The sequence below is a fragment of the Arvicola amphibius genome, unplaced genomic scaffold, assembly GCF_903992535.2.
Source record: "Arvicola amphibius unplaced genomic scaffold, mArvAmp1.2, whole genome shotgun sequence".
In the NCBI taxonomy this organism is placed as follows: Eukaryota; Metazoa; Chordata; class Mammalia; order Rodentia; family Cricetidae; genus Arvicola; species Arvicola amphibius.
Window position 1 is genome coordinate 188,622 of NW_024582314.1, and position 72,089 is coordinate 260,710.

Sequence of the window (72,089 nt, forward strand, 5' to 3'; positions counted from 1 at the left end):
TGGAAAAGTCTCACATAGTTCCACAGAAATTGCATCAGATCAGCACATGCTGCAATATTCACATTGGTTTACCCTAGGAGCAGACTCTCATGCCATCTTTCAACAATTTTAGGTTCTGGAATTTTGTGATTATATTTTATTATATGAGGAGGATGTCTCTGTGAAGCCACATGGATTAAGCAGGCAAAGATTCCTATATATTGTCACACATGATAGCCATCAGCATCCCACCAAACTAGACTATGAAGTGAAGACTTATGGATACCACTCTGACATGAACAGAAGAATTGCCAACTTAAGTCCATTAAGCATCCTGAACTGTATGAAGAATTGTTCCTTTATAATGAGATGATGCTCTGAGGGTGCTCTCCTATGAACTGAAAGACCAATGACATCAAAAATCATGGTCAGTGATAGAAGATAAACTATGGAGACAGAACCCCACATTGGAGCACCAGACTGAGCTCCCAAGGTCCTGATGAGGAGAAGAAGGAGGGAGACCATGAGAAAGAAAGTCAGGACCGTGAGGGAACCTTCATCTGGCGATGGATGGAGATAGAGACAGAGCCACACATTGGTGCACTGGACTGAGCTCCCAAGGTCCGAATGAGGAGCAGAAGAAGGGAGAACATGAGCAAGGAAGTCTGGACTGCAAGGGGTGTTCCCATCCACTGAGATGGTGGGGCTGATCTATTCGGAGCTCTCCAAGGCCAGCTGGACTGGGAATGAAAAAGCATGGGATAAAACCGGACTCCCTGAACATGGCGGACAATAAGGGCTGCTGAGAAGCCAAGGACAATGACACTGGATTTGGATCCTAACGCATACTGGCTTTGGGGGGGGGGGTAGCCTGTTTGGATGCTCACCTTCCTGGACCTGAATGGAGGGGGGAGGAACTTGGACTTCCCACAGGTCAGGGAACCCTTACTGCTCTTTGGACAGGAGAGGGAGGGAGAGTGGAGGGGGGAGGGGGTAAACGGGAGGCGGGGAGCAGGCGGAAATTTTTCATAAAAAAATAAAATAAAATAAGAAGATAAACCATGCCACTGACTGGCTCAAGCTGCTTTACTCCTGAAATATTAGACACAAATGATTCATGGTCCTGAAGTTAGAACAAAACATGTGAGTATCTTGGCTTTCTGTAGCATGAATGTTTGTGTTAATATTTGTAGTTATACTTCAGAAATTTAAACATGCATATTGACAAAATACTGTAGTATTCTTGGATTATCTCATTCCTGGAAGTACCTTCCGAATTCATCCTTCCTTGTGAAAACATTCAACTCTGTAAAGCTTTGCTAACACATTCTGTCGAAGAATAAGAAGATCCTGAATTTGGGAAGGCAGACAGAGAGAAAGAAAACTGTCTAAAGAGATATATTCTCTACTTATGAGGATCCTTGTCAAAGGATCATCTCTCCTCTTTCATTCTCTTAAATACTTTATGGTAAATATTTTGGGTTAAATTTCAAATTGGCCTGACTTTTATCTCCTGAATGTGAAAATATTTTTCTTGATTTTTACCTGGTCTATGAGTGTCACAGTTGTTCCTCCTCTTTCTTTTGACTCCTGAATCTGAGTGTCTCAGGAATTCATACATGAACACCTGGGGGAATACAGCTGAACTCAAGATCCACTGAGCTTCTCTGAGTTCATGTGCTCTCCCCCAGTTGTAACAAAATGAAAGCTGCAAAGACCCAGGTCTGTTTTTATTTTATGTATTACAAGCAGGAACAGCTAGAACTGGATCCACCCAAGCAGAGCCTGACATTGAGGCAGACATTAACTTTCATAAAGGCATAATTTAAAATCAGTCTTTCCAATATCCAGTCAGCATCGCCCAAGAACCAGAGCCATTTCTCCCTGCAGCTGAGCTCTGAGCACTGAAGTTGCACGGATGCTGGTGCTCATGGCAGACAATGCCACTTCTGTGTAAGCCTTGACAAACCAACCTGCAGGGGATCTCAGAACCAGAAGTGGGCAGTGTTACCAAGAATCCCTAGTAAAAAGATGAGGTTTGAGTGGAGGTTACTCTGTATTCTCTGTGGTATACTTATTGAAAAATCTACTAGCTGATCTGCACCTTCTGTGATTGACATGTGATGTTTCCATGCTCAAGAACAGTAAAATTTACTTATTAAAATTTTCAGAGGTTTAAATTTTCTTGTTTATTTTTCTCAGTTTTCATTTACTGTTTATATATTTTAAAATAAATTTTAATGCAATGTATTATAATTACTGATTTCAATCTCACAACTTTTTCGAGATCCTTCCTTCTTCCCTATCATCCAGCTCTTTCTTTCTGTAGAAAGCAAACTCATGAACAAAAAAAATTAAAAATAGGATTAAATCAAGTAAAAATACACAGATCACAGAAACATACACAGAGAAAAAAAGAGAGAAAGAGAGATATATAGATAGATAAATAGAGAGAGAGAAAGAGAGAGAGACAGAGACAGAGAGAGAAACTAAAACTAAAATACACCAAATCAAACTAAAAATTTTAAGCAATTCAACCCTGGAACCATAGTACTAAGTAAAATCATATTAGATGAAAAGAAATGCAATATAAATTGATATGATAAGAAATATCTACAAACAATTGAGGTCATTTTGTGTTGGCCATCTATTTCTGTGCATTGATACACCCTTAAGTGTGGTTAATACACCTGATGAGACTCAATTACAGAAAACTAATTCTTGCTTTGCAAAATCAATTACTGAAACTTCTTCCTTTGAGTTGAAATCCTGAGTCTGTGTCTCTCTCTATCTCTCATCACTGGAAACCCATGTCTATTGAATCTTTTCTGGCATTGCACATGCTTTCACGATCTCTGTAGGTTCATGTGTGCATCAGTCCAGTTGGAAAAGATACTTTCCTTAAGACACCCATCTGCTCTGGCTCCTATAACCTATTGAATTTTTAATTGTTCCCATAAATAAAGTTTAACTATTAAGTTATTGGTGGTCAACTAAAGACAATTGCAATACCTCTTACTGATTTTAGACCTGTCAGGCCTCTCTGACCATTAATTAGAAAGTTATTCTAACTTGTCATTCAGATGTTCAATTGATAACTCATGTTTTTGGAAAGCAGCACTGTTCACCCAGCTGGGTACCTCTGTTGAAAGGCTCACAGGTTAAAATAAAATTCAAAGTTCATTCTTGTACTTTCTACTCAGGTTTCTCCAATAATCCAGATAACCATAGATCATGAAAAGAACAGACCACTGAAATAGCACTAACAGCTAAACTACAAGTCTTGTCTAAATATAACAAGGTTTGCCTACATTAATGAATCTTTAATTCATTAGGTTTTATGTAATGCTCTCTCATCATGTTATTATCTTAACACAAAAAATGCTGTCAACCATAGAAAAATGCAAATTAACAACAAGGCAAGTATTTACTTTTTATTATTTCCCCATGTTTTGTTATAGAAAAAACAAAGATAATTTATGTTTTTCTTTATTGTGTAGTACATTTAACTTTACTGTAAGCAACCTAACTTCATTTTGTTCTGCAATACACATTCCATGTTGTCTACATCTTTATTCTTTACTTCTGCTACAAGATCCTATATTTACACATTGCTTTCTTATCACCCCTAATTTTTTTTGCCTTATACCAATTCCTGATTTCTCAATTCCCAAGTGCCACTTCATGCATGAGACTTTTTTTTCTCCAGGGTTCTCCTCTGGTTTTCTTTTGTCCCTGTTTTTTTATACTTCTCCATTAATACCTCAGGCCCTAATGATGCATTTCTAGTCATTTGTCTTTTACAAATTGAATTCACAATGCAAGTATTCAAATCGTAGACTCACATATAAGTGAGAATTTAAAACATTTATCTTCATGGACCCTGCTGACCTCATTCAACATATTTATTCCAGTTTCAATCAGTTACTTATATAGTTCATGAATATTGTTTTACTACTGAGTAATATCCCATTGTTTATGTACCTAGCTTTCATTATCTATTTGTCCTTTGTTGGAAATCTAGGTTGATTCCATTTCCCATCTGCTGTGAATAGAGCAACAATAAATATCGACGTGCAAGTGTCGTTACAGTAAGATATAGAGTCTCTTGATTATATACTTGGAAGAATAAAGCTAGAGCATAAAACAGTTTTATTTAGTATTTTTGATGAAATTTCCAAAGTCAGGACACTAGTGTATACTGTCATAAACAGTGAATGTGGATCACCCTTTCTCCATAACCAAGTTTGCATTTATTATCATTTATTTTCTTATTCATAATCATTCTAACTGAGGTTAAAATAGAAATGTAAAGTTGTTATGAACTGTATTTCACTGTAAGGTAAGGACTGTATTATTGTACACTATAGAGCAACCAACTAAAAACTGAATGGGAAATTCTCCTTTTAGCTTACTTTCCTAATGTGGGAAGGTGTTATTCAGTCTGCATTGGGGAAAAGGATATCAATGATCATATAAAGTACCAGATCTTGTAGTCTTCAATAACAGCCTTCCAGTAAGATATACCCACTAGTGCCTGAGAGTTATGTGGTGATCAACTTTTTTTCTAATTACATTTATTGATTGATTTATTATAAATATTCATTCCAGGTAAACATGTTCAAAAGCCCATGGCTTGGAATGACATAGACCCTAGTAGACCCTACCCAAATTTCATTGCTAAAAGTCATGTTGTCAAATTGCAATATAAATATTCATTTTTACAACTAATAGATTAGTCCTGTGCTCAGCCCTGATCACAAGGACATTTGTGTGCAGTGGGTAATAATGAATGTAAACATTCATACCTAGTCTAAGTGCTAAGAATGGAAGACTGACTGCTCATCCACAGATGAGCCATCTGGATCCACTTTGCACCCAAAACTCAGGGATTTTCAAAAAATGATGGAATCAAATTAAGGACCATAATATGGTGTGGGTAGCCATGAAATGTCATCTTCAGGCTCTGACATAGTTACTATACATATGAATTCTCAGCAGCTATAGTTACCAGCACACCATCTCAACAAATTAAGCAAGTCAACGTTACAGCATGAGAGTCTGTGAAGTAACTGAGTGAGTAAAGATGTCCACATATAAGCTTGGCAATATTGTTTGAATTGCTTTGTATCTACTTGGTAGAGATGAGAATTGAATTTCATAAGTTGCCTTCCAAGGTTCTTATAGGTATCTTGGTTTATGTGTGCCTTGCTTTCACCAATGTAACAATTTTTTAAAAAAACAACATAATAAAAAATGGCCAGTTCAGGCTCTGTGTCCCCTATTATTAGAAATCTTTGATAGGATTAGTTTCATAGATTGCCTAGATTTTCCATTGTACCAGTTTTCCTGAATAGAATACCTTCTGTAACCATGCAAGGTCTAAAGTGGATGTGTTAAGACACCAAACCAGTCACAAAAATTACATTTAGGTTGTCCTGCCTGGAAGGTGCCCTGTGACTGGAACCTAGCAGAATCTTCATCATTGAGACCAAGGAAACTACATCCATCAACTGATGGGGGTAGATTCATAGTCCCAGAGCCAAATATTAGGTGGAATGCATGGAGGCCTAATAAGGAGTGGGAGAAAGGATTATAAAAACCAGAGATTCCACAGACACCATCATATCACAGTCCACATACTTAACTAATGAGGATTCATGGGGGTTCATGGAAATCAGGGATAACAAAGGGCTGCCTTAGGTCTTCAGTATTCCTGTTATGGCTGAATAGATTGGTATGCTTTTTGGATTACTAACATTGGAAACGGGGTCTGTATGATTCTTTGCCCTACTTATTGTACACTTTTCTTTTTACTGGGTTGATTTATCCAGGTTGATGATATGGTACTTGCCTGGTCTTATTGTAGCTTGCTATGTAAGATTTTAAAAATGTTCCTGGGATGTCTGCAATTTTCTGGGTGGAGACAGAACAGGATGCATCTGGGGGAGAGCAGAAGTATGGGTGAGAAGATTAAGAAGAAACTTTGATTGGGATGTACATTATAAGAAAACAATTAAAAATTTAAAGAAATATCACAACATGATAGGCAGGGATTCTTGGTTGGCCAACTCCAAGCTTTGGGTCTATTGGTATTGGATGATTGAAGAGAAAATTATAATCACTTTTTAGAAAGTCTCTAGAGGTTCCTTCATCACTTTCTTTACTATGGAATGACATAGCTATGTGTATATAGATTGCACAGTTTGGACTTACTCTGCTATTATGAAATAAAACAGAGACATTTTGGAAGGTCCCAATGAAGACAGAGGAACATAGTTTGGCATAGACATGATTACACTATAATTTGTACATGAAGGAAAATATTATATAATAAACATGATTATTTTGAAAAATGAAGATAACAATTTTATATGTTTAGAAATTTTATAGTAGTCCATTTTACACTGTGCATATTTTCCCCACAACTCCTACCCTTCATTTTCTTGATATTCCTGTTTTTACTACATTCTGCTAAACAGTTTCATTTTTAAGTTGTTAGATATTTGCATAAATAGTTCTCTGTACTTATTCAATATATAAAAACTTCTTAGAGTTTCATATAGTATCTGTATTTCAGACATAATTTTAATTAATACAGTTGTCTGTATTAATTCCAGGTACATTGATTTTCCTAAAGGTGATATAAGTTCCTTATTCTTTCAGATGACCTAATCCTGTTGTGCCACATATAAAGTGAGGTCTTATTGCTGCAATCATCTGCTGAAAGTCACAAAGTTTATTTTCATAAGATATGGCAGATCGTGTTGCATTAAACATCAATGTGCAAATATTTCTGAGGTATAATTATTTAGGCCATTTCAGTGAGTTTTTGTATGAAACCTTCTAGTATGGCAAATATTAACTATATTTATCTGAACTTAGGTTGTAATTTCTTAAAATTCAGAAAGTTTTGAAATTTCCATTTACTACCATCATTACAATTACTCTTTCTCTAAATCAATCAGACAACCTTGTCAGAAAATGGAGAAACTGCCTCAGGTCAGAAATCTATTGAGAGTTTAGGTCCTGTTGTTACACCCACAACATCTGCAGAGCTGAGGAAATGATCGGAGATGCATTTCTTCGGACAGGATCAGGACTTGAACTTCACAATTCTGTTGCTTGACTCAAGTGATCTCCACCACCTTCTCAAATTGGACTAGGTGCTTATTTAAGAAATCCCCTGTTCTTGAATATGCAAATTGCCTGAGTCTATTATGGTAAATACAGGAACATCCACACCCAACAATAACATATGATCCATGTGTTTTCCATAGTCACTGAGCACACAAGGCCCACACCATGGAATGGAACTGTATCATTCTCTTTCTTGTGTCAGTAATGACAGGTAAGAAATTTCTAATTCCAAACCTGAGGAGAAAACAGGGACTGAGGTGACAATGTCTCTGACAATCTACTCTGTCTTTTTCTTCACAGGTGTCCACTCCCAGTTACAGTTGCATCAGTCAGGTCCTGAACTGCAGAAACATGGGACCTCAGTGAAGTTGTCCTGCAAGGCTTCAGGCTCTACCTTCACTGGCTACTATATTAGCTGGGTGAAGCAGAGGCCTGGACAGGGCATGGAGTGGATTGGAGTTATTTATCTTATAGTGGTGGTACATACTACAATGGGAAGTTCCAGAGCAAGGCCAAGCTGACTGCAGACAAATCCTCTAGCACAGCCTACATGGAGCTCAGCAGCCTAACATCTGAGGACTCTGTAGTCTATTACTGTGCAAAACACAGTGCTGTAACCATATCCTGAGTGTGTCAGAAACCCTGGAGGAGCAGAAAGCTGCCCTAGGACTGAGATCACAGAGAAGATTAGCCTTAAGACATCCACAGAAACATACATTCTGAATTGTTTTTCATTCATTTTTTTGTAACACCTTTTCAAAATTTCATTTGTGAATGAAGGGATGCTGATTTAGGATGACTAGTGTATACCATACCTTCAGAATCTCTTCACCAATGATAACATTCAATGAAATGTTTCTTCTTTAATAAAATAATAAAATGTGAAAACAGTGACTATGAAGTATGATAAAAAAATCCATCTCTGGACTCTAACAAAAATTGTATATGTTGGAGGTAGTTTTTAATAAACTGAAATATGCATTTGAGCAATAAAATCCAAATAATAACTGTTGGGAAAACAAAAGTCCTTCAGAATCTTAAATGTTACATGACTTCAGGTTTCTAGTTAACTCTGGCTGTGTGATCCTGCAGAAATTCCAGTCTCTTAGAATGTTAGATACATGCCAAAATGCTTGCAAATAACATAATTCCTGTAAGATGATCAAGAATGACAAAATTATTGTTTACAAAAATCATTAAACAGATCAATGTATATACATGCTAATTGAGGTAGGTTCTGAGATCATACATTATTCCCTGGTGTCATATTTACTTCCTTACCAGTCTCAGAAACCTGCCGCATAGTCTCAAAACTTTATAGAACTTAGAGCTATACTGATACATCATTATTTTTCACAGGCCATTAGATCTTAACCCAGTGGTCACCTTTGTTGTACAGTGTGATTTGATTTTTGAATAGTTTAGTACTTGTGAATATCCTCACTCAATTGTGCTGTCTACCAACTCACTTCATCTTCAGTGTTCACTGCTACAGCTATATCCAACAACACCAAATAAAATATTGGGTTTCATGGGGATCTGGAAATCAACTGAGGCACAGCTCAATATTCATCCTTGAAAAAATCTACTCAATATCACTTAGATAGTGAAGGAAGCAGAGACAGCCATATTTTTTCCATATACAATGAGCCTGTCAGAGTTTTTCTGGTGAAGAGAGGAACCAATGTCCATAGATAAAGCAGAATTATCCCAACTATCCTATAAACATGCCTGAACTTGACCCCAATCATATTCTGTGTCATTATATGGGAGAGCAGTCACACCAATTCATTTAAAGGTTGAATGACACTGAACACTAATTCTAAGATAGTACTGTTCAACTGATTTCCTATAAAAGAGCAGCTTCTTCCAAAGCATCGATATGATTCTGAAAGGTCCCTGTCTTCTAGACTTTTAGCAATTTTCAGATAACATGTTTTGAGAGTCAATTAACATCTTCTGTAGTTTGAACCTGTTGTACTAAAGCAGTTGTTCATACAACAATTCTTATAGTAATAATGCATATAATAATGCCCAAATTAAAGCAGCATTTAATCATTAATACCCCAAAGAACATTAGTAATTTCATTTTTATAACATGTTAAACAGGTTCATCAGCCATATATCCCACCCCAGGTTAGGAAATTAATTCTGTATATTTTTTGATAATAACAAATGAATGACAAGGTACAAAGTAATCCCTACTTCATGCTGAAATTAGGGTGTTGTAGTTGAAAACCCCAAAAGCTGTAAGTGAAGCTTGGTTCTCTCATTATTCATGCTCTGTAGGACCACCTAAGACTAAGGATGTGTAGTCTGTGAGGCTGGACCAGGATATAGATTCTGAGGAAACAGCTAAAGTTGGTGCTGTGCCACATCCACAGCTGTCCTGCCTGTGTGACAAAATGCCTCTCAGGTGGTGGCTGTTTCAAAATGAGGGGTTTGTGCTTCCTGGAGCTTGGCCCCCGGCTGCTCCCTAGCATTCTGCTTGAGTTGTGGTGCCTGACCGGCCTCAACGACCTTGTTCACTTTGTTCCTGGCGATGGTTCTTTGCATTGGCTCTGCTATTTTCTTTCTCTGTCCTATTTTTCTCTTGCAAAAAATTTAATCTGTTCAAGGAACCAGGAAACATTCCCAATGGCTTCTTGAATACGGAGGAACTGATGTGTCTGTCCCCTCCCTTGATCTAGGCCATTAAGGTTATGACCAAGACTCCGGCTTGCTCTCTGGGGGAATTTATGGATACCCTAGAATAAAAAAAGCTCATGATAATAGAAGATGGATAAATTATGAAGGAAAATGTAGGGAGTGACATGAGTTACCATCTCTGGAGAGGCTAGCCAGAATGAGAAACCGCTGGTGCATTTTAGATATGAAAGAAAGGCAGGCTATTCTTGACAATATGAAGCCAGCCATTCAATATTGGAGCAATCCCTGTGGGTGGAATCCTGAAGAATAGTGTTTGGGTTAGCTTGAAGGCCGATATGATTTAGGGACATGAGAAAGTTAGCAGTTAGTTAATGGTGTGAGTCGGATTTCAAAGAAAAGCTCTGCCCACCTGGCCCTAACCACAAGACATGCTAAAAACAATCAACTGCCTGTAATCATTTTTTTCATGTAAGCTTTTGTGTCTGCCAACTTCCTTCTGTAATCTCATAAAAGTAATGCTTAAATTTTAGTAAAATTGCAGCAGATTCAAACCTCATTAGAGTTATGCCTCTGTCATTCATCAAGTCCCAGGTTCTCCTTAGCCTTCACCCCTGTTCTCCCTCGGTCTTCAATCTCCAAGGGAGTTGGTCCACAGCAGTGCTGGATTTGCTGGAGATGTCTGTGGTTGATTTGAAACCTGGTGGAACAAATAGACTAGGGAAAGAAGTAAAGTTAAGTAGTTCAGAAAAAAGAATTTATGGTGGGCTCATGGTCCTGTTAGATGAGAAAGCAGATTTTTACATACAATTGCACATTAAAGTCTTAGATTTAGCTTTTGATGCTGGTCAGTAATCTAATTTTTACCAGGCATTTCATCCTTATGAGAAGAATGATATAGGCCCAAGCACAAAGCATCACAAAAATTCTCTTTGACTTTCTAGTCTGGCTGTTCTAAGAGTAGTCATTCCAGGTGATGAAGAATCATATTTTCACAGAGAAATGGGGTATAGTGCTTTTCTGTAACTCTTTCTGGAGCTGATACAGAGGATATCCTGAAACACATTTTAACAGGCTAAACCTGAGATACATGAACACTGAGAAAACCAATGTGTATGAATATGTGAGTCAATCAGAGTGAGGTGATATAAACCAGATTCCAGACTTATTCTTTACTGCAGGGGGATTCAGGACAGCAAAAAGTGGTGCTGAGACCCTTAAGTGATGTTGAGAAAAGTTAAGTATAGACTAGTTATAGAAAGAATTGCTGGACACTTGTGATAAATGAAAATGAGCCCCTGGCAGAAGAGAAGGGTTAAGTAAATCTCAGAATAAAGAGTGAATGAATAATGCCAGAAACCAATGTCTGTATGTATTCCAAGAAATATTTTGTTCACATTCATAGGCATTGTACTTGCTCAGCCATTTGTGATCCTTGCATTGCCTTAACATAGGAGAAGAAGCTCATATCATCTCTTCATAAAATTACAGAATCCAGATTTTTGTAAATGAATTATTTGAGATAGGAAGATGTTGATTTATTTCCATACTTCTTTGGCATTAAAGTATTTCCCTATAGGAGGAGGCTGCTTTTTGGTTTCCAGCTGTCTGGCTAGCTAGATACGAAATAATTACACAGAAATGGTATTCATTAAATCCTTGCTTGGTAAATTAGCTGCATCTTGTTACTGCCTAACTCTTACAACTTAGTTTAACTCATCTACATTAATCTCTGCATCACTACAAGGTCATGGCCTACCAGCAAAGTTTCAACATGTCTATCCCTACCAGCAGCTTCATGGCATCTCCCTGATTCCACCCTCTTTCTCCCAGTATTGAGCCTAGCTTTCCCTGCCTCCCTAAGTTCTCTCATGCTATAGGTCCAAAGCAGTTCTTTATTCATTAATCAATAAAAGAACCACATAGTCTGAAGTACTTCCCACACCATTTCCTCTTTTCTGTTAAAACAAAAAGGAAGGCTTTACTTTAACAGCAAAATTACATATAACAAAACAGGTATCAAGCATGTGTTAGTTACAATATTTATATTTATATTATCTTTTATAACTATAAATTCTTCAACTCCATAAAAGACTCCAGAAGGACATAAACTACCTAAGTAAACAGGAAGTACATTGCATGCAACTTCCAAAACTCTAGAATTGATAGAGACTTCTTGCTGCCTGGACAGTCACCCAAAGTTCTTTTGTACCATTAGGTTATCCATCTTCAGCCTACAGGTCCATAATATCCAGCAGATTTTTCCATGAAGCCTAAAATTTCAGAGACAGTCCTGCCTATTTTGGCAGTTTGCCAGTCACTTTCTTTTGCATCCTGCAGAATTTCTAGTAGACTTTCATGTATTGGGAACCCTAATGGATCACCTAAATTTTAGGCAAGTTCAGCAGTCATTTCTCTGTGGGTCCTGCATGTGCAGTTAAGCAGTCCAGGCAAAAGCAGTTTCTTGCCAAAATCACTAACCAACTGCATAAGGAACTTTTTCAATGCCAATATTTCTCTTGAAGTAATTGGTGCTGCCAGGAACAGATGTGTCTCATTGTTGTAAAAAGTCCTACATTTTTAAACATTTTAAATGTTAGTTTTTTATAGGTTTGAGGAATACCTTTTTATCTGAAACACATCTCTGTACATCTAGAAAACCTAACTAACATGACTACAAGCTTGACTATCTTACCTATATTTTTTTAATTTTACATTACATTTTAAAATGAGCTAGACAAACACTATACCTTAGTCAATCTCAGATACACATATACACAGTACACCAAAATTTACTTTAAATTTGTATCAATAAACAAGATTCATACCAATGCAATTCTTTATAGCATGTCCCCTTTTAAATATAAACAAACATTTACAGGCAATAAATGGGAATATGGGCATAGTTATCTTTAAACTGTTTCCTGCTGTTGATTGTGGAAACCAATTTTGTGGTTACTTTTGGGGTGTTCATGGCAACATTTCAGGGGTCCTTTGTGCAACAAACCATATTGCTCTGGAAGCAATCCACAGTTTCTCATTTTCTGTGGAGACAAAAAAGAACCTCTTTTCCAAAGCAACGTATTCTTAGACCCAAATTCTGAAGTCAAGATAAGATACCTTTATAATGTGCATGCTGGTTTAGCTTAGCAGCCCATACAATGTAATATTTCTCTGTATTTAGCTATTCACGGTTAAAAAAAAAAACAATGATAACACATTAATATGTATAACCCAGACTCTGTGAATTTTCCATTTTATGTGGCTTATTTTTCTTTACTCCTTTTAATCTATGACTATCTGTACTCTGTCTCTTTAAAGACTTTATTTTTAATGCATTAACTTTATTTTATGACTCTCTGTACACTTTTTCTTCTCTTTTCCAAGCCTACTCATATTTATTCAAGACTATGACTCATCTGGATTTGTGAATATTGTGTATCCATAATTTTTTACTGTCCAGGAGTGCTTTTGAAAATGCTAAGCTCTTCATAAAGCTTAAAGTGCAACATTACTATGGTATATATGGTGCTTCTTGCTTGCCTGTTCAGTCTAAAACTTAAGCTGCACAATTACTATGATATATATGGTACTTCCTGCTTGCAGGCACAGTCCAGCATGTTGGAGCCACTTGTACATCTGGGCCATGCACACAGACCCATTTTCAGGCACACATTCATTCCATGTAGCCATTAAGCAAGCTGCAGCAGTCTTGTGACAAACCCCAATCAAATGCTCTATAGCCAGAAGTCCTGTCTGAAAGAGTGAGTGTTTGCACTCCAGGACAGCACAAACAGCTGGCATTTCAAAATGGTGCAGCTTTTTTCCTGCTACAGCTGAATCAGGAAAACCACTCTTAAAGTAGCTGCAGCATGTCACCAACGAACAGGAAGAAGCTGTGTTAAACTCTGGTTTTTTTTTTTTTTTTTTGTATCTATAATTTTTTCAAGCCATCTCAGGATTTACATGGATTTAGTCCACAACATTGGTGCGCCAACTTGCAGAAGGAGTTTGCTTCCTGGTTCCCAGCTGCCTGGCTAGCTTAGCCCAAAATAATCACATAGAAACTGTATTCATTAAATCACACTGCTTGGCCCATTAGCTCTAGATTCTCATAGGCTAAGTCTTACATATAGGTTAACCCATCCCCATTAATCTGTGCATCACTATGAGGTCATAACTTACTAGCAAATTTTCAGTCTCTCTATCCCTAGCAGCAGATTCATGGCATGTCACTAACTCTGTCCTTCTTTCTCCAATCATTCAGCATAGCTTTTCCTGCCTACCCCAGTTCTGCCCTTCCATAGGCCCAAAGCAGTTTTTAATTCATTAACCAACTAAAGAAACACATAGTTAGAAGGACCTCCCACACTACTCTTCTACATTGCCACCCATGGTAGCCGTCTGCATTTCATTACACTGAAGATACAATGTTCCTTCTACACATTACCTGGAAGAATAGATTTTAGGAATGCCAAGATAAGCCCATGCAGAACTCTGAAGGAACGTTAGGGAGATTTGTTACTCTATAATGGGAAGTGCTTTTTCCCCACACAGTGTTTCCCTCTGAGCTGACAATCCACAGGACATTGTATCAATTCTGACTAGTAAAAGATGAGAAACCGCTGGGCGGTGGTAGCACACACCTTTAATCCCAGCACTCGGGAGGCGGAGGCAGACGGAACTCTGTGAGTTCAAGGCCAGCCTGGTCTACAAGAGCTAGTTCCAGGAAGGTCTCCAAAGCCACAGAGAAACTCTGTCTCGAAAAACCAAAAAAAAAAAAAAAAAAAAAAAAAAAAAAAAAAAAAAAAGATGAGAAACCATTCATCTGATGGGTCTCAGCTGTTTCTCTCTTGAAAAATTATATGATACAATGCATGGTCCCAAACTTCATGTAAAAAAAATGCAAGAATAGCCTTACTTTCTGTAGTATATATTTTTGTTTTATTATGTGTAACTACCCTTTGGAAACTTAAAAGCCTTACTAACACATGCTTTGTCCAGGAATTGAAGGTCCCTGGACTTGGAAAGTTATAGAGGGATAGATAAATCTGTATGCAGAGAAATATCCTATACCAAAAAGGATTCAATTCTGACATCAGTTGTAGCATGATGAAGACAATTCATACCCTGTTCTCTCCATGTGGCGCCAACTTTCAATTGCATACTGGGAAAGCTGAATCCAGCTGCCACCAGCAAAGAGCCTGGAATTGAGCGGGACATTGATGATAATGTAGGAACAACTTAAAGTCAATCTCTGAAACATCTAATCGGTATCTCCTGATAAACGAATTGCTTTCTCTCTGTGTCTGATATTTGTGAGCACTGAAGTTTCAGGGATATGTCAATACTCTATCTAGACTGCGCAACTTCAGTGTAAGCCATGATAAATGAACCTGTAGAGTATCTTTGGATCAATAGGGGGCACAATAGAGCCAGTAAAGCATAGTACAGAGATGAGGATGGTGTGAATGTTACTCTATGTCCTCTGTTGTTTCCTTTCTTGAGTCTACTATCTGACATGCCCAAAGGATGCTTAATCATTCCTCAATCTATGTTCATAATAGCATTATTTCTATCAGCCGGAACCTAGAAACTAAGATGCCCTGATCTTTTCTTTCTATAAAAAGTAAATAGACAAAACAGAGAGAATTTTTTAACATCACAAGTAATACACGCACACAGATGTTAAAAGAAAGCAAACATAAAAATACATGCTTAGAAAGCATGGTGTATAAACAAGAGTATATTAACCCCAGGATTTTACCCTGTGCAGGCCCTGTCCATGATGTCACAGACTCTCTGTATCCTTATGTGCATCATTCCTATTGTGTCTGGAAGACACTGTTTTCCTTAGAGTCACCTACACATCTGACTCTCTCAATTTATTCAAATTTTAAAATCTTCTCACAAGTGAGGCCTAAGGTTTTTATTTGTGTGTGTGTGCGTGTGTGTGTGTGTGTGTGTGTGTGTGTGTGTGCAACCAAGAGGAATGTCAGCACCACATATGGTTTTCAACATGCATGGGAGATCTCTCATCATTAACTCATAGAAAAATGTCAAGTTCATGTTCTCCCTTTTTCAGCTCCTTATTTGGGCCTTGGGAGCTCAGTCCTGCACTCCAGTGTGGGTCTCTGTCTCTATCTCCATCCATCACCAGATGGAGCTTCTATGGTGATATGCAAGATATTCATCAGTATGGCTATAGGAAAGGGCCATTTCAGGCTCTCTCTCCTCGGCTGCCCAAGGAACTAGCTGGGGACATCTCCATGGATACCTGGGACACCCTCTAGAGTGAAGTCTCTTGCTAACCCTAAAAAAATGGCTCCCTTAATTAAGATATCTTCTTCCCTGCACCCCTATCTACCCTTCCTCCATCCCAACCATCCCATTCCCCCAGGGTCTCCCCATCCTCCCTTCCTCCCTTTTCTATCCACATCTCCCCATCACTCCTTACAGCCACCCCACCCTCACCCCAAGATCCCAAATTTTGCCTGGCAATCTAGTCTACTTCCAGTATCCAGGAGGATAATTATATATTTTCCTTTGGGTTCACTTTCTTATTTAGCTTCTCTATGATCAGGAATTATAGGCTCACTGACCTTTATTTATGGCTACAATCCACTGATGAGTGAGTACATACCAAATTCATCCTTTTGGGTCTGGGTTACAAGGAAGTTAGGACCCCAAGGAGTGTGCCCACCCACTGAGACTGCATGGCTGCTCTAACGGGAGCTCACCTAGGCCAGCTCGACAAGGACTGAAAAAGCATGGGATCAAACCGGATTCTCCAAACATGGAGGACAATGAAGGCTGACTGAGAAGCCAAGAACAATGGCACTGGGTTTTGACCCTACCGCATGTACTGGCTTTTTGGGGAGCCTAGGTTGTTTAGATGCGCACCTTCCTGGACCTAGATGGAGTGGGTTGGACCTTGGACTTCTCGCAGGGCAGGGAACCCTGACTGTTCCTTGGACTGGCAAGGGAGGGGGAGGGGAGTTAAGGGAGGGGGAGGGAAAAGGGAGGTGGGGAGGAAGCAGAAATTTTTAATAATAATAATAAAAAAATGAAAAAAAAACAAAAATAAACTAGTTTTGCTCCTTGGTGTTAACAAAAAGAAAGAAAGAAAGAAAGAAAGAAAGAAAGAAAGAAAGAAAGAAAGAAAGAAAGAAAGAAAGATGTCAAGCACCCAATGGTGAGATGTTTAATAATAAGTTGTGTCTTTGATTAGGAAAACTGTTCAACCACTCAGGTACTGTGTTCAAGGATTCAGTAATAAAAATAAGATGTAAAAACCATCAACATACTTTCTATTTAGCTTTCTGCATGTGTATATCTCATAGAACCATAGAAATTAATCAGAACATATAGGTCAGTACACAGTCACACATTTTAAGCAATTTGAACAGTTGTGAATGTCTGCATTGATCATCACACATGACATAGAAACTTCTGTGATCAAGGATGAGAGCAACACTAATTTATATAAGCATAAGTTTATACAGTTTAGCATATAGATTTCATATAAATCTAAGTATTTATTAGGTAGTTTGACAATATGAACATTAGCAGTACAACTAGGAGTTTTAAAATTTTTAGCACCACAGCCATCTGTAAATATTTTTTTTCACGCAGAGAGGAACTTTCTGTGTTTGAAATATATTTGTGAATTGACAGCATAGGTCACAATGTTACATCCACTAGGTATGATTAGCACTTGAGGAAATAGGATGGGATGCATTTTCTCAGACAGGATTAGGATTTTGTACCTAATCACCTTGCTGCCTGACTCAAGATCCTCTAAATCCTTTTTTTCAAGATGAATGAGGGCTTTATCTAAGAAGTACCCTCTCTCTTAAATATGCAAACATGTTTATCTATGGTGGTAAATACAGGTATGTCCACACCCTAGAACAATACATGATCAGTGTACTCTCCACTCACTGTCACTGAGCACACAGGTCCTCACCATGGAATGGAGCTGGATTATCTTCTTGCTAGTGGCAACAGCTACAGGTAAGGGGATCTCCAGTTCCAGAATTGAGGAGGATCCATACACTCAGGTGACTGGGACACTCTGCCTTTGTCTCCACAGGTTACCATTCCCAAGTCCAGCTGAAGCAGTCTGGGGCTGAGCTGGTAAGGCCTGGGCCTCAGTGAAGTTGTCCTGCAAGGCTTCAGACTGTACCTTTACCAGCTACTATATTAACTGGATGAAGCAGAGGCCTGGACAGGGCCTGGAGTGGACTGGACATATTTATCCTGGAAATGGTGGAACTGACTACAATCAGAAGTTCCATGGCAAGGACACACTGACTGCAGACACATCCTCCAGCACAGCCTACATGGTGCTCAGCAGCCTGACATCAGAGGACTCTGCAGTCTATTAATGTGCAGGACACAGTGTTGCAGACACATCCTGAGTGTGTCAGACACCCTGGAGGAGTAGGAAGCAATTCTGGGACAGAGATGACAGAGAATATTAGACTGGAAACTTGATCATAAATAATCATATGAGTGTCCATTTTTTGCCTTCTCCTCATAGTACTCTAGTTTTTTTTTTTATTTTTTCATATTACACACATAAATAATATAATGCTGATTGAACCAGCCCTCGTGTACATCATACCATGACAGTCTCTTCAGCAATGACCATCTCCATTGACATATATGTTCTTTAATAAAATAATGAAAACTGAAAGGTGTGATTATGCTTTATGAAAAAAAAACTACTGGATTATTAAAGACTGTTCCCTTTGTCAGGGTAGCTTTCAATAAACAAAAATATGAATTTGGCAAGTAAGAGGTAAATAAATAAAGTCTGGCTAAACAAAAATATTTTCATGCTCTTAAATGTTACTTAACCTCAGGTGTATAGTTAAGTCTGGCTGTGTGGTCAAGCAAAATCCAGTGTCTTAGAATGTAAACTATGGATAAAAATGCACAGCCACATAAGTGTAATTCCTATAAGTTGGTATTACTAAAGCCCTTTCCACAAAAATCATTAAGCAAATAAATATATGCACTTGCTAATTGAGGTAGGTTCTGAGATCATACATTATTCCCTGGTCCCATGTTTACTTCCTTCATGTTCCCAGAAACCTGTCCTACAGTCTCAATTATTTTTTTTATGTTTTTTTAATATTTAAAAATTTCCATCTCCTCTCCTCCTCCTCCCCCTTTCCTTCCCTTCCTTCCCCTCCCCTTCACCCATACCCTCTCCCTCCCTCTCCAGGCCAAGGACTCAATTCTTATCAGAATGTGAACCTATACTGATACAACATCCACTCTCACAAGCCATTGGATAACTGGTGGTCACTGTTGTTCTATATTGTGTTTGGATTTTGGCCAGGTGGAGTGCTTGTAGACTCCCTCCATCAGTTGAACTGTGTATCAACTTCATCATCAGTGGTGGCTACTATAGACAGATCCCATAAAACCTAAAAAAGACTGGTATTCTTGAAGGTGTGGAAAACAGCTATGTGCAGCTCACCATTCATCCTTGAATCATCTACTAATCATCACCTTAGGACACTGAAGACAGATGTGAGAGTTATAGTTTGGGTACTGTGTGTGAACTCATACACAAACTTGTGTTAGCTGATTCTCCAAACCAGCAGGTGGCACTGTAGATCCATCCACCAATGCCTGGGAAATAAAATAGCAGAAGCTAATAAGGAAGTTGTGCACTGACTGATTTCCTCTGTGGATTCCATTGCCAACATCATTGCATTCAGAGACTGTGGAGTAGTTGAAATGTGAGATCCCTGTGCTACTACAATACTTGAGAACTTCTTTGTTTAAAACAATAAATACATGAGGTCAAATTATAATATATGAGCCAAATTGGAATTTGCCTATTGCCACTAGATAGGAAACTAGGTCATGAACCACTCATTATTATAGGTTAAGAATATTTGGGCCTCCGGATCAAGGGAAATATTTTTGAGGAAATTGTGCCAAAAATACAGAGCTGATACCTCTTGTATGTCCACAGTTCTGCAGAACACTGGTAATGAAAGGATGACAACAGTCTCCAGAGTTCTATGCTAGTGTCTGATGGAGGGAGGCTGGTCAATTCATCTTCACAGCATCACAGTTATGATGGACTCTGAGGAGGATCAGATGGCCCATGAATCATTGACATGTGGTTTACATTATCAAACATGGATGTGATGACATTGTTCTCAGTGGGATGGGAGAGCTCTGTATGCACAGGTGCAATAATGGAACTGGGAATGCATTTCCCCAGACAGGTTTAGGACTTGGAACTCACCATCCCACTGACTAACTCAGAAAACCTTTACCTTCCTGTGTCAAACAGGTTCCTGCTTTGATCTAAGGAATGCTCTTCCTCATTCATGTGTAAATTTCAGAAATTATGTTTGTAGATACAGCGATGTCCACCTACCCCACAGTTCCACAATAATACTCTCTTGATCACTGTCACTGAGCACACAGGTTCTCAGCATAAACTGCAGTTTGCTCATCCTCTACCTGGTGTCAGCAGGAACAGGTAAGTGTTCCCAGGACCGGACTTAGTGAGAAGCCAGAAAATGAAGTGACAAAGGCATCTTTTCCTAAGTGTCTGCTCCCATGTTCAAATACAGAAACCTGTGGTTGAACTAAGGAATTCTGGAGGAACGTTAAATGTGTCATGCAAAGATTTTTACTCATATCTTCCCCATGGGTATCGCAGAACCCTGGACATGGGTTTGAAAAAATTGGGTGGAAACTGCCAAGCATTATCAGAAGTTTGAAGACAGAATAGACACAGTGCCTGATACTTCCTACACGGAGCTCAGAAACCTAATATGAGTAGTCTGTCATCTACTACTGTGTAAGCGACAGTGTCATGTCTACAGCTGAGCTGGTTCAAAAACTCTGTAGGACTAGAAGGCTATCTTTAGATGAGAAGACAAGAACGGGTAACCTAAAGACTTGCTAAAAACTTGTGGTTAACTACTGATGAAAGGAACGATAGGACTAAAATTAATTCTCATTGAATAAATATATTTCATAATCACCATGCATGCAAAAATCAGTTTCAAATCTGTAAATTTGACCCACATATTCCCCTGCTATTGTCAGTGTCAACACATATGTCTGCCATAATTGGGTCAACACTTTGGAACAGAAATAATTGATCAAACATTAAGTAAATATCTAACTCCTAGTACATGACCAATATTGCTGTTAGCATATTAATAATACTGATTCATCAATCCAATTCATATTATTATGCTTTGAGAAATAGATTCAGAGATTAAGCATTTCACATAGTCTTCTTGAGTCCCAATAATTTTCCCTGTAATCACAAGCCTGTTACATTTTGTAATACACAATTTGTCCACCCTAGGAGAAAATGCTCTTGTCATTTCTCCATAATCTCACAGAGTCCAGGGCTTTGTGAATGAATTCCATTATGAGAACAGGATGTCTCTGTGAATCAATATTGCTTAATCAGGCAAGTATTTCTCTATTATCATCCATGATAGGCATCAGCATTCCAAAAAACTGCTGTTTTCCTACCTTCCTCTCCCTCCAATCCCTTCCTACATTTTCCCCAGTTCCCCCATCCAGTTCTCCATTTCTATTCAGTGGAATGCATGTTTCCCATGGATATCAATACAATATGGCATATCAAGTTGGTGAGGCAACTCAGTGTAAGGAAAACTGTCTCAAAAGCCAATAAAAGTGTGATAGACAGATGTTATTCCACTTTTCAGAATCCGACAAGAAGACCAAGTCACATCACTGTAACCTATACAGAGGGTCTAGGTCAGCTCAATGCAGGCTCTGCTTTTCAGTCAAGACTCTAGGAGCCCTTATCAGCTTACACTGATTCTTTTGCTTTTCTTGTAGTGTTCATGACACCTCTGGAATCCACAATTCTTCTTCCTGCTTTTCTACAGGATTTCCTGAGTCTGTCTAATGTTTGACTGAGAGTCTCTTTATTTGTTTCCATTAGCTGTTTTATGAAGCCTCTCTGATGACAACTGGGTTAGGCACCAATCTATGAGTATAGCAGAATACTATAGCATTAGTAATCATTTCATTAATTTTTCACAGTCACATGTTGTTTTATCTTAGGTCTCTGAGCTATCCATATTCTGGAACATGGCCCTCCAAGCATTGTTGAGGGTGGGCTCCCTTGCATGTCATGGGTCTTAACCTGGAACAGTCAACCCTGGACCACTCCTACAATTTCTGTGCCCCCTATTACCTAGCATATCTTGTAGCCATGACAAATTGTAAGCTGGAAGTTTTGAGGATGGATTGGTTCCCAGACCCTCCACTGTAAATCTTACATGGTTTTTAGAGACTGTCAGTTCAGATTCTGTATCTCCCATTGTTAGGTTCACCTTCATAGATTCCAGGGATTTTCTATTGTGATAGGTGTCTATCTTGTCCCTAAGATGCCTCCCAAATCCAGTTGTCTCTCTCAGTACTCTTTCCTCTCCATCCTCCCTATACTTGACCCCTTCTGTTCCTGTCCCATTTAAGCCTCACCTCCAACCATGATGTTTATTCTATTTCCCCACCCCAGGGATATTCAAGGATACCCCTTGAACTCTCCTTGTTACTTTCATTACCTGTGGATTGTAGTACGGTTCTCCTTTACAGATAAGTACATACCATGTTTGTCTTTCGCCATCTTGGTTATCTTACTCAGGATTAATTTTTCTAGTTCTATCCATTTGTCGTCAAATTTCATGATGTCATTTTTTAATAGCTGAGGAAATGTATCACAATTTCTTTATTTACTCTTTGTTTAAGGGCGAGCTAGTTTTTTTTTTCCAATTTCTGGCTATTATGTATAATGCTGCTGTGAACATAGTTGAGCAAGTGTTCTTGTGTTAGGGTGGAGTGTCCAAGGTTGGTATAGGTAGATCTTGAGGTAGAGGTTCCCTATTTCTGAGAAACTGACATTGATTTCCAAAGAGGTTGCACAAGTTTTAATGTTAGTCATTCTGACAGGTGTAAGGAATCTCAGAGTTATTTTGTAGAATGGACCTCTGAGTGCCAGCCTCAGTGTTCCCTCCTTGTTCATGTTGGCTGAAAATGTTGAAAATTTCTTCAAGTGCTTCCCCAACATTTGACATTCCTCTATTGAAGATTCTCTGTTTAGATCTATATCCCATTTAATATTTTTTCTTTTTTATTAATTTTTATTGAGCTCTACATTTTACTCTGCTCTCTCTCTGGCTCTCCCCTCCCCTTAAACCTTCCCCCAAGGTCACCATACTCCCAATTTACTCAGGAGATCTTTTCTTTTTCTACTTCCCATGTAGATCAGATATATGTATGTCTCTCTTAATGTCCTCACTGTTGTCTAGATTACCTGGGATTGTGATTTGGGGGCTGTTTTTTTTTTTTTTTGCTTTATGTTTAAAAACTACTTATAAGTGAATACATGTGATAATTTTCTTTCTGGTTCTGGGTTACCTTAATCACAATGATGTTTTATAGTTCCATCTATTTTCCCGCAAACTTTAAGATGTCAGGTTTTTTTTTTTTTTTTTTTTTTTTTTTTTTTTTTTTTTTTTTTTTTTTTTTTGCTGTTCAGTACTTCAATGTGTAAATGTACTGTGTTTTCCATTCTTTGGTCGAGGGGCATTAAAGTCATGTGCTCCACTATGTTTATAGCAGCATTGTTTGTCATAGACAGAAACTGGAATTATTTGTTTTTTATCTCTAGTCTTGAGTTCTTTATATATTTTGAATGTTAACTCTCTGTCTGATGTGGGGTGGATAAAGATCTTTACCACTCTATAAACTCCTATTTAGTTGTTTTGATAGTTTCCTTTGCCTTACAAAAGCTTTTTAGTTTCATCAGGTGCTATTTGTTAATTGGTGATCTTATTACCTGTGCAGGAACTGTTCAGGAATTTTTTTCCTATGCCAATGTGTTCAAGGCTATTCCCCACTTTCTTTTCTAACAGTTTCAGAGCATCTGGTTTTATTTTGTGGACTTTTATTCATTTTTCTTGAGTTTTGTGGAGGGTGATAGATATGGACCTATTTGCACTCTTCTACATGCTGATATCTATTTAGACCACAATTTGTTGAAGATGCTTTCTTTTTTACATTGTATAATTTTTCTTTCTTCTCAAAAATCAAGTGTCTGTAGGTTTGTGGGTTTACTTCTGGACCTTCAGTTAAATTCCAAGGATCAATCTGTCTGTTTTTATATCAATACATTGTCATTTTTATTACTTTTCTCTACAGTAAAGAATGAAATCAGAGATGGTGATACCTCCAGAAGTTCTTTTATTGTACAGGATAGTTTAAGCTATCAGCAAACTGATTTCCAAAGTTACTACAGAAGTTTATACTTACATCAACATGTGACTATAGATTACCCTTTCCCCACCTGCATGCCTGAATTTGTTGTCTTTCATTTTCTTGTTTACAGTCATCCTTATTGAGGTAATAATAATGTATCATTGGGGTTGTTTTAATCTGAATTTCATGGGTGAACTAAGGACTTGGTTGCAGGCCATAGAGAATCCAATCTCGAATTGAACATAACCTGCTGGCTTTCTACTGCAGGAAGGTATTGTGAAGTCTGCATGGAGAGAAAGACGTCAATAATCTCACACAGTACCAGGCCTTGCAGTGAACTCTATCAGCCTCCAGGTAAGAAGTACCAACTATTGGTTCCTGTTAGTCTTTATTTTTTTTTTCTCATGGTTTATTTTTTTTATATTTAAAAATTTCCATCTCCTTCCCTCCTCCTCCCCCCTCCCTCCCCTCCTTCTCCCCCTTCTCTCCCCTCCTTCTCCCCCTTACCTCCCCTCCCCTCCACCCATACCTCCCCTCCCTCCCTCTCAAGGCCAAGGAGCCATCAGGGTTCCCTACTCTATGCTAAGACCAAGGTCCTCCCAACTCCCCCCAGGTCCAGGAAGGTGATCGACCAAGCTGAGAAGGCTCCCACAGAGCCCGTCCATGAAGAACAATCAGAGCCCAGAGCCATTGTCCTTTGCTTCTCAGTCAGCCCCCGCTGTTGGCCACACTCAGAGACCATCAGCAATACAACTAGGGTCTACTCGGGCTATATCATTCCTAATCATGAATTTTTTAACATCCTTAATGGGATGGTGTCTTTCTGGTGGAGCAGGTCATGAATCCAGTTAGAAAGCAGTTATTTAAAGACTAACAGGAATGGGACTGATGGATCATGCGACCAAATCCTGTTAGTCTTTAAATAACTGCTTTCTAACTGGATTCATGACCTGCTCCACCAGAAAGACACCATCCCATTAAGGATGTTAAAAAATTCATGATTAGGAATGATATAGCCCAAGTAGACCCTAGTTGTATTGCTGATGGTCATGTTGTCTAACTGCCTATAAATATATACATATATATATATATATATATATATATATATGTTTATATATAATAGATTAGTGATGTTATCAGCCTTGGTCATGGAAGCATCTAAGTGCAGTGTGTAATGATCATTGTAGACATTCATCACTGGTCAAAGTGATGAGAATGAATGACTGAGTTCCCAGCCATATGGAATCCTCTTTATCAACCTCCTCCTTATCCCAAATCAAGGATCATCATAGAACAGAGAAAATAAAGAATGCAAGGTTCAGAGAATGAGGGTGAAAGTCATGGAATTCTAAGCACAAAGATTGAAGTGTTCTCATTGCACAAATGACCTCTTAGCAGCTGTTGTTACCAACATAAGACCTGCACAAAATCAAAACAGTTAAAATTACAGCATGAAAGCCCATGGGAAGACTAAGCAGGTGAATGTGTCTCTTGGCCAAACTGACAATGTTAGTTTGATTTCTGAAAGCTACCTCTTATAAGATGAGAACTGAACTCCATAAGTTGTCTTCTAACTTCCTTGGCACATGTGCACCCTGTAACCTCCCCCTACTAAACAAATATATCTTAAAAGTATATCTTACAACACAGGTTGGGGAGGGACTCCCCATGGATCACTGCCACCTGAGGAGGTGTTAGGATTTGAAGAATGCATAGGAAGATAGAATCACATTTTTAAAGAAGTGTGCCAACTTGGCATTTACTTATGAGCTAGTGGAGATTCCTATCATATCCATGCAGACAATGTTTATTAGACTTACTGAGTTATTCATAAATAAAACAAAAGAGATCAATATGTTAGAAGAAAGACATTTTGTTTTGGAAGATCATACGTGGAGCAAGAGGGACATAGTGGGTGAAAATATGATCAAAATATATTGCACTAATAACTAAAAATTGCAAGAGATGAACAAAACCATTCTGAAATAGCAATATTCCATACGTTTAGAATTTTCACATAGATGTATAAGATCCACTGTACGTATTTACCCTATAAAGTCAAACTATTATTTTCTTGCCCCTCCATATTCGTATGCCACTTTTATTACATTAGGTATTTTCAGTTCTACATTCTTACATATGTGCATTAGCAATTATTTCTAATTATACAATATCTAAGACAATAGGACTCAGACAATATCTGTTTCTGAGAGGGTCTTAAATTACTTAATAATGTCATCTCCAATTTCATTCCTTTTCCTCAAAGTTATATAAGTTCCTTATACATTACTGATGAATAAATTATGTTTTATAGCATATATATATATATTGTATTGATACAGTCATTTGTTCAAAGACATGTAGTTGTTTCTATAGTTTATTTACTGTAGACAATGCTGCAATAACATTTGTGTGCAAAAATTTCTGAGACATTTTCACTTTTCATAATTTGTGTAAGTGTTTTAGTAAGTAGTCTTCTCGAGTAACACTTGACAAATTCATGTATATGAGAAAAAACTAGAAGGTCTCATAATTTACAAGTTTTGTAATCCTTTTTACAACTACTAATTATAAATCTTTTGTCATCAGAGGAACAACTGTCACTGGCTGAATTTTCTTTGTAAATTAACAGCTTATATCTTAATGTTACATCCACAGGTCTGCACAGGGCTTGGGGATATAGTATTGGTTTCATTTCCTCAGACAAGATTAGATCTGGAATTTAGCATTCTGCTGCCTGACTCAAGGTCCTCTACTTCTTTATTTTAAAGCTCCACTAGGTCCTTATCTAAAAGGTACACTGTTCATGAATATACAAATCACATGAGTCTATGGTGGTAAATACAGAGATGTCCCCACCCCAGAACAACATATGATCAGTGTCCTCTCCACAGTCACTGAGCACAAAGGTCCTAACCATGGAGTGGAGCTGGATCATCCTATTCCTCATGTCACTAACTACAGGGAAAATGGCATTCCAGTTCCAGATCTGAAGAGGGAAAAGGGACTGAGGTGACAAAGACACGTAAACTGTATTTTCTCTACAGGTGTCCACTCCCAGGTACAGCTTCAGCAGTCTGGGCCTGAGCTTGTGAGGCCTGGGACCTAAGTGAAATTCCCCTGCAGGGTCTCTGATGATATCAATTATTACTTTATTCACAGGTTGAAGCAGAGGCCTGGACAATGTCTGGAGTGGATTTCGTGGATTTATCCTGGAGATGGTGACATTAAATACAATCAGAAGTTCCAGGGCAAGGCCACACTGACTGCAGATACATCCTCCAACACAGCCTACATGGAGCTCAGAATCCTGACTTCTGAAGACTCAGCAGTCTATTACTCTGCAGAACCCAGTGTTGCAACCAGATCCTGAGCATGTCAGAAACCCTGAATGAGCAGGAAATTGTGCTGGGACTGAAATGAGAGAAACGACTACCTTGAAGATTTACACAGGAATAATCTGAGTGTCTGTTTTTCTGATTCTTTCTCTATAAAGAAAATGAAGTTAATTGACCCCCATTTACATGTTTCTGCATAATAAAACACTAAAGAAGGGAAACCTGATTTAATGGATAGTTATAGAATTATCTTTGGATTCAAAGAGACTTGAACATTTTGGAGTAGCTTTGAATAATGTATAATATGAATTTTACCAGTAAAGTTCACACAAACAGCATCTGACCAAACCAAAACTCCTCTCACAGTCTTAAGTAGCATGAATGTGTGTTTTTGAATTCTACATGTGTTGTGCAGCAGAATTTCAGTGACAGAGGAAATTGCTGGGCATTCTGATCAGTGAAAGTGAGCACAGTCAGAGAAGTATGAAAAAATCCACACAGTAAAGTGTCAGTGAGAATGATAGACATCAATATGGACATGGATTTTATGGAAACTTTTGTGCAGTTTCATAAACATTGCACCTGCTCAGCCTGTATTGTGATCCTCACATTAGTTTAAATTAGGAAAAAAGCTCATGCCATCTTTTTATGATGTCACTGTGTCTAGATTTTAGTGTATGAATTCAGTGATGAGAGGAAAATGTCTTTGTAGATCTACACTGCTTAATAAGCTGAAATTCATGTACATTTACAATCACACTAGCCACTAGCATCCTAAGATGCTGGCCTATAAAGCACACCATCATGCACTTTACCCTGGAATGCAGGGATGCAGAAATCATCCAGCACCCTGTATTGTAGGGATAACTCTTCATCTACAATGAAAGTAGAATATTGTTCTCTCAGGTTGTCCCTCAGTATTCTGACAGACCAAGGGATATCATAAATTCTGATATGAAGGAAAGCCATGTATTTGACTGGTCCCAGCTTCCTCTATCCTGCAATAATAGGTGCACATGGTTTGTGATCCTGTAGTTAGAATAAAACATACATGAATAGTCTCACTTTCTAGAGCACATATTTTTGTTTTAAGCTGTAAAGCTCCACTTAGCCTTTATCCAGAAGTTTCTTTACAATGAGTGTAATGATTAAGGCAGATATCAATGACTGTTCAAAGTTCTGTAAATGAATGCCTGAGTAGACAACCTCAGTTGGCACAAGGCTTATCACAAAGGGGTATTAGAAAGAATGTACAATCCAGAATATAGGGTAGAAAGTCATGGAATTCTAATGTTACTACTTGACTTGACCATTGCATGTATGATCTAACAGTCACTATAGTTTCCAGTACAAGAGATAAACAAATCCAGCCAAACACAAAGACAGACTGAGAGTCTGTAAAATAGCTAAACAGGTAATGGTGTTTACTGACAGTCTTGGCAATATAATTTTGATTGCTTGCCGACACATGGTAGAATAAGAAAATTATATTTCTTTAATTTCCCTCAGGGGTTAATGCATCCACCTTGGAGTGTGTGTGTTGCTCTCACCATTAAAAAAGTACAATAGTATTCATATTATTATAACATGATGAGAAAGGTCTTCTGAGAACCAATACAAAGGTGAGAGTCTCTTAGTTTTTCATGATTAATGAGAAAATTATTATCACTTTTCTTCGTGAGATTTCTATAGGATCTCTATGTACTAGTGAATGACTATACTTGTACATCTACATGTAACACTGATTGGAGTTACTGTGTTAATGAAGCAAAAAAGGTCAAGAGTTTTGGAAAGATATTTATGTTGTTACTATCTCTAAAAATTCACCCAATACACCCTAAAGGAGAGACACTTGTAGTAGTATCAACGAGTTCCCCAAAAGATTGAAATGGACTATAACAAAGGTTTCCTTCTTTGTGGGTAAACTCAGAGTAAGGTTAGTGACCCACAATCCTCTGCATGTGCTGAGAACTGAAACCAAATCCAGAAAACAGGAAGCTGCACATGTTTTTCATCTGCAATTATAGTATATGATATCATGACCAAAATGGACTGCTACCTTAAAGGCTATTGGCTGAAGGAGTTCCCACAACTATTGGAGGAATCTGCTTGTTCTTCCAGGCTGCCCAGAACTGAAAATGTCACACAGATACTGTCTTAATTAAAACACTGATTAGCCCATCAGCTCTAGATTCTTATGGGCTAACTCCTACATCTTAATTTAACCAATTTCTCTTAATCTGTATATCACCATGAGGCTGTTGCCTACCAGCAAATTTCAGCATGTCTGACTCTGGTGGCATATCAATGGCATCTCTCTTTGACTCAGCCTTCTTCCTCCCAGCATTCTGTTTAGTTTTCCTAGCCTAGTTCTGTTCCCCTAAAGTTCTGCTATAGGCCCAAAGCAATTCCTTTATTAATCAATGAAAACAACACATAGACAGTAGAACCTCCTACACCACACAACAATATACAGAATGTAAATGGGAACCTTTACATATGAAAGATCTAAAATATATTAAGCAAGCAATAGTATCTTGTGGCATGAGTTCACCGTATATGAGGGATTTGATAAAGATATGATCTTCAAGAAATACCGTTATTCCAGATAAATGGATTCAACTACTCTCAGCTATACTAGAACATGGTCTAGAGCTTTAGTGAAAGGGTTTTTGGAGATAAGAAGCTAGGGAGCTTTAACATTAAAATAGAGTCAGATGTTTTGAGGCTTTCTGAGATCAGATTATTATTGAAGACCCTTGTTCTCATCCAGATAGGCAAAGTATATATAATAAATGTATCTTGACCCTATGCCATAGAGCAGTCTTGAATGATTGGAACAAGATTTAAGAACCAGGAAAAATAATTGATTCATATACTAAGGCTCAAGAGATCCTTTTAGTTAATCTCTATAAAGATTAATTAAAGTTGTATAAATAGGGGAAGCATCTCTAGAAGCCAGACGAGTACTCATTGAAACTCTGCCTTTTGAAAATGCTAATTTATAGTGCAAAAAGCTACTTTAGCCATTAAATATATATCAGCACCAACAGATGAAAGATCTTACACAAGCCAATATTGAGTCCTTTGACTATATCACTGAGGCTTTTTAATCTACCAGCCCAGGTAAGAAATAGGATTGGAATTCCAGCTCTAGGAATTGGAATCTAAATGAAGCCGCCTGGGTTTGAGCAAGCACTAACACTTTCTTCTCCTTTCCTGCCATGACCATCATTGCTGCCAGTAAACCTGAGGTGTCATGAACACCATGAGATATTGGCTTATAAATCAACTAATTGGGACAAATGGAGACTTTCAGAATTCAGGGTTCCTTTAAGGCACCCGACTTAGGTCCTCTGTATATGTGTTAAGGTTGAGTAGCTTTGAGTGTTTGTAGGATTACTAACTGGGTGTAGGTATTATATCTGACTCTTTTGTATACTTACAGGACCCTTTTCTCCCTATTGAGTTGTCTTATCAAGACATTATGTAATGGTATGTGCTTGGTCTTATTGTAGCTTACTGTGCACTATTTGATTAATATCCCTGGGATTCATGCTCTTTTCTCAGAAGAAGCACAGAGAGTTACATCTGGAGAAGAGGGGGAAGTATAGGGAAGAGCCTGGGGGAGGGGAAACTGTTATCATCATTTATGCCCCAGCATTGTTTAAACAAGCATGGATAGCCCACTTACTTCAATTCTCCAGTTGGTCCTACCCTGGACAGTTTTAGATGCTTGTGTTATTGTCACACCCAAGATTCCACAGTCTTCCTTAAGCTGTCTATCCAGCGTTTCTGAGCCTTCCTCTCCATTTTGTCCTGTGCAATCCACTAAGCAGTGCTATCTTTGGGTATCTGCCATCAGTCATTTTCATAACATGGCCAAGATATCTCAAGCCCCATTGTTGTATTCTGTAGTATATTTCCTTATGTAGATGGAGATGTTTCTTTTGTCATCATTGTGCAGCCTATCTCTTTGTGTGATGACTATAATCCTTCTGAGAAATGCTATCTCCAACATATTCAGCCTCTGTTTTGAGGAGTGCTTCATTGTTCAGGTTTCAGAGTCGTAAAGAAAGCAGCTCAAGACAAGTGTCTCAGTTATTTGTAATTTTGTTGTTGTAGTTATGTCTCTTGCCGACCAAACATATCTTAGAATATCTGGAATGCATCCCTTGTTGTCCCCATCCACCTCTTTACATATGAAATACTTCTTTCCTTCAAACTATATTTCCTCCCAGATAAAGTTGTCTATCTTTTTGAGTTTCTGATTTTTTATTACAATTTTAAAATCCTTGTGTGCACTTCTCATGTATTTTATCTCAGTCCTTGATGTTTACATTCATATCAAGGTTGTTGTTTACTTCCACCACTCTCTTTACCATGGTTTGCAGCCCATTTGGACTTTCAGCAAGTAGTGATGATCATCAGTAATATATGTCAGTAAGTGAACATCTTTCAGTAAGGTCTTCTCCATTGTGCTGAAATGGACCAAGGGCAAAACAGAGGAAATCTCAGCAAAGGCTTATTGCTGATTCAGAGCTAAATTGATCACATCTTCACTTTGGGGTACCTGGAAGACAAAATATGAAGAATTTGGAAAAGACTTATATGTCTGTTACATTGACTTCAGGAAGGTATTTGGTGGGATTTGAAGAAAAGGACTTTGGGAAACAATAAGGTTTTATGAGTACCCAGAGAAAAATCATAAAATATTATAAAATGCCTATAAAGATACATTTGCATCAGTCAAAGTCTGTGGAGAACTAAGTGATTAGTTTAAGATACTTCTAGGTGTGTTGTGTGATGTTTGCTGTTATCAGTACTCTTTAATGTATTCCTGGAATTAATAATAACAACAGTAATGGAGGATGAGGAGATGGGCAAGCAGATAGGTAGTGTGTGAATCAATAGCTTGCATTTCACTGACAATGAGGGGGAACTGTGGTCAGGATGTAATATATGAGAGAAGAAGTAAAAATTGAAATAATATTTAAAATAACATTGCAATATGACAAGGAGGGACTGTTCAGGGAACAACCAAGCTTTGGGTCTATTGGCATTTGATAACTGATGAGGAAAATATAATCAATTTTGGGGGAAGGCTTTTAAGGGTTCTTTATGCACTATTGAATGACAACTTATTTGTCTACAGGTAGCAGTGACAGGACTCACTCTGTTATCAAGAAAAAAAAGAGGTCAAGCCAGTCAGTGGTGGTGCATGCACTCAGCACTCAGCACTCAGGAGGCACAGGCAGGCAGATCTCTGAGTTCAAGGCCAGCCTGGTCTACAAGAGCTAGTTCCAGGACAGGCTCTAGAAACTACAGGGAAACCTTGTCTCGAAAAACCAAAAAAAAAAGGTCAAGAAGTTGGGAGAGAAACTTATTGGAAGGTTCCAAAAGGAGTCATAGGGACATATTTGAGAATAGGCATGATCACAATATATTAATACATGAATATAAATTTCAGAAAATATGTAAAATTATTTTGAAAGATGAAAATAATAATTTTATGTATGTTTAGAATTTTTAGACCTTTATATTGTATACTGTGCTTATTTTCCTATAATTTCTACCCTTCTTTTATTCATTTTTTTATTAAAAATTTCCATCTCCTCTCCTCCTCCCACTTCCCTTTCCTCCCTTCCAACCATACCCTCACTCCCTCCCTCTCCAGGCCAAAGAGCCCTCAGGGTTCCCTAAACTATGTTAAATCCAAGGTCCTCCTAACTCCCCCCAGGTCCAGGAAGGTGAGCATCCAAACTGAAAAGGCTCACACAGAGACCATCCATGCAGTAGAATCAAAGCCCATCGCCATTGTCCTTGGCTTCTCAGTCAGCCTCCACCATCAGCCACATTCAAAGAGTCCGGTTTGATCGCATGTTCCATCAGTCCCATTCCAACTGGTCTTGGTGATCTCCCGTTAGATCTTTCCCACTGTCTCAGTGGGTGAACGCATCCCTCATGGTCCTGACTTTCTTGCTCATGTTCTCCCTTCTTCTGCTCCTCATTAGGACCTTGGGAGCTCAGTCCACACCCCTTTATGATAAAGGTCTTGGAGAGATTAGGGATACAAGGGTCATTCCTAAATATAATAAAGGCTATTTACAGCAAGCCGACAGCTAACATTAAATTAAATGGAGAGAAACTCAAAGCCATCCCACTAAAATCAGGAACAAGACAAGACTGTCTACTCTCTCCACACCTCTTCAATATAGTGCTTGAAGTTTTAGCAATAGCAATAAGACAGCATAAGGAGATCAAGGGGCTTCGAATTGGAAAGGAAGAAGTCAAACTTTCATTATTTGCAGATGACATGAGAGTATACATAAGCGACCCCAAAAACTCCACCAAAGAACTCCTACAGCTGATAAACACCTTTAGCAATGTGGCAGGATACAAGATCAACTCCAAAAAATCACTTGCCCTCCTATACACAAAGGATAAAGAAGCAGAGAGGGAAATCAAAGAAACATCACCTTTCATAATAGCCACAAATAGTATAAAGTATCTTGGGGTAACTCTGACCAAGGAAGTGAAAGATCTATTTGACAAGAACTTTAAATCTTTGAAGAAAGAAATTGAAGAGGATACCAGAAAATGGAAAGATCTCCCTTGCTCATGGATTAGGAGGATCAATATAGTAAAAATGGCAATTCTACCAAAAGAAATCTATAGATTCAATGCAATCCCCATCAAAATCCGAACAAAATTCTTCACAGACCTTGAGAGAACAATAATCAACTTTATATGGAAAAACAAAAATCCCAGGATAGCCAAAACAATCCTATACAATAAAAGTACTTCTTTTCTTGACATTCTGTTTTTTGCTATATTGTGCAACAAAGTTTCATTTCTACATTAATATATATTTGCACACATAGTTATGTGTACCTATTTAATCTCTAAAACTAGAGTCTCTTATAATGTTGGTGTTTCAGAGATAATCTTAATCAATACAGTTATCCCCAGTTACATCATGTTTCCTAAAGGAGGTATAAGTTCCTTATTATATCACATGAAATAATCATCTTCTGTTACATGTATATCTTCTTGATGTAATCATCTGATGAAACACATGTTTATTTCTGTAAGCTATTTAAGATATCGCTGAATAAACAACAATGTATAAACATTTCTGAGCAGAGTTCCCTTTAGGTATTTGTAGTAAATTTTCTGTTTGCAATCTTCTGAAATGACAATATTAATTGTAAGTTTCTGAGAGGAAGTTGTGATTTCTCAAAACTTAGCAGACTTTGAAATTTCCTGTCACCACCATCATCATTGCAACCTCCTTTTGTGCATCAATTTGATAACCATGTTACAAATTAGAACTACTGCCTAAGGCTAGAAATCTTTTGTGAGCTTAGGTCCTGATGTTATACCAAAAGCATCTGCACAGAGCTGAGGTAAGGTGAATGGGATGTATTTCTTCAGACAGGAATAAGATTCACCTCAGCATCCTGTGGCTTGACCCATGTGTTTTCTGCCTCCAACTTCTCCAGCTGGAGTAAGTCCTTATCTAAGAAGTTCACTGTTCATGACTATGCAAATTACCTGGATCTATTATGGTAAATGCAGGGATGTCCACTCCCCAGACCAACAACATATAATCATTGTCCTCTCTACAGTCACTGAGCACACAGGTCCTCACCATGGGATGGAGTTGGATCACTTTCTTTCTCAGGTCAGCAACTACAGGTAAGGATCATGCCAGTTCCAAACCTTCAGAAGGAACAGGGACTGAGGTACAATGGCATTTCAAATGTCTTTTCTCCACAGTGTTCCACTCCCAGGCCCAGCTACAGCAGTCTGGGCCTGAGTTAGGAAAACCTGGGGCCTCAGTGATTTGTCCTGTAAGACTTCTGACTATTCTTTCACTGACTACTTTATTACCTGGGTGAAGCAGAAGACTGCACAAGGCATTGGGTGGACTGGATGAATTGATCCTGAAGACGATGATGAAACTAAACATGCTCAGAAGTTCCAGAGACAAATACACTGACTACAGACACATCCTCTAGTATAGCTGACATGGAGCTCAGCAGTAGCAGACTCTGCAGTCTATTACTGTATGAGACACAGTGCTGCAGCCAAATCCTGAGTGTGTCAGAGGCCCAGGAGGAACAGGAAGCAGTTCTGGGACAGAGATGACAGAAAATATTAGACTGGAGACTTCCCCATAAACAATCATCAGAGTGTCCATTTTCTGCCTCCTCCTCACAGTACTATAGTTTTTCAATTTTTTTCATATTACAAATGTAAATAATATTACCTGATTGAACAAGCCCTAATGTATATCATACCATGACAATCTCTCCACCAATGACCACCTCCACTGACAAGTTTGTTCCTTAATAAAAGAAAAAAAATCTGAAAGCTGTGATTATTCTTTATGATAAAAATACCTCTAGATTATTAAACAGTCAGCCCTTTGTCATAGTAGCTTTCAATAAACTAAAATATATTTTGGAAAGTAAGAGTTAAATGAATAATGTCTGGGTAAACAAAATATTTTCTGTTCTTAAGTGTTACATAACCTCAGGTGTATAGTTAAGTATGGCTTTCTGGTCCAGCAGAAATCCAGTCTTAGAATGTAAGATAGGTATAAAAATGCAATACCATATGAGTATAATTCCTATAAGTTGGTACTAATAAAATGCTTTCCCCCCAAATCATTAAGTCAATCAACACACTTGCTAATTTAGGTAGGTTTTGAGATCATACATTATTCCCTGGTCTTATATTTACTTCCTTCATGGTCTCAGAAACATATCCTACAGTCTCAAGTCTTAACATAATGTGAACATATACTGAAAAAGCATCAACTCTCACAGGCCACTGCATACCTGGTGGTCACCTTTGTTTTAAAGTGTGTTTGGATTTTGGTCTGGTGGAGTGCTCGTAGACTGCCTCCATCAAATGAGATGTGTATCAGCTTAATACTCAATGGTGACTGCTACAGATATGTTCCATAACACATAAAGAAAAAAACTGGTTTTCATGTAGATGTGGAAAACAGCTATGCACAGCTCACCTTTAGTTTTCTGCTCCACATCACCTTAGGACACTGAAGACAGATGGGAAAGTCATAGTTTGGGCGCTGTGTGTGTGAGTTCATAAACAAACTTGCATTAGCTAATTCTCCAAACCAGCAGGAGGCACTGTAGATCCATCCACCAATGCCTGAGAACTGAAAGATAGCAGAAGCTGATAAAGAAGTTGTGCACTGACTGATTTTTTCTGTGGATTCCATTGCCAGCATCATTATATTCAGAGACTGTGGAGTAGTTATAATGTGAGATTCCTGAGCTACAATACTTGAGAACTTCTTTGTTTAATACAATCAATACATGAGGTCAAATTGTAATATATGAGCCGAATTGGAATCCTCTTGACACTGGATAGGAAACTAGAACATAAACCTCTCATCATTATAGGTTAAGAATATTTGGGCCTCAGGATCAAGGGAAATATTTTTGGGAAAATTGTCCCAAGAATACAGAGCTGATACCTCAGGTGTGTCCATAGTTATGCTGACCACTGGTAATGAATGGATAACAGCAGTCTCCAGTGTTCTATGCTAGTGTCCGATTGGGGCAGAATAGCCAATGCATCTTTACAGCATGACTGTTATGGTTGACTCTGAGGAGGATCAGATGGCCCATGAACCATTGACATGTGGGTCACATTAACAAGCATGGATGTGATGACATAGTTCTTACTGGGATGGGAGAGCTCTGTCTGTACAGGTACAATAATAGAACAGGGAATGCATTTCCCCAGACAGGTTTAGGACTTGGAACTCACCATCCCACTGTCTAACTCAGAAAATCTTTACTTTTATGTGTCAAACAGATTCCTGATTTGATCTAAGGAATGCTCTTTCTTATTCATGTATAAATTTCAGAAATTATGTTTTTAAATACAGCCATATCTACCTACCACACAGTATCACATTAATATTCTCTTGTTCACTGTCCCTGAGCACACAGGTTCTCAGCATGAACTGCAGTTAAATCACCTTCTACCTTGTGTCAGCAGCTATAGCTAAGTGTGTTTCCATGACCAGGCTTGGTGAAATGCTGAAAAATGAAGTGACAAAGGCATCCTTTCCAAACTGTTTACTCTCAAGTTCAGCTACAGCATCCTGTGGCTGAACTGAGGAATCCTGGAGGTGCATTAAATATGTCCTGCAAGGATTTTTACTCATATCTCTTCCACTGGGTACTGCAGAACCCTGGACATGGGCTTGAAAGGATTGGTTGGAAAATCCCAAGCATTAACAGAATGAAGCATAGACAGAAGTTTGAGGACAGAGCTCCACTGGATGCAGACACAATGCCTAAGACTTCTTACATGGAGCTCAGAAGCCTGATATGAGTAGTCTGCCATCTATTACTGTGTAACACACAGTGTCACATCCACAACTGAGGTTTTTGAGAAAATCTGAAGGAGCAAGAGGCTGTCTTGGGATGAGAGCACAGGAAAGGGTAACCTAAAGACTTGCTCAAAACCTGTGGTTAAGTATTTATGAAAAGAACAATTGGACTAAAATTAATTCTCATAGCATAAGAAAATTTCCTAATCACCATGCAGGCAAAGATCAGTTTTAAATTTGTAAAGTTGACCCACATATTCCCCTACCATTGTCAGTGACAACACACGTGTCTGCAATAATTGTGTCAACTCTTTGGAGCTGAAAAGTTTGATCACATATTAAATACATGTCTAACCCATAGGACATGACCAATATTGCTGTTGGGATATTAATAATACTGATTCATCAATCCAATTCATATTTATGTGCTTTAAGAAATAGATTCAGAGTTTAATCATTTCACATAATCTTCTCCAGTCCCAATAACTTTCCCTGTAATCACAATCTGTTACATATTGTGATACTCAATTTGTTCACCTTAGGAGAAGATGCTCTTATCATTTCTCCACAATCTCACAGAGTCCAGGACTTTGTGAATGAATTCCCTTATGAGAACAGGATGTCTCTGGGAATCTTCTTCTTAATCAGGCAAGTACTTCTCTATTACCACCTATGATAGGCACCAGCATTCCACCAAACTGCTATTTTCCTTCCTTCCTCTCCCCCAATCCCTACCTACACTTTCCCCAGTTTCCCCATCCATTATTTTATTTCTATTCAGTGGAGGACAGGTTTCCCATGGATATCAATAAAACAAGGCATATCAAGTTGGAGAGTCAACTCAATATGAGAAAAAGGGTCCCAAAAACCAATAAAAGTGTGAGAGACAGATGCCATTTCACTTTTCAAAATTGTACAAGAAGATCAAGTCAAATAACTGTAACATATACAGAGGGCCTAAGTCAGCTTAATGCAGGCTCTCTGCTCTTCAGTTAAGACTCTATGAACCCTTGTGAGATTTCATTGATACTTTGGCTTTTCTTGTAGTGGCCGTGACACCTCTGGAATCTACCTACCATCCTCTTCCTCTTCTATAGGATTCCCAGAGTCTTCCTAATGTTTGACTGAGAGTCTCCTCATTTGTTTCCATTAACTGTTTTATGAAGCCTCTCTGATAACAACTGGGCTTTGCACCAATCTATGAGTATAGCAGAATTGCATTAGTAATCATTTCATTAATTTTTTTCACAGTCACGTGTGGTTTTATCCTAGGTCACTGGGTTATTTACCCTCTGAATTCTGGCCCTCCAAGCAGTTTCAAATTGGGCCCCCTTGCATTGCATGGCTCTCAAGCTGGACCAGTCAATGCTTGAGCACTCCCTCAATTACTGTGCCACTTATACACTAGCATATCTTGTAGACAGGAAAAAATGTAAGCTGGAGGTTTTGTGGATGGATTGGTGTCCCAGGCCCTCCACTGAAAGTCTTACTTGGTTATGGGAAATTATTAGTTCAGATTCTGTATCTCCCATTGTTAGGATTCCCAGTTATGGTCACCTTCATAGATTCCAGGGAATTTCTATTGTGATAGGTGTCTATCTCTTCCCTGAGATGCCTCCCAAATCCAGTTGTCTCTCCCAGCACTCTCTCTCCATCTTCCCTACACTTGACCCCTTCTGTTCCTGTCCCACTTAAGCCTCACCTCCAATCATGATATCTATTCTATTTCCCCATAATATGGAGATTCATAAGCTACCCCTTGAACTCTCCTTGTTACTTTGACTGCCTGTGGATTGTAGCATGGTTCTCCTTTACAGATAATATCCACTTACAAATGAGTACATACCATATTTGTCTGTCGAGGTCTTGGTTACCTCACTCAGGATCTCAGAAAATTTCATTATGTCATTTTTTTTAATAGCTGAGTATTTCTCCATTGTGTAAATGTATCACAATTTCTTTATCCATTCTTTATTGGGGGCCATCTAGTTTGTTTCCAGTTTCTGGCTATTATGTATAATGCTGCTATGAACATAGTTGAGCAAGAATCATTGTGATGGGGGGAGTGTCATTTGGGTATATGCCCCAGGTTGCTATAGGTAGATCTTGAGGTAGAGGTTCTCCATTTTTGAGAAACTGACATTTCGATTTCTAAAGTGGTTGCACAAGTGTGCACTCCCATCATCAGTGGAAGAGAGTTTCTCTTGCTTTATATTCTCTTCAGCATGATGTATTGCTGTGATTTTAATGTTAGTCATTCTGACAGGAGTAAGATGGAATCTGAGAGTCATTTTGTTTTGGGAATCTCTGAGTGCCAGCTTCAGTGTGCCCTCAGTGTTCATGATGCCTAACAATGTTGAAAATTTCTTATAGTACTTACTGAACATTTGAGATTCCTCTGTTGAAGATTCTCTGTTTAGATCTGTACCCCATTTTTATATTGAATTTTTTTCTTTTACATTAATTTTTATTGATCTGTACATTTCTCTCTGCTCCCATCCCTGCCTCTCCCCTCCCTTTCAACTTTCCCCCAAGGTCCCCATGCTCCCAATTTACTCAAGAGGTCTTTCCTTTTTCTACTTCCTATCTAGATTTGATCTATGTTTGTCTCTCTTAGGTTGTCTAGGTTCTCTTGGAATTGAGATTTGTGGGCTGGTTTTCTTTGCTTTATGTTTAAAGACTACTTATGACTAAGTACATGTGATATTTTTTCTTTCTGGGTCTGGGTTACCTTACTCAAAATGATGTAGTCTAGCTCCATCCATTTTCCTGCAAAATTCAAGATGTCATTTTTTTTCTGCTGTGTTGGAATCCATTGTGCTAATGTGCTACATTTTCCTTATCTATTTTGGTAGGGCTATTTAGATCATGTGTTCAACTGTGTTTATAGCAGTATAATTTATCATAACCAGAACCTGGAATTATTTGTTTTTTATATGTCTAGTCATGAGTTCTTTATATTCTTTGAATGTTAACCCTCTGTCTGATGTGGGGTTGGTAAAGATCTTTACCACTCTGTAAAATGCCTTTTAGTTCTTCTGATAGTTTCCTTTGCCTTACAAAAGCTTTTCAGTTTCATCGGGTGTCATTTGTTAATTGGTGTTCTTATTGCTTGTGCAATGGGTGCTTTGTTCAGAAAATTTACTCCTGTGCCATTGTGTTCAAGGCTATTCCCTACTTTCTCTTCTATCAGGTTCAGTGTATCTGGTTTTATGTTGAGGTCTTTTATTCACTTCACCTTGAGTTTTGTCCAGAGTGATAGATATGGACCTATTTGCACTCTTCTACATGTTGACAACTATTTAGACCACCATTTGTTGAAGATGTTTCCTTTTTTCCATTATATAATTTTTTATTCCTTCTCAAAAATCAAGTGTCCATAGGTATGAAGATTTACTTTTGGGTTGTTAGTTCAATTCCATTGATCAACTTGTCTATTTTTATGTCAATACAATAAAGTTTTTATTACCTTTTTCTACAGTACAGATTGAAATCAGGGAGGGTGATACCTCCAGAAGTTCTTTTATTGTACACGGTAGTTTTAGCTATAAGCAACCTGATTTATAAAGTCACTACAGAAGTTTACACTTATATCAACTTGTGACCATAGATTACCCCTTCCCCACATGCATGTCTGCACTGTTTTCTTTTATTTTCTTGTTTACAGTCATTCTTATTGTAGCAATAATCTATCATTGGACTTGTTTTAATCTGAATTTCATGAGTGATCTAAAGACTTTGGTTACAGGGCATAGAGAATTCCATCTTGAACTGAACAAGAAATTCTCTTTGCTGGTTATGTTTTCTAGTGAAGGAAGGTGCTATGAAGCATGCAGGGAGAGAAAGACATCAATAATCTTCCAAAGTACCAGACCTAGCAGTCTATAGAAAAGAGGTACCAACTAGTGGTTCCTGTTACATGTTAAATAACTACCTTCTAACTGGATTTGTGACTGCTCCACAGGAAAGACACCATCCCAGGTAAACATGTTAAAAAAAACCCTCACAATTAGATATATGTTATATCTAATCATATTATGATATAGCCCAAGTGGACCCTAGTTGTATTGCTAATGGCTATAGTTTTATTGCTAACTGCCTACAAATATATATATTTATATATTTATATAAACATATATATATATATATGTTTATATATATTCGATTAGTTCTGGTTTCAGCCTTGATCATTGAAGCATCTGTGTGCAATGTGTAATGATCATTGTAGACATTCATGACTGGTCAAAGTGCAGAGAATGAATGACTGAGTACTCAGCCACAGTGTATCCTCTTTCAAGCTTTTCCTTCCCCCAAATCAAGGACCATCATGAAACAGAAAAGAAAGAATGTAAGGTTCAGAGAATGAGGTTGAAAGTCATGGAATTCTATTTACAGTGACTGACATGTTCTCATTGTATAAAAAAAAAAATGACCACTTAGCAGCTGTTGTTACCAGCATAGGACATGCACAAAATCAAATCAGTTAAAATTACTGTGCAAAAGCCTGTGGAAAGGCTATGCAGGTAAATATGTCTCTTGGCCAAACTGACAATATTAGTTCCATTTCTGAAAGCCACTTCTTAGAAGAAGAGAACTGAACTCCATAAGATGTCTTCTAAGTTCTTAGGCACATTTGTGCCCTGACCCCTCCCACTACTAAACAAAGTATATCTGAAAAGACCACAACACAAGTGGGAGAGGGACTCCCCATGGGTCACTGCCAGCTGCAGAGATGTTAGGATTAGAAGAATGCGTAGGAATTTAGACTCACTTTTTTAGAAGTATGCCCACATTGCAGTTACTTATCAGCTAGTGAATAACACCCACCATATTCATACAGACTGCGTTTATTAGACTTACTGAGTTATTCTTAATAAAATGAAAGAGATCAATATGTTAGAAGAAAGCCCTTTTGTTTTGGGAGATCATAAGGATAAGGAGAGCAAGAGGGACTTAGTGGGTGAGAAAATGATCAAAATATATTGCATTCATAAAGAAAAATTGCAAGGGATGAACAAAATCATTCTGAAACAGCAATATTCCATGTTTAGAATGTTCACATAGGTGTATAATGTCCACTGCACATAATTACCCTATAAAGTCAACCTATCATTTTTTTGCCCCTCCATATCCATTTGCCACTTTTATTCCATTGGATATTTTTATTACTACATCCTTACATATGTGCATTCACAATTATTTCTGACTATATGATATCTAAGGACTACAAATAAAACTCTGACAATATCATTTTCTGAGAGTGTCTTAAATTATTTAATAATGTCATCCCTAATTGCATTCATTTTCCTCAAAGTTATAAAGTTCCTTATATATTACTGATTTATAAATTATGTTTAATAGCATATATATCATGCTTTCTTGATCCAGTCATTTGTTCAAAGACATGTAGTTTGTTTCTATAATTTATCTACTGTAGACAATGCTGCAATAACATTTCTGTGCAAAAATTTCTGAGATATTTTCACATTTGATTATTTGTGTAAGTGTTTTAGTATATAGTCTTCTGGAGAAACACTTGTCAACTTCATGTGTATGAGAAAAGTCTAGAAGTTCTCATAATTTACAAGTTTTGAAATCATTTTCACCACTACTAACTGCAAAACTTTTGTTACAAGAGGAACAACTGTCTCTGGCTGAAGTCTCTGTATAAATTGAAATCTTGTCTTGATGTCACATCCATAGGTCTGCACAAGGCTTGGGGATATAGTATGAGTTTTATTTACTCAGACAGGATTAGAACTGGACTTTAGCATCCTGCTGCCTGACCCAATGTCAACTACCTCTTTCTTCTAAAGCTGTACTATGACCTTATCTAAGATGCACACTGTTCATGAATATACAAATCACACGAGTCTATTGTGGTAAATATAGAGATCTCCACACCCCAGAACAACATATGATCAGCGTCATCTCCACAGTCACCGAGCACAGAGGTCCTTACCATGGAGTGGAGCTGGATCACCCTATTCCTGATGTCACTATCTACAGGTAAAGAGGCATTCCAGTTCCAAATCTGATGAGGAAACGGGGACTGATGTAACAATGACAACTAAACTGTCTTTTCTCTATAGGTGTCCACTCCCAGGTAAAGCTGCAGCAGTCTGGGCCTGAGCTTGTGAGGCCTGGGACCTCAGTGAAATTGTCCTGTAAGACCTCTGGTTTTACCTTTACTAATAGCTATATTCACTGGGTGAAGCAGAAGCATGGTCAGGGCCTGGAGTGGATTGCAAGGATTGATCCTGAAAACGGTAAAACTATATATGACCAGAAGTTCCAGAGCAAGGCGACACTGACTGCAGACACATCCTCCAGCACAGCCTACATGGAGCTCAGAAGCCTGACTTCTGAAGACTCAGCAGTCTATTACTGTGCAGCACACAGTGTTGCAACCACATCCTGAGTGTGTCAGAAACCCTGGAGGAGCAGGAAGTTGCCCTGGGACTGGCATGAGAGAAACGACTAGCCTGAAGATTTACACAGGAATAATCTTTCTGAGTGTCTGTTTTTCTGTTTCTTTCTCTATAAATAAAATGAAGTTAATTGACCTCCATTTAAATGTTTCTGTGTAATAAAACACTAATAAAATGGAATCCTGAGTTAATGGGTAGTGATAGAATTATCTCTGGATTCAAAGAGGCTTGAACATTTTGGAGTAGCTTTGAATAGTGTATAATATGAATTTTACCAGTAAAGTTCACATAAACAGCATCTGACTAAACAAAACCTCCTCTCACAGTCTTAAGTAGCATGAATGTTTGTTTTTGAATTCTGCCTGTGTTGTGCAGCAGAATTTCAGTTTCTCAGAATGGTAGAGATATTTACATCATAATGTACTACCACATAAGTGTAAATCTTGTAAGTTGACAGAAATATCATTAAATTACTTTTCATAAAACTGATTTATTTACCCAGTGTGTACACATGTTAGTTAAGAATAGGTTTGAGATTATTTATATTTATCTGATCTTAAGTTTACTACTTTTATAGCACCAGCACCCTGACCTACAGTCTCAGGCTTTTACAGACACTACCCTACTCTGACATGCTATCATCCTTCATGTTCCTCTGGATATGTTGAAGTCACTCTTGTTTTATATAGTGATTGGTTTTGGATACCTGGGCCAGTAAAACACAGCATAAAGTCCTGTGGTATTTGATAATTTCAAGGGGTTGATTCAGTAAGAAATCTCTGTAGTGCAGAGAGTTAGTTTGGCATGTTCCTGTAACTGACATAAATCTCCTTGAAATATGAATGCTATGTACTTAATATCTATGTCATCATCTTTACATGTTGTGGTAGGCAGGAATCTTGTTGGCCTATTCACTGTTAGAGATTGTTTAAACTTCTGTTGAAATTAAAATACTGTTTGATTTTAAGATACTGTCGTCATAAAGCAGTCTCCTGTCTCCACCGACAGGAAAGCATTAATGATCAGCTGGCAAGGGAATCTCCTGATTCTGTCCTCTGAATTATATAACACTCAAAAATGTTAAGACATCAGTCAAATGAGAGCAAGACCTTGATTCAAGCAAGTTGTCTGCTGTATGCTGCAGAGCTATTTCAAAGTGCCCAAACCCCTTATACTGCAAACTTAAACTTCTTATACTCCTACTCTGTACAGCCACTGTGGAATCAGTGTGACTGCTCCAGAGGAAGACTGGAATAGACCTACCCCAGCATCCAGCTATACCACTCTGGAGCATATACCCAAATGACTCTACATTCTACTAGAGACACTTACTCATTATATGTTCACTGCTGCTCTACAGAAATTGGAAAGATAATAGATAGAAATTGGAAAGAGTCTCTTTGCTCCTGTTATCATCCATTCCAGGATCCTTTTTTTTTCTTGTGGAACCATTCTACTCTCTGCCTTTGATGAAGACATTTATGATGATCTTTGAATTTCATGGAGATAATGTCAGAAACAGTCCTATTTCAATATATGGAATTAAATTATAAATGAAAAGTCATTATGACATTGAAATGACCTGGAAAATGAACCAAGTGTAGGTGCTGGTCTTATTGCCCATCCTTCCATGAGGGTCCAGTGCCTCAGCTAGTTCTCAGCATTGAAGGTTTGGTTTCTTTATACAGTTTTGTTATAACTTTGTAGTAAGGGCAAACTCATGGTTTAGACACATCTTGATACCATTATATTTTAAGCATTTAAATAAGAAGATAGCTTAATCCTAAAAATGATTTGATCAATTTTGACATAGACTTTTTAAAGAAATCAGTTTACTGAAGCTTTTTTTCCTATATTTTCAGTCATGTTCCTGTCACAAAATCACTGTGAAAGGTGTTGAACGTTAGGCAAATCGTTGTCTTTCTTAACTCTAAAACATCCATAGTGACAAGAAAATGAGATTGCATTGTGTTTTAATATCACAGTACTAGTGAATGAAATCCTAGGGCCTGTGTGGTGACTTTCAGTGTCTTCTGTCCTTCTGCCCTCCTCCAGTATGCTCAAGGTCTGAGAGAAATGAGCTAACTAATCATGCCTTTGTTTACAGTTTATGTTTTCTATTAGTGCTCTTTTGAAAGAATCAGAGGGCAATATAAAGATGAAACTACTAATTTTGAATAAATAAAATCTCAAATACATGAGGGAGGCAGAAAATTGACAGATTAGTAGTCAATGAAATATCACTCTCTTCCATGCAATTATAGGCTACATATCTTCCAGCCTGTAAGGTCACCTACTCTTCCCTGCTGCATTCACACAGTACTCATTAGATGTGTTGTACACTGAAGACCTGTCTGTACCATGTAGGCTACGTTTTCAGGGGAAAAAGGTGAACTCACGTGAGGGCTTCTGTGCCTCCCCTCAGAGACTGGCTCCCCCTGAGTCCTAAAACTTAAGTCCTTCATCAAAGCCAGTACCTGGCATGGAATGCAAGTCTCTTCTAGATCTACCCAAACCTGGGTTGAAAAGTCAAAGCTGGGTCTGGGTACTCACTTGTGCTGAGCCATGGACAGAATTCCTTCTTCATTCCTGCTCTTGATTTTCCCTGCATGTGAGTGTCAAGGCTCAATAAGGGGCAAACTTTTATATTATCACCTATTCCAACCTTATCCTTTGCTTTCCTTTCTCCACAGTTGTCCTGTCCCAGGTTACACTGAAGGAATCTGGCCCTGGGCTGTTGCAGCTCTCCCAAGATCTCATACTGACCTGCTCTTTCTCTGGATTTTCACTGAGCACTTCTGGTATAGGTGTGGGCTGGATCCATCAGCCCTCAGGAAAGGGTTTGGAGTGGCTTTCAACCATTTGGTGGGATGATACTAAGTTCTCCATCACACCCCAGAAGAGTCAGCTCACAGTCTATAAGAACACAAACAAAGGGAGGGATATTCCTCAAGATCACCAGTGTGTATTCTGCAGAGACTACTACATACTACTGTTTACAGAGAGCACATTGACATAGCCTCAGCTGACAGCAGCACAATAGTCCAAGCTGCTTCTCAGCTCTATGACTTCCTCCTAAAATATGGGTTTGGGAGTGGACAGAGTTTTCCTTTTAGCCTCTGGGGATTCCTCTACACTATTTGTTTCAGAGCCCTGGCTTCATGATACAAATGAAGTCCCTTTTAAAAATTATTCAGGAATGAAAATCTGTTGCTAAGATTTTTGTGGACCCTAAAAATGTGAACCTACTTCCACCTTGTCTGAAAGATGGAGAGTTTTTGCTTGTCCAAAGTTGTTGACAAGTGCGACTGCACATCCTGACCTAGGATGTGGCTACTTGGTCGTTTTGACATTAAGATGGTCCATATAGGTAGATCCACTCCACCCTGACTAATGATCAGGATTTTTAAGCATACCTCTGCTCCTTGTTTTGAAATAGCTTTCACCTTGTGAGTGTCTGCCTTCAGAATACTTGGTCTAGGCTGTGTTCACTGCCTAAACAACAGAGTACTAATAACTTAATGTGTTAAACTATTGAAGCAAATAACTGTTCTAGTTGTCTTCTGTATCATGTTAAAGCTGTTTCTGGTCTCCTTCTCCCTGTTGTGTTGGCAGTATAAAAGTGTATGGAAAATTAAATGCAGACAAATTTCAGTATTCACTGGGACTCCCACTCAATACTAACCTATGCTTTATTTTATGTTTTATTATTTTCATGCATGTATTCATAATCATTACTCACTTTTCTAATCTCCATGCCCCTACCTTATTAAGTGGTAACTTGGCTCAAGCTAGTTCCAACAGTTTTTTTAAGTATTAAGGGTATCTTGTTCCTAACCCATCTGGTTTAGGGCTGTGTTTCCACTCAGTCTTTGGCCTCAAATACCCAAAAGAGCAGATTCCCAATAATTGCAACTTTCACCTTAAGTAAACTACTAGATATTTGGAAAATTGTCATTCCTGGACAAACATTCATTAATTGAATCATTGGCAAAAGTGGCTTCATGTGAATCACAAAATAACTTAGGCTATAGCCAAGGCTATTGGTTGTTCTCCACAAACTGATGGTAAAACCCTAATGCTAAAGAAAACACTTATATATCTCATTGAACATGGAGAATTGAGTTGGCACCTTACTGGAGATATTATCTACTGACTGCTGTTCATAGCAGTAGAATATACTTGGCAGGCTCTGAGAGGAGAAGCATAATAATAAATCTAACAACAAACTGTGGCCCACAATGGTGATCTGCATGTTAGATATGCTGTGTAGTCATTAATGGCACAAATATTGGGGGAGTAATAAACCATTCCTTGACTAGATTTTAAAACCACTCCATGAATGTCAACCATGCTTGAAACTACTAGAATGTAATAGAAATATTTGTGAGGTGGCTTACAGGAAAACTAATGTTATGCTAAAGCGATGATTTTCAACCTGTGGGGTATGATCTCTTTGGGAATTGAACAACCCTTTCACAAGGTCAAAGAACTCTTTAAAAGGGTTCACATATCATGTGCCCCACAAATCAGATATTTACACGATGATTCACAGTGAAAAATTAGTTATATAATTTTATATAAATTACAGCAAAATAATTTTATGATTAGGGTGTCACTATAACATTAGGAACTATATTAATGGGTTGCAGCAATAGGAAGGTTGAGGACCACTGGGCTAAAGAAATAGAACTATAAAATGCCCAATGACATGCCTGTATATGCATATTAAAATGTACTTCACACAAGTATCATTAGTGTATCTTCTTCTTCCAGAATATGGGAAAGAAAATAGAGAATCTCAAATGGACAATCTATAGAGCATGAGCCATATTAGACCAATCAATTATAAATGTGTTGTTTTAAACAAACGTTCTCCTCAGGATTCATATACTGATGTAGAAGAAGAGACAGAAAAACTTTATTAAGAGCCAGAGGTGTTGAATGAATCTAAGGAAACAGACTCTTACAGACACATATGAACTCACTAAATTCTGGAAGTAGACACAGGTCTTGCACATGTTCAAGTCACATGGGATTCTATTGCGAAGAGGGGAAATAAACAGAACTCCCAATGCTAATGAAGAAACTGTCTGCAATTGGTATGAACATGCAAGAAAAAATTAGTGCACTTAAGGGGAATTTCAGTAGCTGAATTAAACACACTTCCCAGTAGGTGTTATACTAACATCAATAAATCACACAGTGGTATTTGTTTCTTTAACTGTATAGCTTTATTTGGGCATTTTCTTGTCTTGCTGATCTTTATATATTTTGGTTTCTGCTTCTTGTGTTTTTGTGAGTCTGTGTGTGTGAGAGACAGAGACAGAGATAGAGATTCAGAGAGACAAAGAGATATGGGGTTATTTTTTTAAAGATTGAGAGAAAGAAAGGCTGTGCAATTCAGCTAATAAGAAGGTGAGAAGGATCTATAAACAGTTGGGAAAAAGAATAAGTATGGTCAGAATGTATTTCGTTTTTATGGATTTTTTTTTATATTTAAAAATTTCCATCTCCTCCCCTTCTCCTCCTCCTCCCCTCCCCTCCCCTCCACCAATACCCACCTCCCTGCGTCACCAGGCCAAGGAGCCATCGGGGTTCCCTACTCTATGTTAAGACCAAGGTCCTCCAAACTCCCCCCAGGTCCAGGAAGGTGATCAACCAAGCTGAGAAGGCTCCCACAGAGCCCGTCCATGCAGAAGAATCAAAGCCCAGCGCCTTTGTCCTTGGCTTCTCAGTCAGTCAGCCTCCACAGTCGGCCACATTCAGAGAGACAGGTTTGGTCACATGTTCCATCAGTCTCATTCCAACTGGACTTGGTGATCTCCCTTTAGTTCTGTCCCACCGTCTCCATGGGTGAACGCACTGCTCACAGTCCTGACTTTCTTTCTCATGTTCTCTCTCCTTCTGCTCCTCATCAGGACCTTGGGAGCTCAGTCCGGTGCTCCAATGTGGGGCTCTGTCATTTTCTTCATCTATCGCCAGGTGGAGGTTCTACGGTGATATGCAAGAAATTCATCAGTATGGCTATAGGAACTGGCCTTTTCAGGCTCCCTCTCCTCAGCTGCCCAAGGAACTAGCTGGGGGCGTCTCCCTGGAAACCCAGGAACCCCTCTAGAGTCAAGTCTCTTGACAACCCTCAGATGGCTCCCTAAATTAAGATATATGCTTCCCTGCTCCCATATCCAGCCTTCCTGTATCCCAAGCATTCCATTCCTCCGAGCTCCCCCCATTCTCCCCTTCATGCTTTTCCCCATTTTCCCTTGGCCCCTTCTCGCCCCACCCTCAAGTTCCCAATTTTTGCCCGGCGATCATGTCTACTTCCAATATCCAGGAGGATTACTATATCTTTTTTGGGGAGTTCACCTTCTTATTATCTTCTCAAGGATCCAAAAATATAGGCTCGATGTCCTTTAATTATGGCTAGAAACTGATTATGAGTGAGTACATCCTATGTTCATCTTTTTGGGTCTGGGTTACCTCACTCAGAATAGTGTTTTCTATTTCCATCCATTTGCATGCAAAATTCAAGATGTAATTGTTTTTCACCGCTGCGTAGTATTCTAACATGTATATATTCCACAGTTTCTTCATCCATTCTTCCACTGAAGGGCATCTAGGTTGTTTCCAGGATCTGGCTATTACAAATAATGCTGCTATGAACATAGTTGAGCATATGCTTTTGTAGTATGATTGGGCATCTCTTGGGTAGATTCCCAAGAGTAGAATTGCTGGGTCCTGGGGTAGGTTGATCCCAAATTTCCTGAGAAACCTCCACACTGCTTTCCAAAGTGGTTGCACAAGTGTGCATTCCCACCAGCAATGGATGAGTGTACCCCTTACCCCACAACCTCTCCAGAAAAGGATATCATTGGTGTTTTTGATTTTAGCCAATCTGACAGGTGTAAGATGGTATCTCAAAGTTGTTTTGATTTGTATTTCCCTGATCGCTAAGGAGGTTGAGCAAGACCTTAAGTGTCTTTTGGCCATTTGAAATTCTTCTGTTGAGAATTCTCTGTTCAGTTCAGCGCCCCATTTTTTAATTGTGTTAATTAGCTTTTTAAAGTCTAGTCTCTTGAGTTCCTTATATATTTTGGGGATCAGACCTTTGTCAGTTGCAGGGTTGGTGAAGATCTTTTCCCAGTCATTAGGCTGCCTTTGTGTCTTAGTGACAGTGTCCTTTGCTTTACAGAAGCTGCTCAGCTTCAGGAGGTCCCATTTATTCAATGTTGCCCTTAATGTCTGTGCTACTGGGGTTATACATAGGAAATGGTCTCCTGTGCCCATTTGTTGTAGAGTACTTCCTACTTTCTCCTCTATCAAGCTCAGTGTGTTCAGATTAATATTGAGGTCTTTAATCCATTTGGACTTGAGTTTTGTGCATGGTAATAGATATGGATCTACTTTCATTCTTGTACAGGTTGACATCCAGTTATGCTAGCACCATTTGTTGAAGATGCCCTCTTCCTTCCTTTCTGTACTTTTGTCTCCTTTATCAAAAATCAGGTGTTCATCGGTTTGTGGTTTAAGATCTGAGTCTTCTATATGATTCCATTGGTCAACTTCTCTGTTTTTATGCCAATACCAAGCTGTTTTCAATACTGTAGCTCTGTAATAGAGTTTGAAGTCAGGGATGGTAATGCCTCCAGAAGTCCCTTTATTGTATAAGATTGTTTTGGCTATCCTGGGTTTCTTGTTTTTCCATATAAAGTTGATCATTTTTCTCTCAATATCTGTGAAGAATTTTCATGGGACCATGATGGGGATTGCATTGAATCTATAGACTGCTTTTGGTAGAATTGCCATTTTTACTATGTTGATCCTCCCAATCCACGAGCAAGGGAGATCCTTCCATTTTCTGGTATCCTCTTCAATTTCTTTCTTCAGAGAATTAAAGTTCTTGTCTTATAGAACTTTCACTTACCTTGTTAGAGTAACCCCAAGATATTTTATGCTATTTGTGTCAATCATTAAATTTGATGTTTCTCTGATTTCCCTCTCTGCTTCCTTATCCTTTGTTTATAGGAGGGCGACTGAATTTTTGGAGTTGATCTTGTATCCTGCCATGTTACTGAAGGAGTTTATCAGCTGTAGGAGTTCTTGGTGGAGTTTTTGGGTTCGCTTATGTACACTATCATACCATCTGCAAATAACAAATGTTTAACTTCTTCCTTTCCAAATCGAATTCCTTTGATTCCCTTATGTTGTCTTATTGCTATTGCTAGAACTTCAAGCACTATATTGAAGAGATAAGGAGAGAGTGGACAGCCTTGTTGTGCTCCTGAATTTAGTGGGATGGCCTTGAGTTTCTCTCCGTTTAATTTGATGTTAGCTGTTGGCTTGCTGTAAATAGCCTTTATTATATTTAGGAATGACCCTTGTATCCCTAATCTCTCCGAGACCTTTATCATAAAGGGGTGCTGAACTTTGTCAAATGTTTTTCAACATCTAATGAGATGACCATATGTTTTTTTTTTCCCTTCAGTTTATTTATATAATGGATTACATTGATAGATTTTCGCATGTTGAACCAGCCCTGAATCTCTGGGATGAAGCCTACTCGATCATAGTGGATAATTTTTCAAATATGTTCTTGGATTCGGTTTGCCAGTATTTTATTGAGAATTTTTGCATCAATGTTCATGAGTGAGATTGGCCTGTAATTCTTTTTCTTGGTTGAGTCTTTGTGTGGTTAAGGTATCAGGGTAACTCTACCTTAATAGAAGGAATTTGGCAATGACACTTCTGTTTCTATATTATGAAATACCTTAAGGAGTATAGGTATTAGGTCTTCTTGGAAGTTCTGGTAGAATTCCGCATCGAAACCATCTGGTCCTGGGCTCTTTTTGGTAGAGAGGTTTCAGATAACAGTTTCTAATTCTTCGCGACTAACAGGACTATTTAGAGCATTTACCTGGTCCTGGTTTAACATTGGTATATGGTATTTATCTAAAAAAGTGCCCATTTCTTTTACATTTTCCAATTTTGTGTCATACAGGCTTTTGTAGTAAGATCTAATGATTATCTGAATTTCCTCTGTGTCTGTGGTTATGTCCCCCTTTTCATTTCTGATCATATTAATTTGCGAGTTCTCCCTCTGCCATCTGATTAGTTTGGCTAAGGGTTTGTCAATCTTGTTGATTTTCTCCAAGAACCAGCTTTTTGTTTCATTGATTCTTTGGATTGTTTTCTGTGTTTCTATTTTGTTTATTTCTGCCCTCAGTTTGATTATTTCCAGTCTTCTATTCCTCCTAGGTGAGTCTGCTTCTTTTTTCCAGAGCTTTCAGGTGTGCTGCTAAGTCACCAATGAGTGCTTTCTCCATTTTCTTTAAGTGGGCACTTAGTGCTATGAACTTTCCTCTTAACACTGCTTTCATTGTGTCCCATAGGTTTGAGTATGTTGTGTCTTTGTTTTCATTAAATTCAAGAAAGAATTTAATTTCTTTCTTTATTTCTTCCTTGACCCAGGTGTGGTTCACTAGATGAATGTTCAGTTTCCATGAGTTTGTGGCCTTTCTGGGGGTAGCATTGTTGTTGATTTCTAATTTTAATCCATGGTGATCCGATAAGACACAGGTGTTTACTAATATTTTTTTGTAACTGTGGAAGTTTGCTTTGTTACCAAGTATATGGTCAATTTATGAAAAGGTTCCATGAGCGGCAGAGAAGAAGGTATATTCTTTCCTATTTGGGTGGAATGTTCTATAGATATCTGTTAAGTCCATTTGGTTCATTACCTCCATTAAGTCTTTCAATTCTCTATTAGGTTTCTGTCTGATTGACCTGTCCATTGGTGAGAGAGGAGTGTTGAATTCTCCAGCTATTAGTGTGTGTGGTTTGATGGCTGCCTTGAGTTCTAGTAGTGTTTCTTTTACATAGGTGGGTGCTTTTATATTAGAGTCATAGATACTGAGGATTGAGACTTCATTCTGATAGATTTTTCCTGTTATGAGTATAAAGTGTCCCTTTCCATCTCTTCTGATTAATTTTAGTTTGAAGTCAACTTTGATAGAAATTAGTATGGCCACACCCACTTGTTTCTTAGGTCCATTTGCTTGATAAACCTTTTCCCAACCCTTTACTCTGAGTAGGTGTCTGTCTTTGTGATTGAGGCGTGTTTCTTGTAAACAGCAGAATGTTGGATCCTGTTTTTGTATCCTATCTCTTAGCCTGTGCCTTTTTATAGGTGAATTGAGTCCATTGATATTAAGTGATATTAATGACCAGTGGTTGTTAACTCCGGTCATTTTTTTTTTTTGTAGTAGAGTTTGTGTGTTTGCCTTCTTCTAGTTGTGCTGGTGAAGGGTCACTAGATGCCCGAGTTATTGTGGGCATTGTTGTACTCCTTGGTTTGTGATTTTCCTTCTATTACTTTCTGCAAGGCTGGATTTGTGGCTACGTATTGTTTAAATCTGTTTTTGTCCTGGAATATATTGTTTTCTCCATCGATGGTGAATTCAAGCTTTGCTGGGTATAGTAGTCTAGGCTTGCATCCATGTTCCCTTAGTGTCTTTAGCACATCTATCCAAGCTCTTCTGGCTTTCATGGTTTCCATTGAGAAATCAGGTGTAATTCTGATAGGTTTCCCTTTATATGTTACTTGACCTTTTTCCTTTCCAGCTCTTAATATCTGTTCTTTATTCTGTATGTTTTGTGTTTTGATTATTATATGGTGTGGGGATGCGTTCTTTTGATCCAATCTATTTTTTGTTCTGTAGGCTTCTTGTACCTTCATAGGAATATCCTTCTTTAGGTTGGTGAAGTTTTCTTCTATAATTTTGTTGAATATGTTTTCTGGGCCTTTGAGTTGTAATTCTTCTCCTTCTTCTACCCCAATTATACTTAGTTTTGGTCTTTTCATGGTGTCCCAGATTTTGTGCATGTTTTGTGTTAAGAATTTGTTAGATTTATTTTGTTCTTTAATCTGTGAATTTATTTCCTCTATAGTATCTTCAGAGTCCGAGATTCTTTCTTCCATCTCTTGTATTCGGTTGGAAATACTTGTCTCTGAAGTTTCTGTTCGTTTACTCAGAGTTTCCATTTCTAGTCTTCCCTCAGATTGTGTTTTCTTCATTACCTCCATTTCATTTATCAGGTCTTGTACTGTTTCCCTTACCTGTTTGATTGCTTTGTCTTCTTTCTCTTGGGTATCTTTGAGAGATTTATTTATTTCATCTACCTTTTTGTTTGTCATCTCCATTTCTTTATGGCAGTTTTTTACCTCCTGTTTAAGGTCCTCTATTATTTTCATAAAGTACTGTTTAAGGTCGGTTTCCTCTATATTTTCTGGAGTAGGATATTCAATTCTTGTTGTTTCGGGATGTCTGGATTCTTGTGATGTCATGTTGCCTTTCATGTTTTTGGAGGATTTCTTGCATGGCACCTGCCCTTCACTTCCTTCAAATGGAGCCGGGATGTGCTTGGTTTCTTAGAACAATCTTTGCTGTGATTGAATCTCATTGGATCTCCTCAGTGCCAGAGCAGGAGCTATTCCTTGGGGCACAATCTGAAGAAGCCCGCACTCCCGTGCAGGAATCCTCAGACCTGCCTGGAGGCCAGAGTCTGACCCCTTTGGGTGGATGACCTTAGTAAGGGAGCAGGACACCTGAAAACACTAGGGAAGGCTTGGGAGAGGCAGGGACATGAGAAACAAAGGCAAACCTGCAGCAGGTTGTGGGGGAGGGGGTCTGTGCTCTCTTCCAGGGCAGGTTGCCCCAGTGTCACACTCAGTCACCAGTCCAGATGGAACTCCACTGCACAGGATCACGGATTTCAGGCAGCCCAGGGATGCTGCCAGGACAAAATGGCCAAGGTGGGGGCAAGGCGGGATGGAATATCACACAGCGAACCTGGCAGCACAATCTGAAAGAGCCCCAGAATGTATTTCTTAAAAACAGTTTTAAACTAAAGAAAATTTAAATGAAACATGTTAGATCCCCCGCCAAATTTATATATTGTTTTTTTCAATAAATGAGGATATTGTGTATAGACTAAACATGTTTATTAATATTTCTGGCATGAATGTGAACAAGCTGGGTGGAGAGTTACCAGCAATTTCTGACCAGTTTCCTACTGCACTGTTGATTCCATCTCTTATAATTTGGTAAAAATCTATGATGATTTCTAAATGTTTTACTGTTCAGATGTTTTACTCCAACATGGTCATAGTTATAGAAAAGTTCTCTCTTACAAACCTACTCAAGTACAATAACAGTCAAACAAATCTTTGTAACTGACAACAAAAATTATAATTCATTTCCCATCCACTTATTTCTCATTGTCTTACATGACATCACCAGCACAGGATTCATGGTCCAGTGCAGATCTCTAAGATTCAGATTCTTCCTACTATTGGTTCATTTTCATTTCCTCTTTATTCAAGTTGTCTCTCATTATACATTATTGGAAACACAGGTCTGTTCTGTACTAAGTTCAAAATTGTTTCAGCTTCTAAAAGTCACCCAGTCCTGAGTTGCATCATTATATACATATTTATAACAATGTTTTTACTCTCCTGTGCAATAATTTACCATTCTTTACTATGTCTATAAAATAATCAAAAGTGAGTGATTTACCATGACCAGAAGTGAATTGGATCATCATTCTTCAGTTGAGAAGATTCAAGATATCATTATTTGACAAAGACAACAACTTTCATGTCCTTGCTGATGCTGATTCAAGAAATTTATGAATTTTCTAAGATGAACAACTTGCAGAACATGTTTGTAACTTCTGCTGGAGGACATTGTACTGCTCTCTAGAGACATACCTAAACTTTTGGTCCTATACCTGGGGTACCTGACTACTAAGGAAATCATGATGAATCAATCTGTGAGTGAATCAGAGAGAGGAGATCAGAACTTGGTTCCAGATACAATCCCCTTTGCAAAGAGTCTTATGAATAGTGCAAATGATGCTCAGGCCCTTCAGCAATGATCACAAGCAGCAATTATAGCACAATTACAGAGGAAACTGCTGGGCATTCTGATCAGTGAAAGTGAGCACAGTCAGAGAAGTATGAAAAAATCCACACAGTAAATTGTCAGTGAGAATGCCAGATATCAATGTGCACATGGATTTTAAGGAACCTCTTGCCCAGTTTCATACACATTGCACCAGCTCAGCCTATATTGTGATCCTCACATTAGTTTAAATTAGGAAAAAAGCTCATGCCATCTTTTTATGATGTCACTGTGTCTAGATTTTAGTGCATGAATTCAGTGATGAGAAGAAAATGTCTTTGTACATCTACACTTGTTAATAAGCTGAAATTCCTGTACATTTACACTCACACTAGCCACTAGCATCCCATGATGCTGTCCTATGTATCACACCATTATGCACTTTACCCTGGAATGCAGAGATGCTGAAATCCAAGGGGAGCACGTACAGTACCCTGGATTGTAGGGATTACTGTTCCTCTACAATAAAGTAGAATATTGTCCTCTCAGGTTGTCCCTCAGTATTCTGACAGACCAAGGGATATCATATAAATTCTGATATGAAGGGAAGCCATGCATTTGCCTGGTCCCAGCTTGCTCTATCCTGCAATATTAGATGCATATGTTTGTGATCCTGAAGTTAGAATAAAACATACACGAATAGTCTCAGTTTCTAGAGCACACATTTTTGTTTTAAGCTGTAAAGCTCCACTTAAGACATTCAACCATGTGTGCACACAAAACTTTATATAGTGCTATTGATTCTTCTCATTCTGGGGTGCAAATTCCAAAACATTATCAGTGAAAATATTCAGCTTAAAATAAGCTAAATTACACATTCTCTATCAGATATGGTTCAACCATCTATACTTCTTCACATCTGAAATACCAGGTCTGGATATTAATTAATTGACCATAAATGAGTCATGGTAGCATGGAACCATACTTATGATCCAGGTCCAATTGCAACATAAGAGACAGATTGAGTCATGGTTTACAATCCTGTGAGTGTCCTCTTTTCCTTCTTGGCCTGTTGCCCAAAGGCTTTGAAAAAAAGGGGAAGAACTGGTGAAAGTAAACTGGATATTTGGCCTTGAAGAGGAATTGAGATGTCCCTTCATGAAATTGCTTTCAATGAAATAGTTCCACTTTATTTCAAAGTATGGGAACAAGGAGAATTTTGGAGTCTGGGGAGATACCATAATTTGCATTAAGTTGCAAGCTTCTATCATATAGGTAGATTAGTTGAAGCATGGCCCTATCAAAATTGCTTGTGCACTTTCCTAATTACTATGTGGGCCATCAAGGGAAGAGCATTAGCATGAGCTGTGTCAAGGGTCACTCATGAGATAAGTCAGGAATCCTGAGCCTAGAGATATCTTCCAGATAAGGCTAGGTAAAAGAAGGAAGCTTTTACTTAGGGGAGGGAGAACTCCTTGTTGCCCAGTTTAGAGTAAGTTGCCAGACTATTATAGACTGCAACCTCTGGTCAGCCAGCAATATCTTCCAACACATACATTAGATTTCTACTTCCTTCTCCACATTAATATATTTCCGTTAAGTTGTTAATTGATCTATAAGTACCACTGTGGTTCCTGCTATTTCTGTTGATTCTTGTGTCTGGGTGTACCAGGATTTCATTCATGGAAACAGGTATGAGCTTGAACTAATCTCAATAATGTGTAACTCTCTGAGTTCAGGGGCTCTACCCCAGGTATAGCATAATGAATGCAACCAAGATTTTGTTTTCTCCTGTCATCACCAGTTGCAAGTGGGAATTGATTGAGTTGGATACAGCTGTCACTAGGATGAAGCCTAGTTTTGATAGGTTCATTGATATTTATATAGGCACAACATAAAATCAATATCTGAAACATCTAGTCAGCATCTCCATGTTAATCAACAGCCATGGACATATGTAGCTGAACACTGTAAATACTGAAGTTTCATGGCTATGTTACAAGTTAAGCCAGGCTATGCAATTTCAGTGTAAGCTATGACAAACAACTTCTAAGGGGGCAAAGGATTAGCAGAGGGGATAAAGTAGCTAAGAATCCTCATTAGAGCTCATGCCTTCATTTGTTATACTTTGTTTTCTTATAATCATTCTGAGATTAAAATAAATAGATCAATTTTCTAAGAAACTGCAACACTGATTTTCAAAGCAATTGTTCAAGTTTGATTTTCCACCAGCAATGGATGAGTGTTTCCTTTACTCCACATCCTCTTCAGCATAAGCTATCATTGGTGTTGTTGATCTTAGCCATTCTGAGAGGTGTAAGGTGGTATCTCAGAAATGTTTTGATTTGCATTTCCCTGACAGCTAAAGATGTTGCACATTTCCTTAAGTATCTTCTGGCCATTTGAGATTCTTCTGTTGAGAATTCTCTGTTTCATTCAGTATCCCATTTTTATTTTTTTAAAATTTAAAATTAAAATTAAAATTAAAAATTTTTAGAATTTTAACATCTAATTTCTTGAGTTCTTTATATATTTTGGAGATCAGTCCTTTGTCTGATGTTGGGTTGGTGAAGATCTTTTCCCATTTGTTAGGCTGCATTTTTGATTTATTGACAATGTCCTTTGCTTTACAGAAGCTTCTCAGTATCAAAGGGTCCCATTTATTTATTGTTGCTATCAGTGTCTGTTCTATTGGGATTATATTTAGGAAGTGATTCAGTTATGTTCATACAGCATTATTTTTTAACAACTGGAAACTGGAAACAACCTAGATGCCCATCAATCAAAGAATTGATAAAGATAATGTGACACATTTACACATTACTCAGTGGTAAAAAACAATGACATCTTAAATTTTGCTTGCAAATCAATGGAATTAGAAAACACTATTCTGACTAAAGTAACCCAGACCCAAAAAAAACTAAATATGGTTTTTACTCACTCATAATTGGATACTAGCTATAAACAAAGGACATTGAGCCTATAGTTTATGATCCTAGAGAAGCTAAGTAATAAGGTGAACCCAAAGAAAAACATAAATAGATCCACCTGGAAGTTGAAAACAGAGAATATCGCCTGAAAAATTGAAAACATGGGTTTGTGGGGAGAAGGGAAGGGGGGGCAAAGAGGATTGTTGAGAAGAATGTGAGGAAATGGGATAGTTGAGGTGGAAGAAGGAGAGAGATGGGAGCAAGGAGAGGGATGTCTTGATTGAGGGAGCCATTGTGTGGTTAGCAGAAACCTGGCTTTAGAGAAATTCCCATGAGTCAAAAAGGATGACTCTGGCTAAAACCATAAGGAATAGAGAAGAAGGGCTTGATCTTCACTTGCCCTGTAGTCAAACTGATGAATATCTTATATATCACCATAGAACCTTCATCCAGCAACTGATTGAAACAGAGGCAGAGACCCACATTGGAGCACTGGACTGTGTTCCTAAAGTCCAGTTGAAGAGTGGAATGAATGAAGATATGAGCAAGGAGGTCAGTACCATGATGAGTTCACGCACTGAAACAGTCTTCCTGAGCTAATGGGAGCTCACCAACTCCAGCTAGACTCAGAAGGAACAAGCATATTATCAAACTAGTTCCTCTGGATGTGATTTACGGTTGCATGGCTGAAGAAGACTGAGGGACCACTGGCAGTGGCACGAGGATTTATCCCTACTGCATGTACTGTTTTTTTGTGATCCTATTCTCCTGGGATGTATACCTTGCTCAGCCCAGATATAGTAGGGAGGGCCTTGGGCCTTTTTCAAAGCAAAGTGCTTTACCCTCTTTGGAGATTAGATGGGGTGGAGTGGGAGGTTATGTGGAGGGAATGGGAGGAAGGGAGGGAGTGGGAACTTGGATTGTTATTTTTTCAAAATCTAATAAATTAAAAAGTTAGAACATGAAAGTTGATTTGATCTACATTTCAATGTGAGTCGAGGACTTTAGTTGTACGACATAGAGACACCCACCTTAAACTGAACAGGTAATTCTCCCTGATGGTTAAATTCAGTAGTGTAGAAAGGTCCAATGCCGCCTAAAGGTACGAAAAAGACAGCAAAAATATTACACAGTAGCAGACCAAATAGTCTGCCATATCAGCTTTCAGTTAATATGTATCCAAGTGCATAGTAGGTATATAATATTATAGTACTTTCTACTTGGATTTGTAGTAAGAATTCAGAGGAAATTATTTATCCTTGGTAAACATGTCAAAAAATACCCACGACAGGAAATGACATACTACCAAGTAGATTCTAGTTGTATCACTAATGGTCATGTGGTCAAACTCTCATATAAATACTTATGTCTATTCCCAATAAGTTGATGCTGCTTTTAGCCTTGATCCCAGGAGTTTTTTTTTACAATGTGTGTAATGATTAAGGCAGATATCAATGACTGTTCAAAGTTCTGTAAATGAATGCCTGAGTAGACAACCTCAGTTGGCACAAGGCTTATCACAAAGAGGTATTAGAAAGAATGTACAATCCAGAATATAGGGCAGAAAGTCATGGAATTCTAATGTTACTACTTGACTTGACCATTGCATGTATGATCTAACAGTCACTATAGTTTCCAGTACAAGAGATAAACAAATCCAGCCAAACACTAAGACAGACTGAGAGTCTGTAAAATAGCTGAACAGGTAATTGTGTTTACTGGCAGTCTTGGCAATATAATTTTGATTGCTTGCAGCCACATGGTAGAATAAGAAAAATTTATTTCTTTAATTTCCCTCAGGGGTTAATGCATCCACCTTGGAGTGTGTGTGTTGCTCTCACCATTAAAAAAGTACAATAGTATTTATATTATTATAACATGATGAAAAAGGTCTTCTGAGAACCAATACAAAGGTGAGAGTCTCTTAGTTTTTCATGATTAATGAGAAAATTATTATCACTTTTCTTTGTGAGATTTCTATAGGATCTCTATGACTAGTGAATGGCTATACTTGTACATCTACATGTAACACTGATTGGAGTTACTGTGTTAATGAAGCAAAAAAGGTCAAGAGTTTTGGAAAGATATTTATGTTGTTACTACCTCTGAAAATTCACCCAATACACCCAAAAGGAGAGACACTTGTAGTAGTATCAAAGAGTTCCCCAAAAGATTGGAATGGACTATAACAAAGGTTTCCTTCTTTGTGGGTAAACTCAGAGTAAGGTTAGTGACCCACAATCCTCTGCATGCGTTGAGAACTGAAACCAAATCCAGAAAACAGGGGGCTGCATATGTTTTTCATCTGCAATTATAGTATATGAGATCATGCCCAACATGGGCTGCTACCTTAAAGGCTATTGGCTGAAGGAGTTCCCACAACTATTGGAGGAATCTACTTGTTCTTCCAGGCTGCCCAGAACTGAAATAGTCACACAGATACTGTTTTAATTAAAGCACTGATTAGCCCATCAGCTCTAGATTGTTATGGGCTAACTCCTACATCTTAATTTAACCAATTTCTCTTAATCTGTATATCACCATGAGGCTGTTGCCTACCAGCAAATTTCAGCATGTCTGACTCTGGTGGCATATCAATGGCATCTCTCTTTGACTCAGCCTTCTTCCTCCCAGCATTCTGTTTAGTTTTCCCAGCCTAGTTCTGTTCCCCTAAAGTTCTGCTATAGGCCCAAAGCAATTCCTTTATTAATCAATGAAAACAACACATAGACAGTAGAACCTCCTACACCACACAAAAATATACAGAATGTAAATGGGAACCTTTACATATGAAAGATCTAAAATATATTAAGCAAGCAATAGTATATTGTGGTATGAGTTCACCATATATGAGGGATTTGATAAAGATATGATCTTCAAGAAATAACATTATTCCAGATAAATGGATTCAACTAGTCTCAGCTATACTAGAACCTGGTCTACAGCTTTAGTGAAAGAGGTTTTGGCGATAAGAAGCTAGGGAGCTTTAACATTAAAATAGAGTCAGATTATTTGAGGCTTTCTGAGATCAGATTATTATTGAAGACCCTTGTTCTCATTCAGATAGGCAAAGTATATATAATAAATGTACCTTGACCCTATGCCATAGAGCAGTCTTGAATGATTGGAACAAGATTCAAGAACCAGGAAAAATAATTGATTCTGATGTAGGTGTGTCTTCTATCTATCTGATGATTTCATTGGTTAATTAATAAAGAAACTGCTTGGCCTGATAGGTCAGAACATAGGTGGGTAGAGTAGACAGAACAGGATGCTGGGAGTGAGGCAGATGCCTCAGGCAACCGCCCTGCTTCTCCTCTCTGGGACAGATGCAATGGAGCCAGCCATCAGCTCAGACATGCTGAATCTTTCCTGGTAAGACACCACTCGTGGGGTGACAGATATTATTACTTATGGGTTAGTCAAGATGTAAGTAATAGGCTGAAACTAATGGGCCAGGCAGTGTTTAAATGAATACAGTTTGTGTGTTGTTATTTCGGGAATGAATACAGTTTGTGTGTTGTTATTTCGGGTTAAGCTAGCCATGCAGGAGCCAGGCAGGACAAAAAGCAGGCCTGCCTGCAGCTCATCACTACAGAATGGCACCCAGACATGGATAGCTGAATCCACAGAATGCTTGAGAAAGCTTGGGAAAGAATAGAGTAAAGCATGTTTTCTTGGTAGCAGCAATTTCTTGGGTCTGGCTCTGCTTGCAAGAGGCAAACAAGTGCTCTCATCTAAGAGAGGCTTCCTGACTCAGCCTTAGCTGCAAAACCCTGCAGCTCTTTTAAGAGGTCCTGCCTCGAAACACTTAAAATGTGTTGATGAAAAGCTGAACTCATGCTTTTCAGTTTTCAGCCACAGGAGGAAAAAAAAACTGTGCCGTTTTGAAGTGCCAGCTTTCTGGGGCATCCTACCAGAGCAAACTCTGACTCTTTCAGGCAGACAGTCTGAGTGTGGTCTGTGAGCAGAATACTACAGCTTACTTGCTGGCAGGGACCTTGAACTGCCTTAGAGTTGTGGCAATATATATGGCTACACCCGGTACCTCTGCCATGAGGCTGGAAAGCTAAGGAATGGGCTGGATCTAGCCAGCAAAGCCATGGCTTTAATCCTACCCATATTACTCAGTAATTTAAAGGTTCATGTGTTCAGAAAAAGAGAGAGATATAGTAAAGAGAGATTCAAAAACAAAGGAAACCTCTAAATGATTTACAGTGTGCAAAAATATATGCAGAATAAAGGTTAAAGTTCTTAAAAGTAAAAAAGAAAGAGAGTAGTTGGGTGTGGTGGTACACACCTTTAATACCAACACTTGAGAGATAGAGGTAGATTGACCTCTGTGACTTTGAGGTGTGGTAGCACATGCCTTTAATCCCAATGCCTGGGAGGCAGAGGCAGACAGACTTCTGTGAGTTCAAGGACAGCCTGGTCTACAGAGTTATTCCAGGACAAAGATATACAGAGAACCTGTCTCAAAAAATAAAAGTAAAAATATAAGAAATAGAGGTTAAATAAAGTTGCATAAAGATGGAAAATACACAAAGAATCTTGATACTGTATGCTATTATGCTCTCTTTGAATTGTATGAATGCTGAGGAAGGAGCAACAGCTGCTAAAAGATATTTGTTTATAAATGTTTGTAAACTATTCCAGAATAGATATTTTGAAAATCCTTGACTTTTAAATTTGGACATGATGCTTTGGAAAGGAGTTTCTTCTTTTGTTTTCACAGAGGATGAGACTCTGTGGATTGCTTCTGTGGATTGCTTCTATTCCAATATGGTATGATAGACCATACCCTCCTGAAAGGTTACTGTGAACACCTTCAGAAAATTACTTCAACTGCCAACTGAGATGAACCTACCACACAGGTTATATAACATGAAAGACCTGATTAACAGCATCCCCATTCAGCAGTAAGCAGTTTGGAGAGGAATAACTGTGCCCATGTTCCCAAATATTGTTTATAAATGTTCTTTTACATTTAAAGGGGGATATGATATAGATATGATATATATATGAATAATTTGCATTGGTATGGACTTTAAGGTCAATTTTCTTACATGTATATGCATATTTCTAAACTTGATTAAGGTATTGTGATTGTGTAGTTCATTTAAAAATGTAATATATAATTAGGAAATGTAGGTTGTTAATGAATAATCATCTATAATAGTCAAGCATGTAGTCATGTTAGTTAGATTTTCTAAATATATAGAGATATATTTCAGTTAGATAGGCATTCCTAATATCTTTCAAAGACTACAGAATATGGCATTTAAATGTTTTAATAACTTAGGGTTTTCATGACAATGAGACATGTCTGTTCCTGGCAGCACCAGCTACTTCAAGAGGAAGATGGGTATCAAAGAGGCTCCTTATGGAGTTTGATAGACATTTGGGCAAGAAACTGCTCTTGCCTAGACTGTTACATAAACTGGACACAAAGAACCTGCAGAGAGATGACTGCTGAACTTGCCTAAAGGTGAGATGATCTTTCGGGGTTCCCGATTCATGAAAGAGTCTACGAGACATTCTGCAGGACACAGCAGATAGTGACTGAACTGCCTTTAAAATTTCCTGCTTCATGAAATGTCTGATGGAAACTATGGGCCTGGAGGCCGAAGATGGATGCCCTGATGGTACAGAGGAACTTTGAGTGACTGTCCAGGCAGCGAGATGTCTCTGTCATTTCTAGAGTTTTGGAAGTTGCTCATTTCTTGTTTACTTAGGTAATATTATATCCTTCTGGAGTCTTTGATGGAGTTGAAGATTCAATACATATTTATAGTGTTCCTGAGTTATGATGAAGGATAAAGTTATTATAACTATAATTCTTGCATAATAACTATTTTGTTATATGTAATTTTACTATGTTAATGTTAAAGCCTTCCTTTTTGTTTAAATAGAAAAAGGGGAAATGATGTAGGTGCATCTTCTATCTATCTGATGATTTCATTGGTTAATTAATAAAGAAACTGCTTGGCCTGATAGGTCAGACCATAGGTGGGTGGAGTAGACAGAATAGGATTCTGGGAGTGAGGCAGATGCCTCGGGAAATCGCCCTGTCTCTCCTCTCTGGAACAGACACTAGGGAGCCAGCCACCAGGTCAGACATGCTGAATCTTTCCTGGTAAGACACTGCTCGTGTTGTTAACACAGATTATTAGATATGGGTTAGTCACAATGTGAGTAAGAGGCTGAAACTAATGGACCATGCAGTGTTTAAATGAATACAATTTGTGTGTTATTGTTTCAGAAATGAGTACAGTTTGTGTGTTGTTATTTTGGGTTTTAAGCTAGCCATGCGGGAGCTAGGCAGCATGAAAAGCAGGCCTTCCCACAGCTCATTATTACGTGATTCATATACTAAGACCCAAGAGATCCTTTTAGTTGACCTTTAAAAATTACATAAAACTGTATAGACAGGGGTAGCATATCTAGAAGCCAGACGAGTACTCATTGAAACTCTGGCTTTTGGAAATGCTAACTTAGAGTGCAATATGATACTTTAGCCCTAAATATAGACCAGCACAAATTGATAAATGGATCCTACACAAGCCAATATTGAGTCCTTTGAGTATATCATTGAGGCTTTTTATCTACCAGCCCAAGACAGAAATGGGATTGGAATTCCAGCTCTAGGAATTGGAATCTAAATGAAGCTACCTGGGTTTGGGCAAACACTAGCACTTTCTGCTCCTTTCCTGCCATGCCCTTCATTGCTGCCACTACATTAGAGGAGTCATGAACAACATGAGATATTGACCCATTAATCAACTGATTGGGAAAAATGGAGGCTTGCAGAATTCAGGGTTCCTATAGGAACCTGACTTAGGTCCTCTGCATATGTATTATTGTTGAGTAGCTAGGAGTGTTTGTGGGATTACTAACTGGAAGTAGGTATTAATTTTGACTCTTTTGTGTACTTACTGGACCCCTTTCTTCCTTCTGAGTTTTCTCACCAAGACTTTATGTAATGGTATGTGCTTGGTCTTGTTGTAGCTTACTGTGCCCTGTTTGTTGAATATCCCTGGGATTATTTCTGTTTTATCAGAATAAGCAAATAGAGTTACAATGGGGAAGAGGGAGAAGTATAGGGAAGAGCCTGCGTGAAAGGAGACCTGTTATCATTATTTATGCCCCAGCAATATTTAAACAAGCATGGACAGCCCACTTACAGCAGTTCTCCAGGTGGTCCTATACTGGGCAGTTTTAGATGCTTTTGGTATTGTCATACCTAAGATTCTACAGTCTTTCTTATGTTCTCTATCCATCATTTTTGAGCCTTCCTCTTCCTTTTGTCCTGTGCACTCCTCTAAGCAGTGCTATCTTTGGATATCTGCCATCAGTCATTTTCATAACATGGCCAAAATATTTCAATCCCCATTGCTGTATTCTGTAGTTTACTTCCTTCTGTAGACAGAGATGTATCTTAATGTCATCATTGTGCATCCTATCTCTTTGTGTGATGCCTAGAATCTTCCTGAGAAATGCTATCTCGAACACATTCAGCCTGTTTTGAGGAGTGCTTTACTGTTCAGGTTTCAGAGTTGTAAAGATAGCAGCTCAAGTTTCTCATATATTTGTAATTTTGTTTTTGTTGTTATGTCTCTTGCAGACCAAACATTTCCTAGTGTCTGGAATGCAGCCCTTATTATCCCTATCCATCTCTTTACATATGAAATAGTTCCCTCCTTCAAACTGAGTTTTCCTCCCAGATAAAGTTGTCTATTTTTTGAGTTTATGATTATTTATTACAAATTTAAAATCCTCCTGTGCCCTTCCCATGTATTTTTCTCAGTCCTTGGTGTTTACTTTCATACCAAGGTTGTTGTTTACTTCCACCACTCTCTTTATCATGGTGTGCAGCTCATTTGGACATTCAGCAAGTAGTGATGATGGTCAGTAATATATGTCAGTAAGTGAACATCTTTCAGTAAGGTCTTCTTCATTGTGATGAAAAGTCCCAAGTGCAAAACAGAGGAAATCCTAGTAGAGGCCTATCACTGATTCAGAGCATAATTGATCAGACCTTCACTTTGAGGCACCTGGAAAAAATATGAAGAATTTGCAAAAGACTTATATGTCTGTTACATTGACTTAAGGAATGTATTTGATAGCATTTGAAGGAAAGTACTTTAGGAAACAATGAGGCTCTACAGGTATTCAGAGAAAATGACAAGAATACTAGAAAATGCCTATATGGTTACCTTTCCATCAGTCAAAGTCTGTGGAGAGCTAAGCAATCATTTTAAGATAATTGTAGGAGTGTTGTGGGATATTTCCTGTCATCAGTACTCTTTAATATATTCCTGGAATTAATAATAACAACAGCACTAGAGGATGTGGAGATGGGCATACAGATAGGTGGTGTGTGAATCTCTAACTTACATTTTATTGACAATGAGAGGGAACTTTGGTTTGAATGTAATATATGAAAGAAGATTTAAAAATTGAAGGAATTTAAAAATAACATTTTAATGTGATGAAGAGGGATTGTTTGGGGTCCCCCAAAGCTTTGGTTCTATTGGCATTTAGTACTGATGAGGAAAATACAATCATTTTGTTTAAGAAGGCTTTTAAAGTTTATGCACTCGTGAATGACAAACTGTATGTCTACAGGTAGCACTGATAGGTCTCACTCTGTTAATATGAAAGAAAGAGGTCAAGAAGTTGGAAGAGAGACTTATTGGAAGGTCCCAAGAGAAGTCATAGAGACATAGTTGGGGTTAGGCAGGAACACAATATATTTAACATATGATTAGAAATTTCAAAGAATATGTAAAATTATTTTGAAATATAAAAATAACAATTTTATATATGTTTAAAATTTTTATACCTTTATTTTGTGCACTATGCTTATTTCCTCCATAATTTCTACTTTACTTGACATTCTGTTTTTGCTATATTCTGCTACAAAGTTTCATTTATACATTGATATATATTTCCATACATAGTCCTATGTACCTATTTAATCTCTAAAAACTAGAGTCTCTTATAATGTTGTTGTTTCAGAAATAATCTTAATCAATACAGTTATCTCTAGTTACATCAATTTTCCTAAAGGAGGTATCAGTTCTTTATTATATCACATGAAATAATCATCTGCTGTTGCATGTATATCCATATCTTTTTGATGCAATCATCTGATGAAATATATGAAGTTTATTTCTGTTAGTTATTTAAGATATTGCTGAATAAACAACAATGTATAAAAATTTCTGAGAAGTGTTCGCTTTAGGTATTTGTAGTAAGTTTTTTGTTTGCAAACTTCTGGAATGGCAATATTAATTGCAAGTATCTGAAAGGACATTGTGGATTCTCAAAACTTAGCAGACTTTGAAATTTCAGGTTACCACCATTATTATTGCAACCTCCTTCTGTGCATCAATCTGATAACCATGTTATAAAGTAGAACTACTGCCTAAGGCTAGAAATCTTTTGTGAGCTTAGGCCCTGATGTTACACCCAAAGCGTCTGCACAGAGCTGAGGTAAGGTGAATGGGATGTATTTCTTCAGACAAGAATAAGACTCAGACCCCAGCATCCTGTGGCTTGATCTAAGTGTGCTCTGCCTCCAACTTCTCCAGCTGAAGTAGGTCCTTATCTAAAAAGTTCCATGGTCATGAATATGCAAATTTCCTGGATATATTATGATAAATACAGGGATGTCCACACCCCAGACCAACAACATGTAATCATTGTCCTCTCTACAGTCACTGTGCACACAGGTCCTCACTGAGGGATGAAGCTGGATCATTCTCTTCCTCATGTCAGCAACTACAGGTAAGGGTCATGCCTGTTCCAAACCTGCAGAAGGAACAGGGATTGAAGTGACAATGACACCTAAAATGCCTTGTCTCCACAGGTGTCCACTCCCAGGTCCAGCTGCAGCAGTCTGGGCCTGAACAGGGAAACATGGGACCTCAGTGAGTTGTCTTGCAAGTCAACTTTCACTGACAACTTTATTACCTGGTTGAATCAGAAGACTGCACAAGGCCATAGGTGGATTGATCCCAAAGACCATGAAACTAAATATGCTCAGAAGTTCCAGGGACAGACCACACTGACAGCAGGCACATCCTCTAGCACAGCCTACATAGAGCTCAGCAGCAGCAGACTCTGCAGACTATTACCGTGTGAGACAGTGTTGCAGCCAAATCCTGAATGTGTCAGAAGTCCAGGAGGAGGGGAGAGGGAGATGACAGAGAATATTAGACTGGAGACTTGTTCATAAATAATCATCAGAGTGTCCATTTTCTGACTTCTTCTCACAGCACTATAGTTTTTAAATTTTTTCATATTACAAACATAAATAATATGACACTAATTGAACAAGTCCTTGTGTACATCATACTGTGACAATCTCTTCACCAATGACCATCACCATTGACAAGTTTGTTCCATAATAAAATAATAAACACTGAAAGTTGTGATTATGCTTTATGACAAAAATACATCTGTAGTATTAAAGACTGGGCCCTTTATCAGGGTCACTTTCAATTATCTAAAATATGAGATTGGCAAGTAAGTGGTAAATAAGTAAAGTCTGGCTAAACAAAAATATTTTCATGCTCTTAAATGTTACATAACCTCCGGTGTGTAGTTAAGTCTGGCTTTGTGGTCCATCAGAAGTCCAGTGTCTTAGAATGTAAGATCTGTATAAAAATGCAAAACAACCACATAAGTGTAATTCTTATAAGTTGGTATTACTAAAGTACTTTTCACAAAAATTATTAAGCCAATCAATTTACTTGCTAATTTGCTAAAAAGGTAGGTTCTGAGATCATACATTATTTTCTGATCCCATATTTACTTCCTTCATGGTCTCAGAATCCTGTCCTACAGTCTCAATTCTTTTTTTTTTTTTTTTTGATTTTTTGAGACAGGGTTTCCCTGTAGGTTCTAGAGCCTGTCCTGGAACTCTTGTAGACCAGGCTGGCCCCAAACTCAGAGATCCGCCTGCCTCTGCCTCCCTAGTGCTGGGATTAAAGGCGTGCGCCACCACCACCTGGCTACAGTCTCAGTTCTTAACAGAATATGAACCTATACTGATACAACATCAACTCTCACAGGCCATTGGATACCTGCTGTTCACCTTTGTTGTATAGTGTGTTTAGATTTTGGCCTGGTGGAGTGCTTGTAGATTTCGTACCTCAGTTGAGCTGTGTATCAACTTCATCATCAGTGGGAACTGCTATAGATAGATGACATAACACCTAAAGAAAAGACTGTGTTTTATGGAGATATGGAAAATGGCTAGGCACAGCTCACTATTCATCTTTGAATCATCTACTTAGCATCATCTTCAGACACTGAAGACAGATGTAAGAGTTATAGTTTGGTCACTGTGTGTGAAGTCATATATAAACTTGAATTAGCTGATTCTCCAAACCAGCAGGTGGCACTGTAGATCTATCCACCAATGCCTGAGAAATAAAAGATAGCAGAAGCTGATAAAGAAGTTGTGCACTGACTGATTTCCTCTATGGATTCCATTGCCAGCATCATTATATTCAGAGACTGTGGAGTAGTTAACATGTGAGATCCATGTGCTACAATACTTGAGAGCTTCTTTGTTTAATATAATCAATACATGATGTCAAATTGTAATATATGAGCCAAATTGGAATCCTATTACCACTGGATAAGAAACTAGATCGTGAACCACTCATTATTTTAGGTCAAGAATATTTGGGCCTCGGGGCCATAGGAAATATTTTGGGGGAAATTGTCCCCAGCAAACAGAGCTGATACCTCATAGTGTTCACAGTTTTGTTGACCATTGATAATGGATGGATGACAGTAGTCTCCAGTGTTCTATGCTAGTGTCTGATGGGGGCAGGATGGTCAGTGCATCTTCACAAAATCACTGTTATGTTAGACTCTGGGAAGGAACAGATGGCCCATGAACCATTGACATGTGGGTCACATTAACAAACATGGATGTAGTGACATTGTTCTCTGTGGGATGGGAGAGCTCTTGTCTATATAAGTGCAATAATGGAATAGGGAATGTATTTCCCCAGAGAGGTTTAGGACTTGGA

The 72,089-nt window shown here is 38.2% G+C and overlaps 2 pseudogenes and 1 gene segment (V, D, J or C); all 3 read left to right on the top strand.

Annotated features, from left to right (window-relative positions):
• Window positions 1-7,284: 7,284 nt before the first annotated feature.
• LOC119805801 lies at window positions 7,285-7,747 on the top strand (annotated as a pseudogene).
• A 9,988-nt stretch (window positions 7,748-17,735) lies between these two features.
• Window positions 17,736-18,155, top strand: LOC119805794 (annotated as a pseudogene).
• A 25,546-nt stretch (window positions 18,156-43,701) lies between these two features.
• Window positions 43,702-44,194, top strand: LOC119805791. The segment is given in 2 exon segments: window positions 43,702-43,782; window positions 43,866-44,194. Coding segments are annotated over 2 exon segments (375 nt in total).
• Window positions 44,195-72,089: the final 27,895 nt, after the last annotated feature.